Here is a 64,890-nt window from a genome sequence, read left to right on the forward strand (position 1 = left end):
GAGGGTGGGAATTGAATTATGTCAATATAGGGCTTTGAAGATCTCCAGTGTCATCCAGATAACCATGTGACACAATCTGCACCGTGGTAAAAGGAACTCGTCAAAAATACAGATCTGTGAATTGATCAGGAATTGCCAGAATCCAAAAGAACGAAAGAAAGACGGGAAGTAGGAAAGAAACAATTAAGGAAAGAAATAAAGAACGAAAGAAAGAATGAAATAAATTTGTGTCACTCTCTAGGGGAAAAATATATTATTTATTTAATGTAATGTTATGCATAGAGTAAAGAGCTTTGGATAAAAGGCACTATAGAAATACGGACCATTTAGCAGGAATGAATCAATCGACATGAAACCAATTTCTTTTCTGATGAAAGCAAATCGTTATTCAGTATATTTGCATAAGCAGCACAGGAGTGCTTCTTCCTTTTCTTTTCAAAGTATTTTTATTCCATTACAAAGATATAAAATAGACATTTGACGTTTGTTGCAGTTTGAGTTACAGTCAGAGAAAAAGTATGCCACACTTTATAGTTTGTGTGTTGTGGTAGAAAGTTATAAACGGAGGCACTCCGTGCCGCGCTGTGAGCTTCTATATCTGCTATTTTTCAATAGTTAAAGCATAAAATAATGTTTAAAGTTGTACCATGTAACTTTTTTTATAAAACAAATCTTAAAATTGTCCTAACTGTTAAATCGCTAAAGTTTTAGAACACCCACTCCGTGAATTTCAGCCTGTAAAGCCTTCTCTATATATGTAAACTGCGATCCTTGCCGGGGACCGGATCTCGCGCCAAAATTGCGTCATCACACTACCGGCCAATCACAGCGAGGGTTATACAACTGCCGGCCAATCACAGCGCATCTTGAAGTGGGGTCGCTATGGCAGCCATATTTGTTGTCGCCCGTTTGTACCATCCCTTCTCTAGGTAATTTCGCCTACCAGGCAGGGTGAAGGAGTCCGTATCTCTGGAATTACTGAACGCACAGGAACAAGGGACCCCTCAAAAGATAGATCTCAGCGAGGTGGAGGCAGACGCGGGGGTCTGAAGGTACGAAAAACGGCCGAAAGACGCGGACGCGACCGCGGTTTGCTATAGGGCTAATGACCACTAGTTGGGCATCTTACACAGTATAGCTTTAAAGTAATAATGCGTAATGCATTCCAAGTCTATGGGTTAAATGGATAGGCAGGTGGAACATAATGTTGAAGTGGGCTGCCATAATAACAAACATAGAGAATTACAGTTGAAGATTGATTGATGCTTGGATGTCATGATATTATTGGTTGAAAGTGGTTGGTTGAAGCCTATGTAATACTTTTATTTTTCCCCCAGAAAGAAAACATAATTGGATTTAGATATAAGATTTTCTTTCTTCCTTTTGTCATATATTTTTGATGATATAAGATGTTATGTGACTTATGTAATATGACTAGAGATGTGAAATAAAAGGTCTAAAAGATTATTTTTCATTTAATCTTGATTTAAAGAAGAAAGAAAGTCGTACTAGCAGGACATACATGACATGCAAGGAACGGGGTTTCCAAATAAAGGAAGACAATGCAACTAATGAAAATGAATACCTACTGTACTGTCTATTTTAGAAGACCCAGACTGTTGAGATGTAAGAGATGCAACATGGATAAACGAAAGATGTCAATGCCCATTTGGAGCTTAGTCAACAAATCCCCAAGGTTGTTGTTGCTGCTGTCACTTCACTATTACCGGTATATAGGTGTGACAGCTGCTCTGGATGTGACAGCTTTGTGGAGTACAATGGAACAGACCTACTGTAGGCCTACAGTACACTCACTCCAGTGGAAAGTTCCTTGCTCACTTGCTGTCAGGGGAAATGTCATGGATGCTTGGCATTTCCCCAGGTTGTGTGTGTGTGTGTGTGTGTGTGTGTGTGTGTGTGTGTGTGTGTGTGTGTGTGTGTGTGTGTGTGTGTGTGTGTGTGTGTGTGTGTGTGTGTGTGTGTGTGTGTGTGTGTGTGTGTGTTTGCCTCTACTTGTCTGTCCTCTATGTGCGTCAGTGCGTGCGTGTCCATGCATGTGTCACTGTACACAGGTGGCAATCCCAGCATGGAAACTGGATTTTGTCCTCATCTGTCTCTGAAATTGGTTCAAGCAAACAACCTCCACTCTATCTGTATGTTCCTAGGCATCCGAGTCAGCTAACCCAGTGGTGATGGGTTATCTTTTTGTGCAGCATAGGTTGTAAATCTTTTTTTTTTTTTTTTGCTGTGGCAGTTCCGAGGGGTATATAGCAGATATGAGGGATTAGCCCACCACCCGGCCCCATCAGTAAAATCTCCTAATCTGCAGTGGAATATCATTGCATAACCCTGAAAACCAGTCGTCCACAGATTAAGCAATGGATTTGAATATTGCACGCTGTTGTGAACGCTTAGTGAGAACGGTTGCAGAGAACGGTTGTGGAGTCTGCACTTTGGATGTCTATCCATCTATCCTTAACCTCTTTCTTTCTCGTGCCTTCACCTGCCCTGTCTACTCAGCTTGCTGGTTCAGCAGTGAGCAATCAGCAGCATCTTTGCTGCCCATGCGAAAATCTTTGCCTTGCCACCTGTCTTGTATTGCCTGACACTTGTGTATACTGTAATGCTACAGTGTTTGGTATCATGTTTCTCGCCTTCCCTTTTTCTCTCTCTCTCTCCAACGTGCCATTATGTTTGGCTTACTGCAGCAACAATGCACCCTCCCGTAGTCTCTGTATGGCATTCCTATTTGCCATATTTTGTTGGATGAGCTGTCCGTCACACATGTGGCCAGTGGCTGTGTAATGCTTGTCTCCTCTCCTCTCCTCTGTCTGTTCTCCAGATCCCACTTCCCTCTCTGTGAGCAGTCAATATACCAGCCATCTCAAACCCTTATATAAGTGTTTATTTATGCATGAAATATCCAAATTCCTATTTCACTGTATCTGTGCTCTATCTAACATTCTCTTTCTAACTTCATAACCTCTGTGTTTTGCTCTCTTCGTGTAATGTAAGTTGATGTGATGGGATTGTCTTGTAAGCCTGGATCAAACAGTTTTTGCAAATCATTTGAAGAGTTGTTTTTTTTAACAACTTATGTTGTGAGAAGTACAGTAGTACAGAGATGTAGAGTAGTGTAAAATTTGGACAGTAAGTTGTAAAACATACTTTCATGTTAAGTACTTTCTAAGAATAAATGTACTTTCTAGTGAATGTCTGAACCTTCTTTGGATGGTTTGCAAATCCTGTTTGCCTAAGAGCTGTTGGTGTTGTGTTTTTAAATTTCTCCTCTCTGCTCTTCCCTTCCTTTGTTTTCTCTTCTCCTCCAGTGCATCAGAAACCTCGTCCCTTCTGCCTCTCCCCATGCTTTGGTAGAAAGTAGCAGTTATAATAGAAAGTCTATATGCTGTCTTTCCTTCTTTCTCCCATAACTTCCCTAAGTCAGATTTACTCCATCGCACGGCGGTGTCACTCACCAAAAATAACCAACTTAACTTAATCAGTTGGTTTTGGCAAGCTTATTAGTAGCATAGCCTATGTTAGAATAAACAATCTCTCCTTGTCTGCCCCTCTCTTCTCTGGAGTGTAGCAGAGGTTCTCTTTTTATGTGCCATTTCACAAATGTAATACGCTGTAATACTTGCATCCCAGCGAGTTCTGTAAAGGAAAAAGCTACTCCAAAAGGAACCGTCTCATACATTAGCACACACAAGGTATCACCAGATGATGCCAAACTACGGATGGTTTTTCGGAGCCACCGTTCGTTCCTCTGACCAGTTTTGACATCTGTTTCCCGCCCCTCCCCTCCTCTCACCCCACCCCATTCTTATGAATCAAATCAAAAGCGTCCACAGAGGACAAAGTTGAAAGTAGCACAAGATCATTGGTTGAGATCGATGCTGAGGCCTCAGTGGGAACAGCAAGGTGCAGTGTGAGAGAGAAACTCTTGGAGTTACAGGTGTGTTTCTCTATGGCCGACGAGCAGTTATGTGTCATGATAATGATGATGATGCTGACGACATATATAGACTCAGGCTTCTATATATGAATGTAGCTCAGTTTCTGGAGGAAACGCTGCAAGGAAATGTAGAAGAGTATTGCTCACTGCAATCTGTTTATTTCCCCTCAGTTTCTCACGTGAAAAAAAAAGAAAAAAAGAATCGTCTAAATATAAAACACCCCAAAAACGAAAATGATGAACCAAAAGTCAGAAATAAACAATATCATGAAATGAGTGGAAATAAAATTAAAAGAGTAAACGCTATGCCCTGTTCCATAAAAAAAACAGCATGTTATGGCCCATGGGATTAAGCACGCAAATAATTACATCAATTAACATTGTTTTGTCAAATTGAGAGTTTGCCTGCAAGTAATACGTTATTGGAAAACTTTCCAAAAAAAGGTTGATGACCACTGACCAAAAAAAAGTCATAATATAGAAATAGAAGAAAACCAAAAGTCCCTTTTCTAACTCCATCTTGCCCATCCTCTTACTTTAGTTTCCCTGTGCCATGGTGCCTGCGTGGAAGTGGACTCGGCCACAGAGGCCGTGGCCAACCAAGGCTTCAAGCTGGGCTGCATCTCCTGTAAGATGAGGGGAGAGGTGCCTGCGACCGCCACCGTCGACTGGTTCTTCAAGCCTGTAGACGAAAAAGAGTTCAGTCATGTAAGTAGAGCTCATTTCTCAAGAACAAGACTGAAAGAGTACAGTCTTGTAAGTAGAGCTCATTTCTCAAGAACAAGACTGTCCAGAGACGTGTTAGTGAACTTAGTGAGTAATAGCCTCGGTTATTATTAGGTTGGATCTGATCGAGATTTATTCACGCTTCTGTTGTATTTCTTTTTATAATTATAATTTAAAAAACTGAATGGAATACACACACACACACACAATATATATATATATATATATATATATATATATATATATATATATATATATATATATATATATATATATATATATATATATACACACACACACACACACACACCATACACAGATAAATTAAGTGTATACATTAATAATGACACCAACAACAAAATACACATTTGAATAACCATATCGGTCCAACTCCACATCTGAATGGGCATTCAATGCGGAGATCACTGCCAACAGATCACTCTAATGACATTACATCATCTTTTCTAGCTTCGGGTGACTCGTAACATCATTAACCCAGTGATTGAATCTAGGAGGAGAGTTCTCTAGGTTAGCCTTCTTGCCAATGAGGTGGTAAAAGCAACTGTTTACTACTGACTGATATATCTAGGAGGAGGTAAACCAAACGCTTATGGGGGCCTTTTCCACCAAAAGAACCTTGGTTCCAGAACCAGTGCCGGTTCAACTTTCTTAGAACCTTGGTTCGTTCTTGCGAACCGGCTTGCGTTTCCACCAGATTGAACCAGAGCCATTGTCCCCCAGTTCGGATGGTGGTTCACTGGAAAACCCAAGGATTGTGTGGTTCCCGTTCCGAACCAACTTTTACAGTTCGGAACCAACTCCGGTTCTCGGTGGAAAAGCACACCTCTGGTTCATCCCATAGCCGGGAGAAAGAACTGGAACCGGTTCTTTGCCGGTGGAAAAGGCCCCCATGTTGTCTTCACTCTTGTCAAATGTAAATGAATCTGGATGCATCCAATACATAGATATTTCCTTGTGAGGTAGTAAACTCTGTATAGATGATGTCTCATGCCCATGTGTATTTTGACCAATTACGTGACACCTGAAACAGGGCTCATAACAGGAGCCACTTATACACAGCTAAGTGGAACAGAGTTTCGTCGTCTCCTCTTCCCCTGTGGAGAAACGACTGCCATGCATTTATCATGAAGAGAGTGCAGCGCCATGCATCTTTCATGGCAGGCCCTTTGCCGCTGTGTCTGCTGGAAAACCTTCTTGTTGCCTCGTCTAAGCTCTGGAGGAGTCTTCACCCCATGCAAAGGCAAGGGAGTCCATTATGTGAGAGTGCATGAGAGGTCTCATTAGTGTCAGTGAGATTCCGTTCATTTAGCGGGAAGTGCCGTGGTCAAGTCTGGAGCTTTGGTGGGAGTCATCAGGAAGGATGAGTGGCGGGTGGGGTGGATTGGGGGAGGTGGTTGTGTTTCTCTGTTCTTTTAACGTGGAAGCTGAAACGCAAACTGCCCTTTCAGAGAGGGGTTGGGGGTACAGATTGAGGCTGCGTTGACACCTGTACAATCGCTGTGGAATATGCTGAGAAAACACCCCGGCACCCAAGTGAGAAGCATGTGAAAACAAACACACCCTACGAACGCCTACACAAGCCTTTGTCACACCCAGAGACAAATAGAATAAATAGACAGAAATGGAGGAGCTATGTGCTCCTCCACACTCCGGGAAAAGCAACGCCAGCTGTGTGACTGTACTGACACAAAACCCAAGGACAGGTGGCAATTAGAGATCCTTGACCCAAGATATTGACACAGAGGGCACAGAGGTCACCTGGCAGGCAGGCAAGCAGTTAGCAATGTGACTCATGATTCAGGCCAGGCACCCATCAGTTGCAGCCCCACTCGCTTTGGAACTCACTCCCACAGTCCACTTCACAATCATCTAAGCCCCCACCCTTATCCTGTTCAAAGCCTCCCTCAAAACCCACCTTTTCAGGCTTGCTTTCCCCGCCTAATTCAAATCTCCCCTTCTGCCTTTTAGTCTTAGCTTAATGTATTTCTTTTTTCCTTGCTAAAGTTTTAGCCTTTTAACTATTTCTCTGTTGTTTATTTTGTTTTGTTTTGTTGTAAAGCGACTTTGGGTACTAAAGCTCTATATACATTTGATGTATTATTATGATTATTATTACTATTATAGTAAAGATTACGATGCAGTCCCAAGCGAACAACTGGTATGTTTTCAGCTAAACGTAACACAGTTTTTTCAGGTGTTTTAATCCCCCGGATTTAGTCTAGCTTGTTATCTTTTTTATGGGATCCTCCTTTAGTTGGAAATGTGTTTACAGGGAGATACTGTAAATGCATACAGCCGTATCACATCCGTATTTAATTAAATCTCTCTACTGCATAATTCAATCAGAGCTAACCCTACAGTGCCACGTTGAGTACTTTGCAGAGAGATATGCATTGTATAAACGTAATTGATGACAGATTATTAGCCTTTACTCTCGCATTAAGAAATTACGGAGCCCGCAGTGGCCACTGGAGGGAAAAAAATATATAATGCTAATTTCGTGGCCACGAAATAGTAATTGGTGGCCACAAAATACTAATTCGTGCCCACAAAATAGTAATTAGTGGCCACGAAATAGTAATTGGTGGCCACGAAATACTAATTCATGCCCACGAAATAGTAATTGGTGGCCACAAAATAGTAATTGGTGGCCACGAAATAGTAATTGGTGGCCACGAAATAGTATAGTAATTGGTGGCCATGAAGTATAGTAATTGGTGGCCACGAAATACTAATTGGTGGCCACGAAATAGTAATTGGTGGCCACGAAATACTAATTCATGCCCACGAAATAGTAATTGGTGGCCACGAAGTACTAATTCATGCCCACGAAATAGTAATTCGTGGCCACGAATTAGCGTTATATATTTTTTTCCCCTCCAGTGGCCACTAGGGGGCTCCGTAAGAAATTGTTTAGATAGTGAAATAATAAATGATCGTTTTATTGATCAATTATTTCTAATCTCTATAATTTACCAGGTAGGTAGGGTATGACATGAAACTCAAGACAGATAGATATAGGGCCGTAGGCTTTGCACAACATGGTGACTAACCATTATGCAATGTAACAGATACAACATTTCTGCTTGCTAGATATACAGCTATGAGGATGAGCCGGGTGAAATCATGGATGAGCGTTTCTTTGAGCGGCTGGCCTGGAACGGCAGCAAGCGGACCGACGACCTACAGGACGGTTCCATCTACATCCTCAACGTCACCTTCAATGACACAGGAACCTTCCGCTGCCATTTCAATCGCATCCTCAACTTCGGGAACTATGAGTACTACACCAATGCCACCAAGGTCTTCAAACTCATAGTGGTGCCGGAACGTAAGCATTTGGGTTCCTGTATTTTTTGTTTTACTGTTTTGGTATACAGTATTAAACCAAGGGCACATTAATGATGGACGCACAACCGTGTGTTCATTACCAAAGTCTTTGTGTACTTATAATTTATATTATATTATTATTATTATTATTACCCTCATCATTATTATTATATGAGTTTCCTTAAGTGAAAAGTTAATTCAGAAGCACTGATGTGGCATGGTTGATTTGACAAGTTATACAACGCTGAAGAAGGCTTGACACCGAAACGTGCACATTGTTTCTTTGCTCTGTGGCATGTCACGCCAACATAAACACACTTAAATAAAAGTTCCTTAAATCACAGTGCTGTGAGTGCTGGTATTCTCTCGTTTAGAGATTCTCTTGTTAAAAGTTACTGTCCCGACTGTTCACCCAGTAAAATTGCTCAGAGAAGAGAATGTGCTTGCTTCCTTGATTAACATTGAAATAGTGACATTTCAAGTAGGACACTGTCCCCTTGTGGCCACGCAGGAGGACTGATTTGATTGAAGCAACAGGCTGGAGAACTTTAATAAATTATGGGCCATTCTGTGTAAAAATGTACATCCAAGCCAGTCCTTGGTGTAGGAATTGCATTCTTTCACCTTAATTATTAATTTATGTTACTCACTAACCGTGTTTTGATTCATCTCTCTCTCTCTGTAGTCACGCGGACCATGGCATCCATCTTGTCTGAGGTCATGATGTACGTCTCCATCATTGGGCTACAGTTTTGGCTTCTTGTGGAGATGATCTACTGCTACAAAAAGATATCAGCAGCAGGAGAGGAAGCCTTGAGAGAGAGCGCGTGAGTGGCACATCACAGCAGTCATGAATGAATAGTACACAAAACATGCAAATCAAATCAAACATTCGCATTCACATTGCTAGTGAAAATAGCCGACCTACAAGGCTCGCAATGCGATCGTAGATCGGCTATTTTCACTAGTTTTGTGCGACAGTCTTGCATGATAAAGCAGGACTTTACTTTACGAAAAACATATTAATTTGAAACTTGCCCGACAGAGACAATATACTGCTTATGAATAAAAACATGGACACGCGACGCACAAACACACGCACACGTTCATTTCCAGATCACACTGGGCCGTCCTCCTTCCAGCTCCACCCTCCTTTCCGTCTGCATGCCACACTCTTTAAGTAGTGGAGTGTGGAGTCTCTGTCAATCTTTTAAAAGTAGTATTCTATTTTCTCTTCTCTGCTGAAATGACTTCACACTAATGCTACTTCTATTCACTGACCCACTGGTTCTCAAAGAAGTGGGGTCCATGGAGCACCTCATTGGGTCCTTTTAGGGGGGGGGGCAGCAAAATGAGGGACAGATCAAACAAATGTAACCCTAATTTCATACTTTGGTTATATTCGAAAATAGCGATCTACAAGCTCACAACGTGGTAGATCTGCTATTTTATAATCATTTTTGAAGAAAAAAAATGGGTCCCTGCCACATTTAGGCGTCTATGACATTAGAATGTTTGAGAACCACTGATTGTCAGTTTCCTACTTCATAAAAATTCCTCCACCTGCCTCTGTACCTTTCTCCCTCTGCCTTTCTCTCTCTCTCTCTCTCTCTCTCTCTCTCTCTCTCTCAGGGCGGAGTATTTAGCTATAGCATCGGAGAGTAAAGATAATTGCGCAGGTGTGCAGGTGGCAGAATAGCCCTGGTAGGTGCGGCTTCTCTGTATGTGTTTTCTGTTTTCAGATTCTTCTCACCGTCTTCGCACTTTCCTCTGTTCAATTATCTTGTTCATGTTGTGGATACTCAACTGTAATGTTTACTTACCTGGACATTTCCAAAGGCAGGCTGTTACATAATCTTTTTATTTAAACGATAAATTAAGTATGGTATTTGAATGTATTTAATGTTTTGTTTAATAATTTTGTTTGAAAGAGCATTCACAACCTTATCTTCATATAATTGGTCTAATGCTTGTTACAAGATCTTACAATTTCCATCTCATTGCTGGGCTGTGGGACAGTTCAGAAACCAAGCTAAAAGAAACTACAGACATTATTAAGTAAAAAAAGACACAGATTGAGTAGACCGAAATGGTACCATCTTAAAATGAGCTTTAGTGACGACCAACTATGTGAAGATTGGTTGAAAATTGGTGAAGTGGTCCTTTAATAATCTGTAAAATACTTGTTATTGTTTTGACAGTTTCTATTTTTAACTTTCTTGCAGATCAAAACGGGGTTCTAAAAGTTTGAGGGGTGTCATATCTCGATCATCACTGCCACTCACTTCCGACAACTCTCTTCTCAACGATGGGGAAAGATGAGGACCACACAGACAGGACACAAACTCCTCACAGATTTTCTTCATGGCTTTCTGCAAAAGAGATGTGAAAGATTTAATTTATTGTATTCCATTCTCGGTCACAGAATGGAACAGAATTGGCTGTTGTTCAACAGGAGAGAGGGAGAGCTGTATAGTTGTGTATTTATGCAAAGATGATCTTCTACATCAAAATGTATATTGATTATAATATACATTGTATATTCACCACATGCATGCTTGGAAAGCCTATCAAAACCACTGATGGCATGTTCTCTGGATATTGTTTTTAGGTAGATTCAGTTTATGTAATTTGTTATCGGTGTCATTATTTTTCATCACACTTGCGCAGTACATTGCAACCTTCTAGCTTGTCTTAATCAGACGTTTAAAAGAAATAAATCAACATTAGTATATTACAGCCACGGAAACTGCAAAAATATTGCACATTGAGACTAGTAGATCCATTTTTACCAATAAGCACTGCAGTGGTTGACACTTCTCAAATCATGATTGTAATATGCATCATCATCATGCGTCTGGTTTAACAGCATCTGTCTACAGCACAAGTGTCTACCAAAATGTGACCTATTGTAGTCCTTTCTGGGATCAACCTCTGACACACAAAGCACCTCAATGTTCACACATACATCACGTCATTTAATGGAAATAACACCGAAGTTGACATTTAGGTTGTCATGCCTCACAAGTACACTTTGAAATACCTATCATTATAACTATCAGATTCTGAGTTAGTAGCTGTTGAAAACCAGTTTTCACAATAGAGTGAAAAGAAAGGCAGTATACATTGTAGTACCTCTATTTTTTTCATTCATTCAAGATGTAATTATTCTCAAAATTACACTGAGTAATTAAACTAATTTGCAGTCTGACACATTGGTACAGAGAAGTGACTTGCATAATTAACTAGAAAGATGCAATTGGAAAGTGTGGTTGCCTTGAGGCGGTCAGTCTTTGTCCCTGTTCGAGTGGTTTAACCATTCCGTCCTTGTCCCTTTTATAGCCCATATATGGAGATCCATAATGTCATCAATATTTAATATTTATTTATATTTACCATATATCTTGGAATGCCCATAATATGGACATACTGTGTCAGTCTCATGGTCTATGATGTCAGACATATATGATGTCAGTCATCTCCATTTTTGGGAAAAGTTCAAATTTTTATTAAAGTCAATGGAGAAAATTCATTCACGAATACATTTATATAAATTTAACTATATAACGTATCTCTTAGCAAAACGCAAGGAATCGATTCCCGATGAAGCCGGTCGATTTGATATTTGCCCAAGTGCGTGCCGCAAAAACTGTGGGAGGAATAGCGCCGTAAAAAAAGATTATCTAGGAGGCCCTGGAAGATAGTCTGGTTGCCCTGCAGGGGCAACCACACTAATAACTCAACTATCTCAAACATTGCAATTTAATAATGCCAACAGATTCAATTTTCTTCCTAGCTAAAAAAGAAAAAATCTTTTGCTGTGTTAATATGAATAACAGCCTTCACATAGCATCCTGCCTCACAAGCAAAACATATGGGGCTACAGTCAATGTGTGACTTCCTGTGACATTTGAAGAGACAATACTCACCACTAACCACAACCCTGCTGTGTGCCGCTTGCTATTATGTTCACTCAAGACCAAAAATTAAGCTTTAATTATGTATTTGGACTAAGGCATGGTAATGAAGCAGTATAATGTGGCTTAACCTTATACAGATGTCTGCCTTAGATAATAAGGGCTATAGCTGCCGTGGGCAATTGTACCACAAACCTGTCCAGTGTACAAGCCTATGGAGTCATGTTAACACTTGACATGCTCTTCCATAGTTATTAGGTAACTATGCAGGGACTAAGCAGGGGATATTGATAGTGCTACATTAACACGGCAGTCTTTACTACTGCATTGCAATTAACTGCTTAAAATGCATTATTAAGAATACCTAGTAAGTACCGTAATAGTAAACTATGAATTGGGTTGTTCACTATTATATAATGAATAATTAGTATCATACCGTAGCTCCTGCAGGAGAGTGAGCCCTTTGTAATAACTAATGAAATACTGATTACATCATTTGTGCTCAGCTATCATTACTATTGGGTTTTTCACATTATAATACGATTCATTATTCGTATAATGAGTATAAATGGTAATGACAATTCAATTTGTAATTAGAAGAGATATTTCTAACATTGTAGGACATATTTAATTTGTCTGTGAGCCATCTGTTTCTGATTGACCATGGCCTCAAGTAGTTATTTGAGTTGCAGTAGTATTGACAGAGTTAATGTAGTATGATTAATTTGTCCCTAAACAGACCTGCTGAGCCGACTGACTATGGAACATGGGAAAGCTTTACAGTACATACATTTTACTACCTTTTCTAAGAAACAACACTTCTACACTTCCTTGGCAATTCTTTACACTTGGCTATCTCTAGATAGTGAAATATAACACTGCCATATTGCATGCATAGGCCTTTTGTCTTTTTGTATGTTTATTTGCTAAATCCCATCAACCGGAAAAATGGGTTTTGTAACTACAGCTACATAGCCAATTAGATCCCGACCCAACTATCGCTCCAAAGTCCAAACCATATGGGATCTAGAGCCTATTTGTGGGAGGGTGAAACACCCGAGTACTCTAATCATACTCGAGCTGCAACATCATTTTCCTGTGAAATGTCTGTCTTTATCACATTATCCTGCTGACCAAGGAAGCATGCTCTTGGATCAGTCAAGGATATCAATGTGGGGGGTCCCCAGCTACATTTTGATATAAATATCTATACCTAACTGGACATAAGGGAATTCTGAAACAAATGATCAGACCAAATCATGTCTACGTTTTTTACATTGCGGTATCAGATCCTATCAAATGGGGGTCTGTAGCCTAATCTGATCTGATGCATTCAATTGGTGGTCCTTTAAAAGAAATAGATTCGATAACTGCCTACTTTGTCCACATATTTTCTTCAAAGAATAACTTGTTTTCTCTAAATGTGCGGAGATTTTTGCCAAAATGTGATCTAAAAAATAAAAGGTCATGGGAAAGTTGCCTATCAGTCCTCATCTTTGTATCCGTTGTCAGAACCTAGTCAGATTAATTTGCAGAATAATCTTCTGCCATATGTGTGTGTGTGTGTGTGTGTGTGTTTCAATATCAGTGTGTTGTAATGATCCATCTGGGAACTTGAACTCAGAATGTTTCCTCCATCATCAAAGAGTGACCTTTAGCTGTGCAAGAGAGGGTCAAGCAGGGATTATACATATTTCTTAAAGCCTATATACAGTATAAGCAGGCAGGTGGCCGTACAGTATGTTCACTATTGACATAGTGACAGTTCAACTCTTCCTGAACAGCAGGAGAGCAGATGGCCTGGGATCAGAGGAGGCGGTGGGATCTGGTGGCCTCAGCAGCACTGAGGGGTCCAGACCCATTTGTGGGTCGGGGACACATTTGTATTTCATTCATTTATTTTTGCTACATTTCTTTTTTTTATTATTTCAAAACTTTTTCCAAAACATTCCCAATAAAGGAACATTTTTCATGAATTAAAAAGAAAATTCTGATCATTTTCTTAAGTAATTTCATGAATAAATAAAATAAATACCATAAATTAGAAAACAAAAGTTCAAGAAATAGTGAAAATAGCCGATAGGTCTGTGGATTTTTCAAATATTGAATCAAAGAAAATTAAGATCTGGTGACTCAATAATACACTGGATACACTGGTATCCATGGGAACACATGTTCCATTTGACCCCATTTGCTTAAAAGTAACGGTTTTGGAGATACAAGGTTTCTGCCCGACAGCAACGATATGCAAGAGGAAAGAAAAGTGCGCTCCTCAGAGCACAGATCCCCACCAGGCCAGGTTGCCTATCCAGGGCTGTACGTGTTGCGATCTGTTATAGCACCACCACAAGGTCAATTTAAAAAGATTAGTTTTGAAAATCTGAAAGTCTTAACAGTTACATCTTGATCACATGACATCATCGATGAGGTACCAAACATTTCCCTCATAACAGGCCAATTTGAAAAAGGTGGGGAAGAGGTTCTTCCATGGTGCCCAAAGTTTCATGCCGATCAGTCGAGCGGTGCCCGAAATGACCCGTTTACAGACTGACAGATGGAGTCACGGGAGTGAAAAAACAACCCCTCGCTATCGGCGTTCCGGCCTTGCAGGGAATAATGATTATTTAACACTCGGTTGACTCAATAAGATCAGAATATCGCTTTAAATACAATAGAGAAAATTCACAGATCAGTCTCCTTTGCGTGCCCTTCCTTTGCAGTCACATGCACACACACATAAAACAACTCATGGAATAACGAGGAATCGTTGATTAATTTAGGACTTTTCATTTCTCTCCAGTCTCCACAGCTTTGTGTACAATAAATTCTTTAGATGACATTCATTCTCGCTCCGTCTCCCATCCACCCCCCACAATAAATATTACATCCTGTCGTTATCCACGACTGGCCGTGCACAGCAGGGCCCACGTGCTTCCATAGCTGTTATTCAGTGCCCAGGAGACAAGAGAAAGAGGGGGAGAATGAGAGGGAGCACACAGAGTAACGGGAGGGGGTTGAAAGATGAGAAGAACACGCCGACGTACAAAAGAGATGTTTTAAGATGGTCTCAGAGCAGGATGGGAATGGGTAGAAAGTGAATAGCTTTTACAACAGAGGAGAGAGCAAAAGACAGCGAGAATACCGGTAGGTTAGAAAATAAAGACAATACAAAACAAAAAGAGAACCAATAAAAAATAATTAAAAAAACTAAATGGGCGAGGTCAGCTGAAATGTACACAATACTGTAAAAAGTAGTTTCCCTTTTGTTCCTTCAACCAAGCCTCAAGTTGGTCCTTTTGCTAACGTTCTCTGTATTTTCATCTCGAAAACACCAGCCTGGCTGGACCACAAAGTAGTTATTGCATCTATATCATTATTGCATCTACAGTTCTACCTGGTCAAGTCTACAGTAACCCTGAACAGTTCAAGTCTTGCTCCAGTCCATGGTAAGAGTGAGTGACCAATTATGAAACAGAAATCTCCATAATAAACACAGACAAACAAACAAAACAAAAAAACACACAACTCATAATAAAAATCATAATATGAAATGTAACATTTGAGGATGCAACGTCGAGGACATTTCCTCATGCACAGGCATGTCCGGCAAGTCCTAATCCACATCTTCTTTATTTTATCTTGCTGCCCCCTATATTTACACACACGCACACGCTCACAATTTATTATTATTATATTCTACATTATTCAAAACATTCAAAAAGTACAAGAATCACAATTGTCCTTATTGCTATGACCAATAATGATTCAGAGATTTCACGTGGCGCTCTTTTCTTTTCTTGGTCCAACAGCAAAACAGAGCACAAAGAGCCCATGAAATGCCTCCTTGTGAAAAGGACATGATTTTCTTTTTGAAAGTTCAAAGTCATTTGGTAATAAATACTGCAACGGTCCGAGGCAACTCCCACCAGCAGCTCACTGTCCCCATGAACAACTCAGTCAGACTGACATTGAAATGACGATTAAAAAAAGCTATCGCAGAACTTGAAGTAGCCATTGTAGAAGTCTCCTTTCATCCATTTCGTCCTGCATGATAAGCAAAATGTATACTTTGCAGATGGACAGTGTTGCCGACGGAAAATACAGAAAATGCTTTAATGTGTGGACAGACATAAATAGGTATACTGCAACACAAAATACATTTTGTGGCATCAGACCATTCCTCATCTGTATCGAAAGGCCAATATGAGATCAAGTCAGATTTGTACGGCCCCAACTATTCCTCTATAGCACTGAGCAAAAGTGTAGCACCAGCACAGGCCAGCTTGCCATAAAAAAAAAAAAAAGAACTTCTATAATGGCTACTACATCTGGAACACAGAGCGAGTGAGACATGGATATGGAGTGTGATTGTTTTTTTAATCCACGTCTTTAAAAAGAAGTGTCAAATCTAAACCCCCTCATACACACAGAGGATGCATCATCTTTGATGGGGATCAAGTCAAGGAACAACTCCCCCGTGGAAAAAATGAGGGATGGACGAGGAGAGAGAGAGGATCACTGGGAGACTCCTGTTCCCCATCAGGCACTCTCTCTCTCTCTCTCTCCTTGCATGTGTGGGTTCCACCACTGTGACTGATATGTGGTGGCAGGGGCGTCACACCAAATTCTGGGCCCTGGGTACAAGGATTCACTGCGGGCCCCCCATGAATGTTAACTATTGAAAAATAGCAGATATACAAGCTCACAGCGCGGCACCGAGTGCCGCGCTGCGAGCTTGTATATCTGCTATTTTTGAAAAATCGTGAAAATGTGTGCAAGAAACCTATGTCAAGGACCCCCAAGATGATATGTATTTGGCCACGGACCCCGATCTCAAAATATTTAGTTCCAGGGGACCCCCAGAAGCAAAATTTGAGTTAGAAAATGTTCGCTTAAAAAAATACATATATTCAAAGATTTTCACACATTTTCACAACTTTTCAAAAATAGCAGATCTACAAGCTCGCAGCGCGGCACTCGGTGCCGCGCTGTGAGCTTGTATATCTGCTATTTTTCAATAGATAAAGTTATTAGGGCCCCTCCACCTTGGGCCCCAGTAACTCAGTCCCACTTTCCTACCCCTTGTGACGCCCCTGTGTGGTGGTCTCTTCAGACCCTTTGCAGAGTCACACTTCCTCAGCAGGCTTGAAATCAGGGGCCACGAGTTATCTTCTGTTCCCAGGACTAGGAGGGCCGACCTCGACCTCCCACTTCCAAGAATCACTGTGCCCTCCCTTGCCCTACCCTGCTGAGCATTTCTGAAACTCTCTCAGAGGCTGATAGGAAGGAGCGTCCATTTTGAACTCGGATGGTCTGCGAGAAATGCAATTTTCACCGCTCTGATGGGAGTCCTGAAATGACGTTGGCAAGTTGGTGAGTTCAATTCACCCTGAAATGCAGCTGGCCTTTTAAAAATGTCCCTTGGAAGTCTGTGTGTGGAGGGTGGGGTGACTAGACTTTACGTAGCAGTTCAGTGGTTTGTAGGGAGTGAATGGCCCTGTATAGCCTTTTTTATACAGTACTCACTGACTGAGTTCCCCAGCTGCAGCTATATGTTATTGCTGAAGTCCTGAGAGCTTCCAGTCTGAATGTTTGCGATAGTTTTTATTTATTTTTTCTTTATTGGCAGATGGCTAACGTCACCGCTTCAAGTCTCTCAGGCCAGGAGAGTTATGGGTAACTTAGTTCCAGCACGACACTTCCTGTTTTCGATGTGGACAGACCACGTTCCACTCCCTCGTGCCATCACAGCCATCCTCCCCTGTCACTCCGCAGGGTCTATTTTTAGGCAGGGTCTCTTCTAAGGACAGGCTGTGAGGGGAGGGGCTGGAAGGAGGGGAAAGGCTCAGGACTCAGTCAGGGGTTCTGCTGGGGGTTCTGTGGGGAGGTCCTGCTGCACCTCGGGAATGACAATGCCATGGTGAAGCTTCTCTAAAGACTGTTTCATCTGCGAGAGAGAGACAGGAAGGAGAGAGAGAGAGAGAGAGAGAGAGAGAGAGAGAGAGAGAGAGAGAGAGAGAGAGAGAGAGAGAGAGAGAGACAAAGAAATGCTGATTTACATAAACAGTACAGTATGGTTTACAATACAGTGAAGTCTTTCAACCCACTCCCAAGTCAAAAATTGTTTGGATTCACCATGAGATTGTTCTCTCTGACTGGCATGTCGTCATACATTGTAAGTGTTTTGCTTTGCTTCGCACATCTGCAGCAGGGCTATGGTGAATTCTATTGATTTAAATCGTGTTTAAAAAGAAAAAGAACAAATCTAAAGCTGGGGTTAGTTTTTTGCCAGGTGCTTATTGTTTCATCGAGAACATCCTGCTTCACAGCCCGGTGGGGAACTGCCCCGCCCCTCGACCACAAAGTGCTACAGGTGGCGGTACGAATGGTGCTACAGAAGGCGGTACGGGTGGATGGCCCACACAGCACATCATCGAAGGTGAGCTTCCCTCTGAGCAGGATGTATGCGAGAAGCGCTGCGTAGCCAAGGCTGAGCGGAACAAAGTCACTCACCACCGCAGCCACAATCTGTTCATACGTCTCCATGTCAGTCTAGGGGACGTACTGTGTAGACTGTCCCACAGGCATCATCACTTTATGTATGACTATGAATGCACACCATTGCTGCTGCACTGGCACCATCATGTATGCGGAGGATTATGAAAGTCCGGCGTCTCATTTACTCTGACTACGTGGCTAGGCGTGCGGTTAGGGTTAGTAATGGGGAGAGTCGGATAAACGCATTGTTGGAGTAACGAGATGTTGGAACAATGCTACGCACCCTCATTTATGTAGTGCTTACATGTTTCATATCTGCTGCTAGTTTTGTCTCTTACTTGCACAACATGCAGTGACAGTATCCTGTCTCCTCTTTATTTCTTTTTGAGCATGCATGTGTTTATTGTATATGTTTTTTTGTTATCTAACCTTTTCCTTTGACTATATTTTGTAACAGAACATCGTTGGCAGCTTGTATGGAAAATCATTTCACACACTCCTTTACAACTATAAACGTGTGACAATAAACTTGGAAGTTGAAGTTCTACAGATCATTTTGAGAATGAAATTGATTCAGTTTTTTATTGTGCATTGAATCATAAGGCCAGTGTAATTATTGTTTTATTTTTGGTCATAGACTACAATGATCTTGGATAACATTTTGCGACATAATTTCACCTACCTGTACTTACAAAACAAACATAGCTCATATCCAAAAGTCATAGATCAACAGACTTTTTGTCGGCTACGGTATATTGACGATACGGAAGATTCAGTTTGGAAAATAAGTGGTTGGCGCTGGGATTTTACTGTGTGCTCACATGTATAACAGCTGCCACCACACTCACCTGGTCAAGCAGCGAGACAGAGGACTGGAGGATTTGCTGCCACTTGTTGAGTTGAGCCTGATGGAACTGCCTTTGGAGCTGTAAGACCTGGGCCCACTCCCCTGCTGTCTGGGGCAGAGGACTGACAGCACATCTCACATGAGTCATTCAGTGTGTCACACAATATCTCGTCACTGTCTGGCAGAAACCTTGAACCTGGTATCTCGTTATTTAAGTAACTGAGATTTTTATAAATATTTAACCAATGAAAAGTACTAAGAGCCTGGAGACAATAACTAGATTGGAATCACTGAAACGCTGGGTTCTTTTTCTGATTTCCTGAAATGTTTTGGACAGTGGCAATATAAATTATAAAAAGATAATGAATGGTACAGTACAGAAGTGTCTGTACTCATAGATAAGATTTTCTTACTATAGATTTTGGGTTTTCCAGGTATAAAAGGTACATTAAATTATATCTCAATAAGAATTATACTTCTGTGCTTTTTCTCTACAGGACCGCAATGAAAATAAGTAATGGGTTTGTCAATAAATTGTAATAATCTGATAGATATGCATATAGTACCTAATCTGTGTATTGTATTTTAAAAATCTATCAATTCCTGATAACAGCCATGGAAAATCTTAAGGTTTTCCCATTTGACTTGACATTATTCCATTTCACATCTTTTATGTAAAATAAAATAACTAGGGATGGACATCGGTATCGGCCAATATAAAAAATCGGCAGGTATCATCTAAAACCGGCCGAATCGGTGACCGGCAGGTCACTGACATAAATATCGGTTTTATGCCAATTGTGTCTATGGCACTGCACAGCATGATGCTCTGGTCCTGTGACTAAAGTAAACATTAGCAAGTAGCAGCCAGTCTACTTGGTGGCAGCCTACAGAATACAGATGGTGCTGGTTACCTTTACAATGTAAGGATATATTCCATAATCCTGTGTCAATGTCATCTCCAAAAAGGAGAAAATTCTTATTAGACTGGATATTGTCTGTGATTTTTCTAGTTCTTAGCTAAAGAAATCGGTATCGGAAAAATCGGTTTTGGCAGGTCAGACCTTCATAAAACCGGCGGATCAGTATCGGCCAAGAATTTCGGTCCATCTCTAAAAATAACTATTCTAAGAAAAAACAAGGAGGCCAACCGGGTGCTCACATGAGATATAACAAACATGTTTCGACTGCTTAACCCATTTAGGCCTACAATTATTGAATGCTTTAACTATTGCAGCTTGTATAGCAGATATACAAGCTCACAGCGCGGCACTGAGTGCCGCGCTGCGAGCTTGTAGATCTGCTATTTTTGATAAATCGTGAAAATGTGTGCAAATTTTTCAATATATATTTTTCAAAGCAGACTTTTGTAACTCAAATCTCTGCTTCTGGGGGGGTCCCTGGAACAACATATTTTGAGATAAGGGTCTGCGGCCGAAAAAATGTGATTATGGGGGTCCTTGACATGAAAAGGTTTGAGAACAGCTGATTTAGAGGAAGGATTTAGAAGTCTGGTCAAAGATCGGGTCAAAGATATTCAAAGACTTGCACACATTTTCACGATTTTTCAAAAATAGCAGATCTACAAGCTCGCAGCGCGGCACTCGGTGCCGCGCTGTGAGCTTGTATATCTGCTATTTTTCAATAGTTAAAGCATAAAGTAATGGTTAAAGTGGTTCAAATCTAACGCGACTCGGGCGCGTTCCAGGTATTTGAGAGTTAAAGTCTTCTATTCTAAGCTTGAGGACTAACAGGCACATACACACACGACGCATATATGCCTGACTGACCATAACCATGAACCTTGAACACATTTTTCCATTACTTCATATATACCAGTGGTTCTCAGCCTTTTCAGGCTGTGACCCCCAAAATAATCATATTTTAACTGGGGACCCCCCCACCCTGAAGAGCACTAAGAGTTGAGGCATTACATTTTGTATAACACGTTCTATTGTGAAAATAGCAGATCTATGCGAGGCGTTGTGAGCATGTAGATCGGCTATTTTCACAATTTCTGCCTCTAATATTTAATTTAACACATCTAAAATTGTACCTCTAAAATTTGGCCAATGTTTCATTTGTCATTTTAGAGGTATCAAAAAGTCCTTAAATTGTCATTTTAGAAATTTGGAAATACCCTCTATACACTTAAACTTTGTTGGTTTGTTTACTGTTGAGAGAGAAAACAATGTTTCACATTAATCTAATAATCTGGGGACCCCCCCAAAGTTGTGAGTCGGAGTATGAAGGAAAGGTCAAATGTCTGCCGTGTGAATATGATCAATGGTCTTTTGCGTTTACCTGTCGGCGACAGAATAGGAGTGCCACGTCTCCAGTGTATGGGCCGCTCTCTCCAGAGAGTACAGCTTGTAGAACAGCAGCATGTTGAGGGCGACCAGCACCACCAGACTGAGACACGGAAAGGAGAGAGAGAGAGAAGAGCATGTTAAATGATATGTGACAAGTCAAAAAGCTGTCCAAACTTGAAATGTTAAAATATAATAAAAATAAAAACAAATAGGGGGTAAGGAGTGAGCAGTGTAGAATGTCAAAAATACTAATAAGAAACACTAAAATGGAGATAAGAAATTAAAATGCAGGTGTTGTACACGGGATGGAAACATTAGGATTGACTCTGAGTTCAATGACTCTCGGGGAGGAGAGATTCTATCCTGGGATCCAGACTGATTGCTTTTTTTTTTCACTCCGCACTTCGCTTTTTTTTTTCACTCCGCACTTCGCTTCACAGTGTGGAAAGCCTTAGCCTGGTATAACCAGCCTAGATACTAATGCATCTAGCTAACTACATGGGTGGATGATGGTATAGCTGCAGCTAGGCTAGGAAAGCCTCCTTTCTCTGTGCACAAACAGTATGAAACAGCTTTGGATTGGTCTGTGCTGTGCGTGTGTGTGTGTGTGGGGTGGGGTGTTGTCAAATGTGAAACTCAAGTCACTTCCTGACGTGCCTACGTAATAGAAATACGAGTCAAATAGGTCCCTGGTCTGACTGAGTAGCGGGTGTGAGAAATAGACGAATGTAGAGAATCAGTCTGGATTCAAGGCTAAAAATATTCATTCATTCATCGATTCACTCAGCACTTCCGTCACTCTGTCATGAAACGTTTGATGTGAATGAAGTTAATATCAAAGCCTCGTATACGGTACCTGACACAGATCCTACGCACATGAAGAAGAGAAGAGAGAAGAGAAAAGAGAGAAATAGCGAGGAAAGGCATTGAGCAGCTGTTAGTACGCAGAGGAGATATCCAACCATGTCTGAACAAACACATTCAGACGTGGATAAAAGCAAGACAGCGGAAAAGATAAAACAGACTCCTATCATGGCAATTAGGAAGACTAAACGTAGTGGTAAATAGTGGTCAGGGCGAGGAAGAATATACACAGAAGCAAAGAAGGCACACACAAAATCACAGCGTGTCGCGGGTTCGAGTCCCGATCCCGACGACCTTTGCTGTGTGCCCCCCCCCCCCCATCTCTCTCCCAATTTCCTGTCAGTCTACTGTATACCTATCAATAAAGGCAGAAAAAGCCCCCCCCCCCCAAAAAAAAGAAATATACGTATAGCGGTATATATATATATATATATATATATATATATATATATATATATATATATATATATATATATATAAATATATATATATAAATAAATAAATCTCCAACACCCCAAATCTATCTTCCTCAGTTCGTCATGTGTTCGAGAACCAAGTGTTATGTGTTATCCTTTTAGCCTTAGTGTCTGACTGTACCTCATGCTGTTTACATTTATCACTAATAAGGTATTCAATAAATATTCAAAAAATACTGCTTGAAAAGTAGTCAAGAAAAGAAAAGAAAGAAAGAAAAGGGGGAAAAAAAGTTAAGAAAAGAAAAGAAGGGGTGGGAGATTATCTTTGGCCAGCATCTTCTAGACACACATAAACACCCTAAAACTTACATGAAGCTGACTATGAGAAGGATGGTGGATATATTGTTCTGTCCTCTGCTACTGGAGCGTTCTCCTAGCTTCATGTACTGAGCGCCTGGAAAACACACAGAAAGTACAGGATGTTCAGTGATGTTTGGCAGTTCCACATACTACCACTAGATGTCAGTATATCACTGAACATAAAGAGAAAAGTAACTTCCTTGTGCTGTGTAAGATGAGGGCCCACGTGCAATGTTAAGTTACAAACTTGCTGATAGGGCAAACGTGGACACATTTTACAGTGCAGAACATAACAAATGGTTCCATTTTTAGGACACTCTCAGAGTTATAGACCCATAAGGGTACGATTTGGACCCCTGGTGCACCCCAGGCCAGACGCTGAGAAACAGTCGGCCCTTTCTGAGGAAAGAATTTCCCAGGGATAATCAGATTGTGAACTCGGCCGGGGCTAACCTGCTGACTTACTGGTCTCGCGCCTGTCCCTCTCCTCTCCAATCACCCTGTCTCCTCGGTCTCCAGCGCCAACACCCGCCCCTTCCCTCTCGCCCTGCCGCCGGGAGCTGGTACGCCTGCGTCGACGCAGCGAGGGCGGCGTCTTGGTCGTTTCCACGCCCTCCACCTCCCCCGTGGTTACCACGGAAACCTCTGTCTGAAGCAGCGTCTCCAGCTTGGACACCTCGCTCTCTGGAGAAACAGAGGGGGGGAAAGAACACGCATCGTCACAGTCTGGCAGAAACTTTTTAATTAAACCATTTAGGCATGGGATTATTTTATACTATAGCTGATATACATTTCAGACTTGCACACATTTTCACGATCTTTCTAAAATAGCAGATCTACAAGCTCGCATAAAGTAATGCTTAATAATGTGTACCCGGTCTAAATGGGTTAATGCTCTACTTTGTCATTTATATAAGAGCACAAATGCAACTATAATAGACAATCTACAATCTCACAACGTGTTGTGAGCTGGTAGATTGAGCCATTTTCGATTATTATTAATTTAAAGTCAAAGCAATCTGGCTAGCCATCGTCAAAGAAAGGGAACGCCCACTCGGTTTGTCCCTCTTCCTTTGAAGTAGCTAGATACAGACTCCGTCTCAAGAGAATGAAGTCAAAGTGGTTAAGTGTGTCTATTTAACCAATCAAAAGTACTTGCAAGAGCCTGTGACTAAACAATTACATTGGAATTCCGCTCCACAGTCTTTCTAATTGTGTGAGATGGGACAAGAAGACTCCCCAATAAACATAAATATAGGGCTTGGGGGTGCTCACTCTCAAAATAGATGATAAGATCAGGCCTGAATAAGTAACCATTTCTTGGATCAAAAAGTGGGCTTCAACAATATGTCTTCCAGAGAAAGAAAGAAAGTTGTCAAATTAAACATTACATTTTGAGAGAGAGAGTGTGTGTGTGTGTGTGTGTGTGTGTGTGTGTGTGTGTGTGTGTGTGTGTGTGTGTGTGTGTGTGTGTGTGTGTGTGTGTGTGTGTGTGTGTGTGTGTGTGTGTGCGCTTTACACCAGAAGATATTGGCAAACCATAATGACTGAAAATACTTGCTCCAAGTCTATGAATGGATGATTACAGTTAAGTTGAGAAGCTCTCAGATTCAAACAATTAAGCACTTTAGGAGCCACACGATGGCGCCAGAGCCAGCAGTAGAATGCCACATGTTTCTGCCATTGGCCGACACTCTTATTTTGAAAAGCCAGAATTAAAATGTGAACGTTTTATGTCACTTCACACTTTTCAACTCTAACCCGGATGTTGTTATGTAAGACACAGTAGAAGTAGTCTCGCGTGGCCAGACTGTTGCCTCCGCGATTTGGTCAAATGCTCCCGGCATACAGTCTGGCAGACGGAAATAGAAACGATGAGTGCGAGATGAAGCGGAAGTGAAGCCCCCACGTCACTTCCGTTTCAGTCTCACATCACACATATTTATCATTATATAAATAAAAATCATATAAGCATGTTTAGCTTGCTGCTTAGCAGAAATGACATTTTAAAATGTATTTTTTTGAACGTTAATGCCCGTTTTCGATACTCGCCGTTCGGGAGCTGCTGTTCCAGACTCTATATAGCATTCAGAGATTGTGGAATAGTTGTCTGGCTACGCGAGACTACAGTAGAAGCCATTGCCAGCAGTAATCTTGTCCCCAGAGAGTATAATATAATATATAATATAACATGTTTGTATATTTCCCGAATTCCTTCGGGATCGGCACTCAACCGCCCTTCTTTTATCTTCCGAAGTACTTCGGGATAAGGACTAAAAGTGGGACATAAAAAATCTAGGCAGTTGAAAAGGGCTGAAAAAACATGGATTTCCATGTCCCCGCACACATCTCCATCGACCGCACAGGCTTGTGACGCACTGATAATAACTTGAGGCTATCAGCTTCCAATACACACGTGGACAAACACACCCAGCAAGCTGTAGGCTTATAGAATATCAGTATATATCTAGGTAATGCATGTGACCCAAGCATCTGTTCAGCTCACTTATTGTTTGTTTTTGTACCAAGCAATCAGAAAGGACAATGTTCAAATGCTACCAGATATAAGAAGAACGCTAGCAGTGCCAGCAGTTAGAACTCACCCATATGTCTATAGTACTCCTCAATGCCACTCCAGGTGTTCTTCTCTATCAGAGCTTTGACCAGACTCCACGGCTGCTTCCTGTAGCAGATGTCTGACGACACTCTGCAAAGAGGGAAAAACAAACAGCGTCAACCCATGCGGCTACAATGTTTTTGTGGTCAGAAACGGCCGTCAGTGGGGGTGGAAGTGGTGATGTGATGTGAGATAAAGCGGCCATTATACTGAAACACGAAAACAGAAAACTGGCTATATTTTCCCCACCATGAACTGTAGGAGCAAAACATTTCACTGACAGGCTTTGCAAGCCTTCACACGCTTTCACAGCTAATAGGGAAGAGTTCCAAATATTGGTCGCGCAACATGTCACTTGACAAAAATGAATTTCCAACAGAAAAAAAGAAAAAAAGCTAAACAAAACAAGTGTAGACACGCTGAAGCACACATTATGCATTAGCCTACACTAGAGGTTCCCCACCTTTTCCATGCCAAGGACCACCAAATAGCTATAGCCTCTGGCTGTGGCCCCCATAACGACCCCCTGATGTGAAATCTCCTAGCTCGATCTACAAGCTTGTGACACGCTGTGGGCTTGTAGATTGGCCAGTTGAAATTAGGCCTCAGGGTGGCCCCCACCCCCATTATGTGACAAAACAAAGGTACCTGAGCCTGCTCTTGTGTTTGTTTACGGAGGTGAGGCAGTATCTGTGGACGGTGTAGAAGTAGTCCTGGTAGGGGATGCCCGAGGTGATGACCTCAGAGTCCACCACGTAGCATTCACCACGCACACTGCTCTTGTACAGCGTCTGGGAGCATGGAGGGTACAGGGGAGGAGGTGAGACTCACAGCACAACATGGGGAAAACAGACAACTCAGGAAAGAACTGCCAGTGCCAGTATCACCACATTAGCCTATTGCAAGAAAAAATAAATTGCCAGGTTCCACACAGAGATTCCAATATCTAATTCTAATATCTATGAGATGATATATAACATAGGTATAATAACTATGAGCAGCATAGACAGACAATGATGTTCAACCATTTGATGCTACTTCTGTATAGGGGTCCAACAATTAATCCAAGATTGAATTGATATAAAATTTGGTGATTGTGGGGGAGAATTGAAATGATCAAACGTGTCGCAATGTGAGCTCGTAAATCAGCATTTTCTTGCATAACAATGTTGTACGAGAAAGAATAAATAGGACTTACGGTGGGTAATCACACTAATTGATTTAGTCCATTATAAAAACTATAAAATATAGTTAAACTAGCAATTTACACATCTCTGAGAAAATAGAAGATAGTTGCAGCCATAACCATTAACCATGAGCTGTGTGGCCTCCCGGTAGCACAAAGACAGACAATGATGCTTCTGTATGTTACTGAAGCGACTGAACAGTCTCCATGCTCTCCATGTTCCGTCTACTATTGAAACCCTTGTGGTACATCGCTGTGTGGGATCAGTTAACAATGTAATATAAGTAATAATGCTACCTAATCGGTTTTCAGCTACCAAACAACAAATAGAACACCACCAATGCTCATCTACATTAACATCCGCAGTATTTACTTCCGATTAGGCTAGAATAATGCAGTAACCCTAAAAACAAATCAAGGAAAGAAAAGAAAATGAACACCTCTAAACCACCGTATAGTAGTGTTTACAACAGCATGCAGTATAAGCTTTTAACTCCACCATGCACATATGTAGGCCACGATGTGACTTCAGTGGCTGAAGGCCTGGTGTTTGCGTCAGTGACTGACCTGTGTTTCCACCACAGGGGCGGTCTTGGGGCCCAGCGGGTTGTTGATGGCGATGGTATAGCTCAGCACTCGGCTGGTGTTCCCACTGCTGCTGTCCTGCTGCCACTCGCCCACAGACAGATCTGAGAAAGTGTGACACACGCAGCGAGTGAGCAGAGCAAAGATGTGTAAGGAAGAGATAATAAGACGACAGAGGCGATGGAGTAGCAAGACAGAACGGGGAAGGAGAGGAGAGAGTCAGGGCAAAAGATGGTGTTACAGAGCGAGATAGTGAGAACGAGACAGAGCAGAGGTAGATGGAGGAGATTGAGAATTTATCAATGAAGTGTAGTGGGATACGGTGAGGAGTGTAAGCGAGTGCAGACGTGGCGAGGGAACAGAAAGCGGAAAAGGAGTGGGTCAGTCCACACTTTCATGGAAAACAAAAGATCGAAATGCCCCAATTACATTCACACACACAACACCCCCTCACCCCAAGCTGGCAGGGGCACCAACCGGGGAGAACACCAACCGAGTGAACTCCAAACTCCCCTTCCCTTATGCATCAATTGCAAACTACAGCTAAATGAGCAACTCACTATTGCCATGGTTTCTGGGCAAGACACTCACAGCATTTATGAAAGCAAGTTAAGAATTATAATATTATTATGGCTCGCCGCCCTAGTGACCTGAATATGTGTTGTCGAGCCAAAGAATGGAGCGCATGAAAATACAGAGGAGAAACAAACGAAAGGCTGACAAGTGACGTAGGGTTGTTTAACATGGCGTAAACAAAAACGGTGAAAGCTCATTAGCGGTGCGGTGCAATGGCGCCTACACTATGCCCCAGAGGAGAGGACAGACGCATGAATAACCAAATGGTCTCCTCAACTACACTCTGCAGAAGAGCAATATAGTTATGAAATCTGCATGGGGGGAGAATACAAAAAAGCAGAAAGGCTAAATTGAAAATAAGTACCAAGTACACTCCATCCATTGCATACCCCATGCAAAATGCCAGTACACTGATAATGCTAATGTGTGATGTCCACTTCACAAGGGGACATGTAATTCTGCACATGCATGTGTCCATGTGCTAGAACCTCCAACAATACCAACAACAATGCCCTGCCTCTGATAAACAACAATTGAATGTTAAGTCAGGGTTTCCTGCAGCACATTACAGGCCAGGCGCCCCGCCCGGCCTGAAAACCCCCCCGCCCCCCCAAGGGTATTAAAAAATAAATAAATAAATAAAAATAAAAAATTTCAAAAAATTTTTTTTTTCTCAAAAAAACTTTTTGGACCTCCAACAATGTACTAGGCATGATCGCGATCGCGAAATTGCATGTTTAACCCCCATACCAACCCTATCTTTCAAACATGGCAGCCATGTTTGTTTACATTTGAAGAAAACATAAGGGCTGGTATCTCCTGAATGCAGGAAATACTCAAGTAAAGTGCAAATACCTGAAAATCTCCTTTGTACAGTATAAGTATAGTACTTAAGTAAATCTACTTAGTTACTTTACACCAATGTTTCTTTTTTTTTACTGTGCTGTAGACTTCTATTTATATGGCACGAGTGCTGGTTGATTAACATGGGGGAAAAAAACAAGTTACACTGTCCTGTGAAAAACGTAGTTATTCAATGTTGAATAAATGTGAATGATAGCATGTAGTTGTGTTTTCCGTCATCATGGGCACATTCATGTGTTTTTTATAGGGCAAAAATAAGAATTAATATAAAAAATTAAGTGAATTAATTACTCGAATTAATTAATTAATTATCAAAAAATTTCGGCGCACGCGCTTTGCGCGTGCGCCATGAAATCCCCCCCCCTGGTCAAGACTTTTTCCTGCAGGAAACCCTGTAAGTACAGGGCAGTTCTTTCTTAGGAGTCACTGCTGGGTATTTTTCTACCACAATGCAGAATTGAGAATACAGCATTATGACAACCCTAGTGTATTATACAGTATGTCAGTGGTTCTCCAAGCGGGGTCCCCAGCAAAATGTGTTAATTTAGCATCAAAGTCAGTTTAACCACTTGAAATAGTGTCGCAATGTGACATGTTAAGAGCTTGCAGATCTGCTATTTTTGAATAAAAATTGTGTGTGTGTGTGTGTGTGTGTGTGTGTTTTATTTATTTACCGGTGAAGTGCCGCTGGGAGAAGAGATGGCGGATGAAGTTTGTGTCGCTGGAGAAAAGCAGGTCGTGCAGCTTGTCCACGCTCATGTGCACCACCATGTTGATGTGCAGCCGTCCACTCAGGTCGGGGCAGAAGGACTCTACCTCACCTGCACGGGGCAGCATGGAATATGTGAGACAAATAATATTCACAACCCAATATATTACATTGCTGTCTGGTGGAACTATCATATCTCCATGTTTCAATTTGTTTTTCGGTAAATGAATGCCCTAATTTGTCCTATCACAATGTCGCACAAAAGTTGCAAAACATTGGAAGAAAAAAAAACATCTCCATTCGCTTCCCGTTTAATTTCTTCACAGAACCGTCTTTTTCTATGCTTCCTGATTTTTGCTCTGTTTTTGTCAAAAAAGAGAATTTTCAATCGGCCATATAACTATGGATTGCAATGCCCAAACAAGTCTTTTTTTCCCCCAACGGAAGAACAGAAAGCGTGTCCGTGTACGAACAGGGGATCGATGGAAAAATAGAAAGATATTCTGTGACTACTTGAAAAGGAAAAACAAGTCGTTAGTGGTTTGGTTAAAAATTCTTGGCAGTGAATGAGTTAACAAGAAGTAAATAATAACTACACTGAATCCATTGGCACACAGGTTCTTTCATCCATTTCCTGAAAAGTAACAGTTTTGAACATTCAAGGTTTCGACAACAATATGACGCATCCTGTATTTGAGGTCCTTTTTTTATTGCAGGTTTCAGTGCTGCAATAAGTTGCCTTCTGGATTCTTTCAAACTTGCCAAAGACTATCAAAAGGCTAGTCTGCACATTTGAGTATCCCGAAATACCCTTCAGACCGCAATGTTAGGCGGTGAGGCATTTCAATTTGGGAGATAGTTCCAGGTTATGGTTGTACTGTACTTATAGCTTATAGAATGTTATGCACATCATATCAATGGAGGATCTTTGCCAGGTAAATGTAGACAATCAATTGACCTCATCCACCATGGATCTTATATAATGTTTTTTACCAGTTTTGTAATAATAAAACGAACCAGAATTTGGTTTGTTGTGCAGGAGCCAACTATGCTAAACTATGGTTGTACTTTTGAACACTGAGAGGACATACAATTCCTGTAAGGATTATCAGAACACTGATAAGCCAGCTAAGGGCTAGTCATCCCACAGCTGTACCTATTCCACTGTCCACTCTACACAATATATAGGCATATTTGATCGCATCAGCTACATGCTTGAAGGGAAACCAAATGCCCTCTCCCCCACCTTCAACAGCTTGTTTTTGATAATAACTTATTATTCATAACCACTTAAACCCTACTTTGACTGGGGTCACGTGTCAGATATAGATCTGCTACTTTTGTTGAATGTTCACCTACTTTCACTGAATGTTTGAATATTATGAAATGCATTCATTCATTTCCCGTGCAGGGATGGCCAGATTACACAGCCAAACAACACTCACTCTCCTCCTGTGTGTCTGAGGAGTTGCTGGGGTCCGTGGGTAGTTCCTCGTCATTTGTGATGTCCAGTGATGAGAGGTTGCCCAGGCTGGTGGCTGGAGGGGGCATCATGTGATTGGCTGAGTCTGATAGGCTGTCCGCACCCTCTTCTAGATACTAAGGCAGCAGGGATGGATAGAAAAAACGTTACCACTATTAATACTGCATATAGCTGCATATACTTTATCGTATAACGAACAGTGAAAATAGTCTGCTAACTCCCATCACGGCACGTTGTGAGCCTGTAGATCAGCTTTTTTAGCTATGTTTTCAAGTGCTTCAAGTACTTTGAAAATGTTTCAAAAATGTTCACCTATGACAGCATGCCCAAAATAGGGATGCCAGGGTTAAAGTGGCGAAAGGATGGTCACCGGGACGTTATTAAATCACACCACCCTCACATGACAGAGAGGCTAGACCCAGCTTGACCGTCTGTTGCCTCTGCCCGAGTAGCACATACCACTGTGCAGCATGAAGTTCAGATTAAAAGCATATACAGTACAGTCAACAAACCACTCCATTTATCCACTTTGTTGTGACTTGTGGAAGGTTTTCCACCTCAACATTAAGACTAGGTGAGCAGAATTAATTCAACATGGTAGAACATGCTTGGATAGCTAAATATACGAAGGCCTTGGTTGAAAAGCATTCCTTTCTTTCTGGATTAAAGGGATATTCCACCACGCCAGATTACATTTTCGTCAGGTTGTAATTTTTTTCTGTGCTTTGCACCCTGTGACCAAAATAAAAAAGGCTCAAATTGTCCCGTGTTGCTACTGTGCCTTGTTGTACTGTTGTTTGTATTTTCTCACCTAGTAGGACTACACCGATACCACTTTAATTTAAACAAGAACAAACTACTTCATATTTGGGTCCTTGATGATTCACAGGGTGAACATTTAACTCTGTCCTTCCAGTTATAGGATCAGAGAAGCCAATTATCCATCTGGGTTATGGCCAATAATGTTGAAGCTGACATTTTGACACAAAGAACAAATGCCGTAAATGTGTTTTAAATAGGTTTAAGTGTACATGTGGACGTGGTATTGGTAGGCTATATGCCAAGAGTTGATTTTAGTCTAGAATCAAACCAATACCCAATATCAGCATTGAATCGGTGCACGCCTATCATTTGCATATGTGCATGTTGTTGTGAAGTGGATTCCAGGGACTCTGTGGGTTCCTTTATGGGCGATCTAAATTGACGCATACAAGTCTGCAACTCTGACAGTGTACAATTGGAACCAGATGGACCCTAACGGGTCACTGTCATAGTTAAGGGGAGACCTTGAAATTTGAAAGTTTGAGAAACACTGAGAGTTAGAAGAAACCTACAAACGAGGCAGTGGCAGAGACGGGGGCAGAGGCCCCTGCCTCTGCGGAGGCGGGGGAGTTGGTGTGTGAGGAGGAGGGCAACGACGAGCTCTGGGAGCTGGGCGGGCTCGGCTCCGGAGGATCGGTGCTGAGTCTGCGGGCGGACGAGGAAGAAGGCACCTCGATGGGAAGACAGGAGGCGAACGAGGGGGGCGGGGAGCCCCCGAGGAAGGCAGGACTGGACGCTGACGAGTGAGGATTGGACGCCAGCAGCACAGAGGGAATCACAACAGGAGAGGGGCTGCCTGTGGAGGGGACCGATACCGAGCTCAGGTCCAACAGATCTGTGACTGAGACCGACTCATCTCCTGGCCTGGAGGACAGGAGTAAATAATATAAGCATATATATTATGTACTGTATACAATCATATGTATATGTATTATCATCCAGGCAATTGTCACCTGCTAAGGTTATCCAATCGAGGGCAATGATTAATTATTGGCAATAATCTGTTTATTACATACCTGTGGCCTTATTTATTCACAAAGACAATGATAAAATGTTTTACTGTCAATGTCCTGAGTTTATTTGTTCTGCCTTGAACTATATACACTGTACAACACTACACAATAAGGTCCCTGATGCTTCAAAGCCGTTGGCCTTCACACGATTCAGTGCCATGCAACGGGATGCTTCTCCTCTTTACTTCCATATAATGGAAGTGAAGCTGGCGCGTTTGACTAGTCTGAAGAGCATGTGCAGCGAGTCTAGCCTCTCTCTGCTACTTCTGCTCCCTTTTTAAACAGGCAGGCCAGCCAGTAGGAGTCGCTAGCAACGACAAGAACTCAATGCCTATTCCCGTCTATGAATACACTCAACCGTGTTAGTTCTAGCCAATGTCTGGCAAACCTGGAGGTATCGCAGAGGATGCAGTGGCATTTTAGCTTGATCTAGATAATTGGTCAGCTTTTAGAAGATATTGTATCACCCCCATCAACACAGCTAGGACAATTAAGGCTGGGTATCTGAAGACATCTAAATTCAATGTATGGGCTAGAAGAACCGGGTGGAAACAATTCAGAAATTGAAAAACAAACTGCACTACAGGAGCTTCAGAACCAATGCAAAAACGCTATGCAAGACAAGGTATAGGGCATAGGCTGATATGTGATAAAGATTTTAGTGTAGACTAGATGTAAGTGCATGGACAATTAAAATGTCTGTCTCTCACACGTGTGCACTCTAATACTAAAATGTTATGCAGGCAGACAAACGCAGCGAGTGATTTCTCCACACTCACAGTAGGCCGTTCATGTGCTCGGCGGTAGGGGAGACATAGTCGTCGTCTTCACTAGTCAGTCCCAGTTCAGTGCCGTAACACTGGTGGACAATGTGCCAGAGCTCCTTGGGGGACAGAGGCTGGTGGATGAACACAATATACAAGATCATCAAACAGATTCAAGCACTGGTCGGTGTCTTGCTATGCAGTATTTCACTACATTGTCAATTTAGCCATTTTATATACAGTCAAATGTTACGTACAAAATGTATCATGCTGGCTACGATGTGTCTTATGCTACCCCATTTGTTTTAAATGCTTTATAAGGAATAACCCCCTTGAGATGTACCATCTTGTTTTCGAGGGTATCCAAGCTCATCTTAGCTTGTACATGTGCTATTTTTGGAGCTGTGTGAAACACAGGCTCCCTATACGTAGCTTTGTGGGTCTGTCTGTCTGTGTGTCTGTCTGTCTGTGTGTCTGTCTGTATGTAGCCTGACTTCGGCACGCTACTAGTCCCACAGTTTTGCCACCACACACTCGCGCCATATGTCAAATCGACCGGCTTACTCGGGAATAGTGGGCTAGTAACTTGCTAAGAGAAAGGTTCAATAGTTTAATTGATATTAATTTATTAGTGAATTAATTTTCCCCATTGACTTATAATGGCAATCGCAAAAACTCACATTCAATTATTTGTCTCTCGCAAACCATAGGGGCTAGAGTTTCAAGACTTGGAGAGGAGGTTCATAATGGTTTCAAGGATTAAATAAAAAATAATTGTGTCATTTGGCCGCATGGTGGCGCCATAACACCCCACTTTACGTTTTGGCCTGTAAAATTATTTTTTCCCTGGATTCCTTGGGTCATGACGCATCTCCCCATATAGGCCACGCCCATTTGCGCCATGATAGATTTTCCGCCATCTTGAATTTTCTCCATAACACACTTTTTGTTCCTTTTCCTACATATTTTCTTCAAATGTCACAAAAATCGGTACACATGATCCACACACACACACACACACACACACACACACACACACACACACACACACACACACACACACACACACACACACACACACACACACACACACACACACACACACACACACACACACACACACACACACACACACACAGCTCCACTTCACACGGGTGTGATTTTTTACTATTCTTGCAACATTGTGGAAAAGAAAAGTAATTAATGAATACATTTAAACCTTTTCTGCCTAATTCATGCTCAAAATCAAAACAGGGACTATATTTTTAGGGTATAGAATTTGCTTCTGCATTGGGATATGAGAGTGCACATGAGAGTGTTGTATACTGTAGTTGTATATATTGCAATAATGTGTGCTGTGCTTGTCCCAAAATCCCTGTGTGCTATTCTTTTTTTCTTTATTTTTTAAAGGTATTTTGGGGGGCTTTCATGCCTTTTATTGATAGGACAGTAGACCGACAGGAAATGGGAAGAGAGATGGCAGCAAAGGTTGTTGGGATCAGGATTCGAACCCGTGATACGCCGTCGGGCATCAGAGCCTATGCGGTATGCGCCTGGATCAGTAGGCCAGCGGGCGCTCCACTGTGTGCTATTCTGACATATGTAAAAACAGCTCTGTAAGTAAGCCAGCAGCAACACCAGCCAGTAGGAGGGAGGAAAGGCGGTACCTTGTCCATCAGCGCGTTCTGCCAGAGACGGAAAATCATCATGTAGCTGCGATCCCTCGCTCCGAAAGACGTGAAGAAGTGCTGAGATGAGGGGAAAACAGCGTGAAAGAAAGGAAGGAAGGAAGGAAGAAAGGAGGGTGGGAGGGAGAGAGGGAGATAGTGTGAGACGGCAAAAAAAAAGTGTGACAAAGAAATTGTGACAGTGGGATGACCTCCATCCCTGAGGATCTTTTCTCTTTCAAAGTCAAAGTACGATAGAAGGGCACCAACAGCTGAATCCCCAACGCTTCAATGACCCCAAATAAACAAAAACAAACAGAAATTAACTGTCATACATGTTGAAGGGTAGTTGTAAAAAGTTCATGATTGAAATTAGATGCTGTGCATAGCAGATTCCCAGAGGCAACAAAAGCCTCTAATGGCCTTGTTGTGCATCCAGACTAGGGCGCCGGAGCATGATTTACATGCTCTGACATGGCTATGCTAGCAGGAAGAAAGAGAAGAATGGGGCTGCTGTCACAGTCGTATAACGAAGTAAAAAACATTGGGCTTAATTTGTGCCGGTGTCTGACCTTCTCATGGTCAGTGCTGATCTGGATGGCGTTCGGGATGAGTTTGGCAGTCTTCTCCTTAGTCAGAGTCGTCACATCTTTCAGCAGGATGGTGATCTACAAACAGGACCAGGTCAGATTGTGTATGCATATGAAGTGCTCCTTATCTTACTAAAGTGCCGGGGTATATCTATATTGCTCAATGACTAAGTGTTCTTCAATGGAACGTTATCTGATTGGAGTGTGATAACTCTCTGCCATGCACACGTTCAATTTACATGCAGGCTTTTGTGTGCGTGTGTGCATGTGCGTGTGCGTGTGTCTCTCTCTCTTACAGTGGTTTCCCAGCGGAAAATGTTGCTGTAGAAACAGAGCCAGTTCTCTGATAGGTAGAGTCGACCCTGAAGGAGGATGTCTTTCTGCAGAGCACAGGAGTAGTCTGGAGAACAGAGCAGAGAGGGATAAAGATAACAAGGAAACTGAGAACAACCGCAGACCTCAGCTTAAGATAGATTAATTCCATTTCCATTGCCAGTTCGACTTATCCAGGAAGTGAATTTTATTTACAAATCTAATCATGAGAATGGTGTGGCTGCAATGCGGATCTCAGACTTCATTTGGCCAGCATGTGACATCAGTCATCTATGAAATCAGTCGTCTACTCGTCTATGACATATGTATGATGGGGGTTTTTTTATAATCAAATTTGTATTGAGTTTTCACATAAATGTGTGACAGAAAAGTATTAAAATATTTGTACAAACTGCAATAAAACAAATTAAAGACATACCAAACGGAGACAAGAACAAAGAAAACAGACACACACAAAAACTAAAATACAGGCGAACAGCACAATACAATATTCATACAATTATCCATACTTATCCATACACAGTCAATTATTCAGAGTGGTAACATCTCCACACAAGGGGCAAATTAAAAGGTAAATTGAAGGAGTACAGCTGGGGCTTTCCAAACCAGGTCATCACTTCCATTATAAATCAGTGTAGCTAGATCCTTGGGCAAATAGATGATGTTGACGTATGACTACAAATTTGGGTATGTTTTCAGGCCAATATAAAAGTATATATAAATAAAAGTCTCAAATATATGTGAAAAACATTACCTATTAGCCTACTAGTGTGCACAAGAAACTTGCGGTTTGCAAGAAAGCTCCTGACACAGACAAACCCACTCTCTTCCAAACAGCTATACCCCTGCAGAGTCACGCCGTAAAAGTCATTTTGTTTAGGTTTTTCTTTTACATCTGCCTTTGCCCGTTTGTCCCGAGAAAAGAGTCGCCCAGGGTCACATTGGCCAACTCATAAATAGCACAGTTCACTTCACACTGGGTGTGTTTTCTTTTATTGAACAATTTACTCTGAATGCTCTCATTCTTCTCAATTACTGAACAGTATTCTCACTTTACATTTTAAGGTGAAACTCGAATTTGAACCGAACTGACCCCAACCTTGGCTGGTATGCAGACATCTTCACAATGAAAGGTTTGTAGTAGTAGAAACGGATGACAAAGAGTCAGCAGTGCACACCTACCAACTTCTTTCGTGTCCGTTTGTGTAATGTGTGTGACTGTTTGTTTGTACGTGCATGATGCCACTCACCCACTATTAGACGTTCGGTATCAGGCAGCTTCTTGAAAAGTTTACGGAAATCCTCGTTGCGCTGTTTGTATGTGGGACTGAGAACCTGAGATGGCAAAAGGGCAGAAAAGGGAGAACTTGTTACTCTAGCTTTTGACTTGCCTCCAGCTACGACCAATGCCCTGTGGCTAGGCTGTGAAACTTAGACCAAACAACAGAGGCTGAAAGACTTACCTGAAAATGATTAAATAGGCATAAAGTCAAAAAAGGAAGGGGGGATGCAGCAAGAAGCTTAGAATTATGTCATAGCGAAAAGAATATTAAAAAATGGCAGGTGGCATACAACAACCTTGTTTTCAGCACCAATTGTTCCCATTTTACAAAGTCAACTACTGTAGTTTGACCTTCTCTAGAACAGCCTGCCATCAGCAAAATAATGTGCCCAGAAGTGGAAACACCTAATGACAGGTTCCTAATGTATACTTACATTGTACCAGCTCTGCATTTTCTGCAAGGAAAAGAACAGCACATAGTCAGACGGTGGTCAACACTGTCCAAAGCCCTCTCTAGTGTAACATGACAGTGGCTAACAAGAGTCCAGTTTACAAATATTGGCAACAGTAGATTGCCTCAATGCTGCTGTCTAGGACCACAGCACAGCAGAACCCTTTACCTTCGGGTATGAAAGCCAAACAATGTAGGCCTACATTAATATGCAGGCCGAACAATAACTATTTACCTCACCCTTAGGACCACAATGGAAATAAGCCAATTGACTTCATTGTGTTTTTATCCTCGTTGATCTTATGTATTGCTAGAAGGCGGCTTTTATGTACTTATAAAATATCAAATTAAAGTGAACAATCAATGCTGTGGGACCCATATGACCTCAAGCTACAGCAGTTTTCATGTACCGGTACTTTCAGCATTAGCAGCACTTCTGTTTTTGAAGGTGGCTGCACATGTGTTGCTGACGTGGAAAAACAACAGTCATTAGAACCGTCAGCTGCTACACTAAGCATTAATTAAAGGGCTATGTTAGCTTATACACTCCAGTGAGTTCCCACAGAATGTCCAATCCCCACGTAAAATGAGTTCTTTTCCCACCTGGGGTCTATTTTTCTAGTCGCTTACATCGTGATGATCCATTATAAAGATGCATGTATTCAGTGTCACGCACCTGAATCACCGCACCATGTAGCTGGTAAACATAAACTGATGGACAAATGGTAAAAGTGAGTAAACACACCCCTTTGAAAAGGGGTGTGTTGACGTTTAAAGTGTGAACCATTTAAACTCTTATACCTCGTTGTATGATTGTGTTGCATGACAAAATAGCATTGTAAATCGCCTATTTTTTGGCACGACCCCAGTCAGTTCACAAAGGGGTATAAATTGAATGTAACATCAGATAGACCTACAGATATATATTTTTCCAATTTGACGTCATATATACAGTATAAAAGGACCATACCGCCATCAATACACATTATGTCTATTCACAGCTATATATAAAGTATCTAGCTTTAAAATGCATTAAAACACAATGACCAAAAAATAAACTAAAATAAAATCAAAATGGAATGTGTTGGATTACCTATCTCAAGCAAATTCCTTGAAAATCAAACAAACTATGGTATGCTTTGGAAAATAATCAGTGTAAATGTCAAGTATACTGTGAGATGTAGTCAGTGAGACATTCTAGGCTGCTGGTATGGCCCTATGGGCTTTGGTTGGCGTTTGCTATTCATTCATTACCTTAATCAGCGGAAGCATGCAAACTGTAAACAGGGAAGTATTGTAGCGGTATGAAAAGTTATCAGCTGGACTGTTGTTACTGGAATTCTATGATAACTGTTCATGGTCAGCTAAAAGGAACACTTCAATGCTACGTGAGCGTTATTGTGTTGAAAGGACAAGTTCTAAATGCTTTTTCTTCTAGTTTTGTGATTCAGATTTGTGAAATGTAATAGTATGTGTGTCGAAAGTAAATTATCAAATTGTTATCTTATCCAGTAAAAGAGTACTAGGTGAGTGACAAGGGATGTCAATGGTTATACGGTTTGTTGGTTAGCTGGCTACTAGCCAGTACCATGTATGTCTGTGACATGTCATAGGAGTCTGTGTTAGCAGCAGTTGACCTTACGCTCAACAGATAGCAGTGCCTTAAAGAAAATATTTAGACTATCCTACAAGCAGCCAAGCTTGTAGGTTAGGTCAAGGTGTGTAGGTTGCCAAACACTAAGCAGATGATGACAGCAGGTTATAATATATATATATTCTGTGTATGCGCATTTAGCATTTCAGCATTAGGCCACAATTATTATTACTTTTTTTTTTATAACCATTAATTAACAAATAAAGATGTTAGCTAACCAATTGCAAAACTATCCATTAGTAAAATGTTCCCTATTAATGACAATAGAATACATAGAGCTAACCTTTCAAAGTTTAAATATGTTTCAATAAGGAGTATGTAATTGGAACTCCTTGTGTCAAACCTCACTCTTGTACAAGCTGTCCCACAGATCCCTACAGTCATTGTATGCTTTGTGTGACTGACAAGTGTCAAAAATGTTGTGCACCCTTGAAATGAACAGTCACAGACTCTTCATTGCAAACTGTGATGCACTTGACCATTATCCACTTCCTTGTTTACCTGTCGGCTTGAGGCTATTTTCGTTTGTTTTTGTGTAATATGTATCTGCCCTGTGCATTTTTTGTTGTTTACAAAGCCTAAAAGGCAAACATAAAGGTAATTTTTATTACCTTGTTCCAATGCTCAATGCAAGTCAAATTCTGTGCTCTTACCTTGGCATTGCGGCTGAAGTGGCGGGAGGCGATGGGGTAGGCTGAGGTGAGGGAGGCGGCAGAGGGTATGTGTGGCAGGGGACTGTCGGAACCCCCTCCGCCTCCACCGCCGCTCTTCTCCCCCGCCGCTCCCTCACTCTCGCTGGCTCTGCTTCCCCCCAAGACCCTGCGGCGCAGGGAGGGAGAGCTGCCAGGGGTGCTGCGCGGGGAGTTACTGGCCGTACTGAGGAGAGAGAGAGGAAGAGACACAGGTTAGCTCAGGGAAAGGAGAGTGGAGAGAGAGAGTGGCCGCTTTCATATTTTATAAAGCAGCTTCGCTCTGTAGGCCCAGTAATGGCCTGGCTGGCCAGAAAGGCAACGTTATACCTCATCTCACAATCCCTGTACACAGAAAAGTCCTCAGTGTTCATTTAACTCCCAAATGGAACCAAGTAGAACCAGAACTTTAATTTCCAAGAGTGTACAAATTAACTCCTAATAGTTAATTTGCAAAATTGTACACTTGTATAATACCCTTGTAAATTTTTTTAATGGAACCAAATGGGCACTACGGGTCCACTTGGTTCCATTTGTACACATTTAGGTATGAAATTAATGAACACTAAGGATTTTACTGTGTACCAAACCCACACGAAGGGACCAAAATAAACAGATCACTCAGCTGCTTTGCCAGTAGAATCGATTTTTACTAATTACTAGCTAGAAAGCTGCAGTAAAGACATTTACAGCAAATAGACTTTGAACCTCAGTCTCAGTGAGAAAATGCAAGCTACACAACACATGGCTAGCAGTTTTCTTCAGAATAATGAACAGCTGACTGTTGCAAGAGAGATTGTGGGGTCAAGTTACAACAGGCCCATTGAGCCTTTCCTCCAGTGCAAAAAAAGTAAAGATGCAATGGCAACAAGTTCAATAAATTATCGTAATGAGTGGTTATTTCTGCTTAATGAAGCTGAACACTGTTGTTTTAGCCCTGGGGACATCACAAACAGAGAACTACGAGAGAACCATGACATGAGACAAAGTTAAGCTTGTATAATATTGCTCGTATAAATAGTGGATTTCCGTCTCACATTATACACTTCAGTTACAAATACTTCTGCTAAAACCAAAGTATTGTTTCAGCTTGAACAGTCTCTATTGGGGCTCTATTGCTGCCAAAACATGTGCATCTCATGTTCACAACATGGACCCATGAAAATGTCTATTTATGCCACAACATAGTTGCCATGGTTGCACGTCACAAGTGAAATGAGCCACAGGCTTAACTCTTTAGGCTAACAACAAGCCTGTGAATCTCACACACACACACCTGTATATCCATGTGTGAATTAAATTTGCCTAAGATGACGTCATGAAACAGGTGTCACTACAGGAGCTTTCCCCCAAAATCGACATATCATTGAATAAGCTTGTCCGTACACGTCTGACCGGACATGTAACGCCTGACACTGTGGTTCCCCTGACACACTGTGACATTACAGGTGACACCACAGTGATGTCAGATACTCAGAGCAGGGATCTCCATATATGGGCTTAAACAGGTGAAATCACAGTGATGTCAGATACTCAGAGCAGGGATCTCCATATATGGGCATAAAAGGGATTCTGTTAGGGATCTCCATATATGGTCATAAAAGGGATTGTAGAAGAACCACACTAACAGAATCCATGTATGGCCAAGACGGCAAAGACAGATGGTGCGACCTAGGTCGCTTTTCGCCCTTAGGCGTCTTACTGGTATACCCACTACCAGAAGTAGTACTACTTCTGTTTGGTACCAATTAGCCAATTAACCAATTAACAGTATATATATGTCAACTTATTTGATCATTTCGTTAATTCATCAAGAAATAATAATAACCTAAGGACAGACTCAGAAAGGACTGAACACATGCGCACAACCGCCACCAAATAAAACCCGTCTCATATTCACCGACTCACTTTCCCTTTTCTTGCACACTCAGTTCCCTTTTTATTGCTGCACTCACCCCCTCTTTGCATTATCCTCCCTTCCTGTGCTCTTTCCAAATCAGCTCTCCAATCCCTTAAACCTGCCAGAATGCAACTGGACTGCCGTTGTCTTGGTGACCAGAGGTAGGGGGTGGGAGTACCGGGTGTAAATATCAGCATCTCCAAGGAAACGTCCCTGACTGATGGAATAACTGGTGACTGTGCGGTGTCAATCTCAGCATGGGAATTAAAGAGAGTGGCCAGTACAGCAGTCACAGAGAGGCACATTACACCTGCCAAATTTAAATCGTTTGGGATAACAAACTAATATCGTCTTATGCTTGGTTTATTATCCAAAGATAATCGGATTTTTGGGGGTTAAATAACAATCAAGCATATGAACTAATTCCTCCCATAGCATTTCGAGAGTGATGTAAAGCGACAATAAGCCATCTTCAGCCAGGCACACAGCGGCCTGTTAATAAGCTTGTTATGTTGTGTCATCATCCATATGACCGGGACAGTCGCCAAATCTGTGTCAGTGTGTGTGTTTACAAACATACGGCTAAAGCCTCCAGCATGGTAAGGCTACATCATGTATGCAACATCTCCAGAATGTTCCTCGCACTTCTATGTGTATATGCTTGCTATCATGCTATATAGGCCTAAAGAGCGATGTTTTGTTTAAACAAAACATCGCACCGACGCCGTGGCGGAGCAGAGTGTTAACGGCAAAAGAAAGGATTTCAGATCATAATAGTAAAACGACGAGACTGGGATCAGTGGGATGTCAGACTCAGTCGGTTCGGTCGAATTGAATAGCATAATGTACAGTACGCCTCGAGGCACAGACTGTGTGTGACCGAATAATGAACCACACAGACACGATCACGTCATTCAATTCAATTGCCGACTATACTATGGGTCGCAGATCGGTCCCATACAATAGGCAGCAGCACCATGGTTGTCCCAGTCCCACCCATATTCCCGATGGGATATGCAGGCTGCTGCGACTCCTTTGATCACACAACGGAACGGAATGCTCCTGTGAATTCGCTATGTATAAACACAAAAAGGCACACAGCAGCGGACATCCTTCTTCGCCGATGAGAATATCGCGCTGATTCGCCACAATCAGCCAAGACAAGAGGCTAAAAAGTCGTGTGGTATCAACTTACTCGAACATGTCATTAAGTGGTTTGCGATGAAAGTGATGTCCAAACACACACACACGCGCCGCTTCGAGCCGTATCAATATGGCACCGGTCCTCCTGTGTGCACAGACACTGTCCAACGGCAGCCGCTACAGTGTGTCCAGTCTCCTCTACGCGGGTCGGCGAATGGAAACGTTCCCATTTTTTATCCTATTTTTATGTCGGACAGTTCCCCATCATGACCGATATAGCCTCGCACCGCTCGCAGCCATCCAGGTACGAGACCTCTCTGCTCCTCGTCCGTTCCCAGGACCCGGTAACGTTGCTGCGCTCATCAGTAAAATCCTCGTTGCACTGAACACAGAGGGAGAGAGAAGGACGAGGAGGAGGAGGGAGGGGGAGGAGGCACTGTGCGAGTGAGAGGAATGGCCCTACAGCTACAGTACTTGTTCAACTGAGGGAACCGCGATAAGGATGATAAAGCCAGAGACAAGACGAGCTATGGGTTCTATCAGAACTCAGCACGGGGCTGCAAGTTCAGGGCGCAGGAGGAAAGCAGCGCGACAGAGAAGGTAGGTGCATTGGGCTAAATGTCTGACTAGAACAGACTCAGTTAATTATAGACGTCAAAAGGCAACCCACATAGTGTTTCATCTAATAAGGAAAATATAACGGCACAGATGATGGATTTATGCCACTGTAACTATGAAGCCCATGGCTGCCTTTAGAGAATCCACCTTGACCACATGGCTCCGAGTCGGACCATCCCTCTGGATTAGAGACCACATTATAATCCACAGTGGGCTTGGCCAGAGCCACAGCTCCTCCGTTCTATCTCCCTCTCTGTAATCTGCTTTTCTGAGGTTCACCAGTGGGCCTGTTGTAAGCACCGAGTTCATGGGCCAAGTGGGTACGATGAAGGAACGAAGGCAGCGAAGAATCTACTGTAGGCTTCAAGAACAACCAGTCATGTTTTACTGGCTCCTTGCACAAAAGGACCATAATATCAGCAGGGGTTTGCAAGTGTTCTTGATCGATGCCAGTTCCCTCAATGGCTGCTTTACAGAGCTTGAAAAACACGGTCTGTACTCCGTCTTGGTGGACATGCTCCACAGCCCCAGGCATACAAACACACACACACTGCCCTTGCTCTGTCCTTCACTGAAGTCAATATCTCACCCTGTGTATAAACATACAGTGCATGTCAAGAATTATGCTCACAAACAACCTAAGTGGATAACGAGTATTGGGTTAAAAGCTACATTCTGTAGGGCTGCATTCCCCAAGGCTATAAGACTGCTAAATAAGAAAAAAGTGGTAGATTATCTGTAAAGTATAAACTATAACTTGTCAACGTTGACTAAATTGTTCATGCAAGTTTGTTTAATGAGGTTGGAGAAAATGTAAACAATGAAATCTAACAAGACAGGGTCTAATAATGGTGTGGCTTTCCTGTGGATGTCATATTCCTCTGAATATTGATCATATGGATGACAAGTCTTGCCAGAATATGGAGGGACAGCAGGGCAGTGGAGCTGAGATTATGAATTCACAGAATGTGAAAAACATTCAGGGATTATTAAGAAATGTGTAAATGATTAAGAAATGTGGATCTTATCGGTCCATAACATGTACAGTTGTTTAAGAATAGCCGCAGACAGATTCTAGACAGCTTGCCAATGGCTGTAAAAAATAAAGCCAATAATGGGAGAATGCACTGTTAGGATACTGTATGGTTGAAGCTGTGAATATTAGACAATGACAATAATATATTATATTGATGCTGGTCTGGTCTTTTAAAATAATGCCTAAAGTCACACCACACTTTTATTGCTTTAATAGGCAACACACTATTGTTCTAGGTCTGAAAACTTGTATGCCAGCTAAGTCTAAGACTAAGTTTTGTTAACCTTATAACAGAACCTATTTGGGTTGTATAAGGCCAGAGATCTTGGACAATACAATGTCCAATCAGACAGGATTGGTCACTTCACTTGACATCATAATATAAATGGTAAGACGGAATTCATTTACCAGCGGATTCCTCGCGACTGGCTTTAGTGCAGCCACATGCAATTTCAATGGGAATGGTGTATTTTTTTCCTTTTTTTTTTGCAGAAATCCACAAATGGCAGCAACCGTTCCATTCCCATTGAAATACAATGGCAGGTAGAATAAGGTAGAATAAAAGTAGAATAAAAGTGCTGTGTGACCATGCCCTAACATGTTTATTTTGGGTGGCTGTAGTTTTTAGAGAGTCCAAGAAGCTGTCTGGGAATCAGAAGGTCAATGGTTTGACCAGTGTACCATTGAAGTGTCCCTGAGCAAGACACTTAAACCCCAACAGCTCCCCCTGTGTGATCATCAAAGACAATCAGAGCAGCCTTCAGCTGGGTGAAGCTGTCTCCCTGGACACCAGAAAATACTGCAGTACTCCCTTCACTCTATTTGAGAACCTTCTCTAGAAAAACAAGATGGGGACTAAATGTGGCCAGTCTGTTGTCTCCATATTTGGACAAGGTTTGAGCAATTTGACCAGCCTTTAACTTCTAGTATAAAATTAAAGCAAGTTAAAAGAAATATTTAGAAAAAAATGTAAAACATATGTGAAAAGGAATTTGGGGGAGTTACTTTCTTGTAGGCCAGCAGGCACAAGAAATGTGGCGCTGGTGGTTTGCGAGTTTAGATAAGCGAGATAAGTGCACATCCACTCAAGTGTCCAGGTGCAGGATGTAGAGATCAAGATAAAAATGATAAAAGTATGCACAGTCCTAATATGCTCCATGCACTTTTGTTCAATGGCGAAACGTTTTGATCACATAGATCTTCAGTAATTTATTTATTCTTGAAGAAAATATATGTAATCAAATCATTGAAACGTACATGGCCATAAACAAAAGTGTGTGGAGCATAATATGCTCCACATACTTTTGTCTACTCTGCACATTAGTAATAGTAATAGTGCAGACTTATTATTTAATTCCTGGTTTGGGAGATTAGCCCTGGTCTGGACAGACAGACTCGAGAGACACAGACTCACAGAGCCCTTTCTGGAAGACTCAGGCCCCACACTGTCACGCCATAAGAATCACTCATTTGAAGAGTGCATTAAAAGTGGGAGCAGTGAGGCAAGTTGATTGTGGCAGATTGCCTGTAAGCCAATTAGATGGGGCTCTTTATGCATACACTATTGCGCTCAGCACATTTTCAGCATTGCCAAATCAAAATCTCTAGGGTATTTAGTTTCCTGCTTGAATGAGTGGGGTGATTGTGCACGTCTATACTTTTAATCAACCAGATTTGTTGACAAAAATAAGCTTCCAATGAACACAGTAGTGCTGGTATGGAGGCAATTGATTAGCAATGTTTCATTGTTTGTGCAAGGATCATCTCTCTAGATCGCAGAGCTGAACACCAGAGGAATGTCAGGAATGAAGAGTACCTTTATCTTTATAAACAAGACGAGGTTGAATAACGTGTGGCTTCTTGTGGAGCTCAGAATTCATGTGGCCAGTCTGTGACGTCAAACACCCACTCCTATGATGTATGACGTATAGCATAATGCAGTGGTTTCCAAACTTTTTAGCTCAAGACCCAAAAGAGAAATTAGACGTTTGCCCGGGCCCCAAACTCGTTGCGAGCTAGATCTACAAGCTCGCAACGAGTCCCCACACTGTGAGCTTAGATCGCCTATGCTATTTTCACTACTTCTTAAACATTTGTTTTCTAATTCATGTAATTTCTTAATTTATTTTATTTCTTCATTATTACCCGGCTTGGTTGAATGCTTGATTCTGATTGGTCGAGCGCTGAAATCTGCGGTGAATTATGAGCGTATAATGACCGCTCCGCTCTATAATTCACCGCTGCCTAATCAAAGTCTCAGCGCAGCTGCTGTATTCAGGCTGCACTGCGTGGATTTCGTGCCGTATCCAACATGTCAGCCATGTAAACAAACACACAGCGACATTTACAACCAAACGTTGCTCTGAAGAATGTCTTTAAAAACATTTGAGGCGAGAAATAGACGACGCAGTAACAGAAATGGATTCTATTTGATCAGCACTTCCTTGTTTTCCAAGGCGACCGTGTTGCGCTCGGGGGGACGCACTTTCAGCCGTCTGTAAACAAGGAAACACTTTGTTTTGATTTTAGTTTTGAGTCAAATTATAAATTTTATGTATTAGCCGGGTAATAAGTGCTATAAGGTCTTGCTGCTTGGTCATTATGGCTTATATGGACACTTCGGGCTGATAATTCCCCTCGGCTCCGCCTCGGGGAATTATTACCCCGTCGTGTCCATATAAGCCATAATGACCGCGCAGCAAGACCTTATCGCATCCTTAAATTACTAAAAAAAGAGTCATGAAAAATTATCCTTTTTAGGGAATATTTTTTGTAAATGTTTTGAAATAACAATAATAATTAAAAACAAAATGTAGGAAATAAAAAATTAAGGAACCCATAAAAATTTGATTTGGGAAACATTGGCAGGGAAGGAACCCAAACCTTTCAGGCCATGACCCCCCAAAAGAATCATATTTGAACTGGGGATCCCCCCTCCTGACAAGCATTTGGAAGTGTAGACATTACATTTAGTTTGACTCTGTTCCACAGATAAATATTGTGGAAAAAATGAGCTTGTATAGATTGTCTATTTCCCAGTTTGGGAACCACTGGCCTAATGTTGCCTACTCTATACTATGTGAGACAAATCTTGGCTGCAGAGGTTGACACAAATGGTTGCTTTCTGGTTGCCCAAACTTCAGTGTTCTGAAAGGATATTAGATAAAGAACAAACATTTTGTTTCTTTAATTAAAGAAGGGTACCACGGCCTAGGCTTGCTGCCTTGCTTAAGTGAAAAGTGTTTTTTTATATTGCCATACATCATGTAACTGTCTGGACACTTCAATGCAGGTGCCCAGGATCTTGTAACTACTACAACATATCTCACAGATGAGATTGAAGAGTTGAGACTGAGCTAATATCTTACGATTTGTTTGGGATCTACGACTACTAGGCACCATAAAAATAAAATAAAAAACATATTTTTGCTTTTACTATGAATACCATAAACCTTTTATGCCTCTGCTGTCGTTATTTATTCAGCATAACCAAAATAGTCCAAAATAAATATTCCCTGCCTGTGTACAACCTAAATAAGCCTTACAAGCAAGGCTTGGTTATGAGCCAAGACAAAGACAGCCTAGACGGCTGTATAGTCTATAGATGACTGATGGAGGACCATGTAAGACTAAACATCTATTAGGACAGAGATCACGAACTCTCGCAAAAAGTAGTGTGCCCTTAAGGTTTACCCTAATTTCTTCAAAAACTGTGAACTGGTTTTTCCAGTAGACACTTTTTAAATAGACTTAAAACGTCAATCCGACAAACACAAGATTAATATAATTCCACCCAAGGTTAAGGCAATATGTGTGATGATCAAGCACATAACTAGGTCAATAAATTGTTGGGTAAATGAAGTGGACAAGGGCACAGCTGTTCACACGGCGAAGCGAGAGAAACACCCTCCGCGTGCCCTACAAGCCCTTTGACAGGCCCACAGAGCACACTGCAGCAGCACCGCCAGGGACCTCCCCCGATTGGACTCACATGACATCATCAGACACAGAGCCCACTCCTATTGGTGGGAAGTGATGTCATGAATCAGAGGCAGGATGAGTGCGGCATTAAGACCACCTCTCTAGCTACTTGTGACTGACTGTACTCTTATATAGTTCCACTTAAGTTCCTCACATCCCCTGATAACTTACGGTTTACACTTGACATTGTATTGTAAAGATTGTATCTTTCACTCTCGTACCTCGCAACCTTCAATCACTTAAGCCCTGTTTTCAAAGGTTTTGAACATTTGCACAACAAAATGTTGTCATTACAGGTGAATAAATGACTATAACGACAAGCACAAAATAGAGATGCCAAGTTTAAAGTGGATCAAATAATATTCACTACCGTCTAATATGAAATATCATATAACTAATTGCCATATAACTAGTTGCCCAACTATCAGTGCATAACAGGATTTGGAATTCAATATTGTGAATAATCTGATGGCTGAAATTCCATCATCTGGGTGGGTATGCAATTTTTTCTGTCTTGCAACATCATGCCATGAATCAACCCAAGTTAATCAGGACTGTCCTCTGTGGTTTCAGCTATTAGCTAATTAACTCCAACATGTTCCGAAATAGTTGGCCTGCCCGGCCCCCTCTTTGGCATCTGTCAGATGCCTTTTAACCACTTACTGTAGTGTAAAGCCTACTGTATATACCCTGGGTTCACTATAGGTCTGTACTTGGTCTTCCCTCTACACCGAATCTCTTCTCTGAAAATAGCCAATCTACCAGCTCACAAAGCAATGCGTTATGGTGACATGTTATGAGCTTGCAAATGTGCTATTTTTGCAGAATGTTTGGCTCTTATGACATGCCCACTGCCCAGAATAGGGACTCTAGAGCTCATGTGGCTAAAGCCTCTATAAACTTGAAGTGTTAATAATAAGTATACACTAAAATGAGTGAAAATAAATATTTATAAGTAACTATTAGAAAAACATAATCAGCTGCTTTTGTGACTGTGCATGCATAATGGCTAATTTATTAATTAATTCATTTAAAGAACAAACAGTATATTTTCATTGTAAAACTAGGATAGTTTAAACCAAATTTAGATTTTGTTTAGTTTTGGAAGAAAGGTATTAATACTGTATCCATCAATCCTGTCCTGTAGTTTTCTTTTTTGTTTGAAATAATAGTAATATATATATTTAAATCATAAAGTTACTAAATTACCATGCAGACTTTAGGTGATCAGCTTACGTGATTAGAGACAGAGAAGAGAGAGAGAGAGAGAGAGAGAGAGAGAGAGAGAGAGAGAGAGAGAGAGAGAGAGAGAGAGAGAGAGAGAGATGGGAGCAGAGAGTTAATTGTGCAACAATTATCTCTCTGCTCCCAAGATGTGGATTTATTACTGTAATGAATGTCCCAGCATAACCATAACACCCCAATTCAAACACAATAGCAGAAAGGTTTACCAAAGAAATTACATTATAATTTATTGTTTTGATTTAAATTAATTTCTAATACTTTTTAGAAGCTTACCATTATGTACATAAGACACTAAATCACATAGTTAGAAGGCTATTTTTTTGGGCTTCCAGTGGCTTTAACACCAACATGCACGCATACGCTATAGTTCAGGCGGCTAGGTTTAGTCTCCGTCTCTTCACAAGCAAATCTGGGTTCTGTACTGTAGTTATTCATGCAAATTCTCCTTTGAGTGAATAGAACAAGCATAACCCACATTCATAACACTGATGCTGTGAGGACGTTCTGTTCTGAACCACTGTGACATCGGGCTGCTGCAGCCACAAGATAAGTGAGCCCAACCTTGAAGGGAGGACCCCCGAAAGTTCACTGCATGACTACCGATGAAGCTTGACTTGCTGCCGAAGAGGAACAACACAATTAACTACGGTAGTCTTGTACACCTGAATTCCCATCACTTGCATTCCATCAGAGTGGCCATTTAGTCATTATGCTATTTAGGGCAAGGGTCTTCACCAGGGGGTCCGGGAACCCTAGGGGGTCCTCAGAGTTACCACAGGGGGTCCTCCAAATCTTTCAGTGATAGAAACATTTCTCCTTTTTAATATTAACCACTTGAACCCTAGTGTCCATAATATATTCTTAGAACTTTAGCCAAAAGAGCTTGTAGATCGGCTATTTTCGGCAAAGAGGTTTGGTGTAGAGGGGAAAAAGAGCAGACTAAGTATAGAGTGAAAGGTTAAGTTTAAAGGACAACTTTGTTTTTTTACAACAAGGGTTTCTATTTTAGATTGTAATTAGAGAAAATAAAAAGTGAGTGTTAAAATGTTTTCATTAGCTTCGTTCTATAGTATCGATGGTTCAAGTAGTTAAATATCTGAAAATACAAACGGACATGAATCCAAAACACAATAATGATTGTGCTGTCAAATAATGAAACTATATGGAATCTATGAAGAGGTTTGTGGGGGTCCCTGCTTCATTTCTCTCTCTCCACTAAGGGGTCCTTAGTCTGAAAACATTGAAGACCCCTGATTTAGGGCTAAGCCAGAGCACTAACCTGCAGCCGACGCTGACGCTGTCCCAGTCGGAGTCCCTGCTGAGCAGGCTCCTGAGGGACCAGCGGGAACGCCGGATGGGGGACAAGCTACGAGATGAGGAGCGAGAGGGAGGACGCAGGAGGAGGTCTTGGACATGCTCTTCCCCCTCTGTTTGGGAAGCCAGAGAGGGGCAAGGCGAAGGGCTCCTCCAGGAAGCGCTGCGCCTCTTCTCAACAGTCTCCACAACAATCCGTGGCGGTACCTCCCATTGCCGTTTAGGAGAGCAGTCCTGCGGTGCCCGTTGCTCTTCCTCGCTCCTCTTCTTCGCGCGGGTCCTGCTGCGGTGCGGTCTATGGTGTCTGTGGGAGCGCGAGGCTCTGGGGCTTGGCGAGCAAGACCAGGACTCTGTGTCAGAGGACGGCGGTAGGATAGTCAGCGTGGGAATGGAGATGGGCTGAGCCAGAGTGTTACCTTCTGGTCTGCCTGGTGAGGAGTCTGACATTGTCATCATTCTCTTACCACAGCTGATTGTCAAAGTCAGTCAAGGGCCCATAGCAGTGCTTTGGAGAGATGAGTTTGACTGTGACTGGCTGGGAGGTTCCAGTCATGCCAAGTTTCTCTTAGGAACTTTGTGTAAAATCCCTTCCAAACGTCTGTGTGATGCACAGTACGCCTTGGATTAAGACTAGTTAAGCATTTCTCAAATTGTATTTTCAAAGAAATGCATACTATAGTAGTCTAACAGCAGAACAATATAGATGACATCATTGTGGCGTTTCCCTCTCACCCCCAAAGTCAATGATGCATCAAGGGTTGATGGGAGAAGTCCTTCTTCAGAAATTAAAAGCTCTCTGCACCCATCTTTTTAAGATCGTCCATTTATAGCTCAGCTGTCCAGCCAGTCAACACTTAGGCCTGTGGCCAAACCAGCAGTTGATTGCTGCACCTCACCAGGTCTACACCTCTTTTTCTCCCTCCTCCCCTTTCAGCAGATTTCCCAAGGTTCCACTTGCATAATGAGTCTCATAGCATGGGTTGAACACAGACCTGTGTCCGGTGGTGGCTGGGGTCTGAAGAGAAGAGATACTTTGCATTCAAAATGGTAGCCAAACACTTAAACAACCTAATCCTTTAACCCATTTAGGCCTAGGGTTATTGGATGTTTTAACTATTGAAAAATAGCAGATCTACAAGCTCACAGCGCGGAACCGAGTGCCGCGCTGCAAGCTTGTAGATCTGCTATTTTTGAAAAATCGTGAAAATGTGTGCACATTTTTCAATATATATTTTTCAAAACAGACTTTTGTAACTCAAATCTCTGCTTCTGGGGGGTCCCTGGAACAACATATTTTGAGATGAGAGTCTGCGCCCAAATAAATGTAATTTTGGGGGTCCTTGACATGAAAAAGTTTTAATACCAGTATACCACTGATTTAGAGGAAGGATTTAGAAGTCGGGTCAAAGATCGGGTCAAAGATATTCAAAGACTTGGACACGTTTTCACGATTTTTCAAAAATAGCAGATCTACAAGCTCGCAGTGCGGCACTCGGTGCCACGCTGTGAGCTTGTATATCTGCTATTTTTCAACAGTTAAAGCATAAAATAATGGTTAAAGTGGTTCAAATCTGAATGAATGATTGTGAGGCAAAGACAATTTCTGTTGGTTCCCCGATAGACTGTCTGAATAACCAATTCCAATAATGTCAAGTATCACATTCCAAGATTGTTGGATGCAGATAAATAGGCTTAGTTGGTATTCATGGTGGGGTTGTTTTGAATGTTGTTTGGATACTATATCAGTAAGACATTTCCGCACTCCCTTCAAGTATAGTAACACTGAAACAGCCGAACCAATTTGAACAGAAGAGACCACGAGACAGAAATATGCTATTTTCAGGTAATACCATCACAAGTCTGACCAACGTCTCACCACCAAATTCTCAAAACCGTTTTGAGAAACAGTTTCCAAGTCCAACAATGACTAAATTCCAAAACCCCACACTAAAAGCACAGACAAACAATGATCTCGCCTAGATACAACATCACCAGCTTTGACAATCAATAGTCCATGTCACCATTAAATAATGATAACTGCCTCAACAACACAATCAAAGCAAACCAAAGGTATAACACAGTGTAACAACAAAAAATTAAAAAAATAAAAATGTAACAGTCACAAACTGTAACAATGTGGGATTGGTCCGATATCAAAGCAGGCACTACCAAAGCAATAACCCAAGAAAGCGAGACAGTATTTGCTATGATCTGTTTGAACAAGAACAATCTTGGCATGGTGGTGTTTGCCCAGTGTAATCTATCATAATTATCCTCCTGCCCTCTGCTCCGAACAACAGGCCTGTATTTTATACAAGCCATAGCCTTGGACCAAGACTATCATTTCTGCATTTGATTTTGATATTTGCATGTCATGCAAATGTCAAAACACCTATGATAGTCTTGATCCAAGGCTACACTAGCCATATAAAAAACAAGACAGCTAAGGGCAGAGGTGAAGTTGTGCTCAGCTAAACTGTGTGTTGGTGGTGGTGGTGGTGGTGGTGGTGATGATGATGATGATGATGATGATGATGATGATGATGATGATGATGATGATGATGATGATGATGATGATGATCACCACCAATGATTGTTTTACAAATGGAACCAAATGGACCCATAAATTGGGATCTCAGAGATAGAAACGCCATTAATGCCTAATGCATGTAGCCTAATGCATACCTGTCAAACTGGGGGTCCTTGAAATTAAAATGTTTGGGAATCACTGCTAGAGATGTAAAAATCTTCTCTTATGGGGGTCCCTGCTGGCATATCTTTTCAAATGGGGGTCGGCGCCTCGGCGGTGCCAATTTATTTTGAGGAGATGCACTGGTCTGTGTGATATCACACTGTCATCAACTTATCAGTTTGTTGTGTTTAGTTGAGTGACTCAATCGTCTCAAGTAAGTGTGTGTGTGTGTGTGTGTGTGTGTGTGTGTGTGTGTGTGTGTGTGTGTGTGCGCGCGCGCGCTCTGTGACGTTGTGGTGGTACGAGTATGATCTGCAATTATTATACTATCACTACACAAAAGGCAAACAGCCCTTGGCTTTGACACTGTGCATCTTTATCATCAGAAGTGAAACACCCAGGCCCAAAGCTAAACTGTAAATCAGGCAGGGGGGGCCAACTGAACTGAACTGAACTGGGAAGACAACACTTGATAGTGAGTATTTCCTACCTCCCGTTTGATGAATTTCCTCCATTTCTGGTATCTTGCTCGGCCTCGAAAACGAGCCTCGCGACGGTGCGAGGAGTGATGTTAAAATCCACTTTTTCACAGGAACACATCAACATTCTCAGAAAAGCATCTAACGGGCTACAGCTAACAGTTAGCCTCAGCCAGCTACTAATACCTCCTCTACTCCAGACAGAGCAACAGCAGCTCCCGAAATGATGTCTTGTTATCTGGCTAGTAAATTAACATTCTCAATAACTGCAAACCTAGACCACACTTCTCCCATTTTTTATTTAAAAACATTATATATAAAAGTCAGTAAGTATGTAGCCTGGTGGCTTTTAAACCCGCACACACACAAGCTTTTTGTCTGAAGTAAAAAAAAAAAAAACGAAATGAAGTCAATGCCGGGGCCGATCAACTTATTACGCGGTGGGAGGGGGGACCTGATGAACAACACCAAACATATTCTTGTGTTTACCTAGTTGTGGATAAAAAACACACAATCCATCACACATCCCGTGCTTTCGTAACACCGCAGTTCCGTAAACACGACTTGCCGTGTTTCTAATTATACAAATACAGATACACTATGCCTTCTTTTAGCAGACGAGCTACCCCCCCCGTGACAAACTTTGTGGTACGGTCCGGGAAATAACTGTTCACACAGAGGATGTGGGCTGCAACTGCAAGCAACAGCTGAGAAGAGCATCTACACTGCAGTGTTTCATACTTTGACATTTCAAGGTCTCCCCTTAACTCTGACACTGACAGTATACAAAAATGGAAACAAATGGACCAGTTACAGACTTGTATGGATCAATTTAGACCCCCATAAAGGAACCCACAAAGTCCCTGGATTCCACTTTGAGAATCACTGATCTACTGGAGCCTATAAAAGCCTATAATATCTTCTTCAGTCAGGTACCAACCCAAGTTACAACTGTTCTGTAAGATTGAGCCGAGCGCAAACTCAAAATAGAACTGTTTATTAACTGTTGTCCACTTAAGTTATATTTGCCAACCGGTCAATATTAAGTCGATGTCATGTCACAAATGTAACACTGTAGACTGCTATGTTATTATATTTGAAGCTTCAAGTTAGATAAAAAATTATCTTACCTGGCTATCCCACCTACCCATTATTCATTAACTGACGTTGACATAATGGTTTATGTGCTATCATGGGCTAGCCCCAAATATCCTGAAATGTTGCTAAATTGAAGGGAGAGTGAAAATATAATTCAGTTACCAGTAAAGGTGAAAGCATCTGGGAGGAATATTGCGACCCCTTGTGTCGAATACGATTTTGTGCAGTTATTTTGAACTCGAGTCTTTGCCCCACAATACCGTTATAACATAATAATTAAATACATTTTGTATTTAGTGACGTGAAGTGATGATCTTAATATAATGCAAATGTATTAATTGTCTGTATGGCATTAAAATAATAATTTTCAGGAACTTACCTCTTGCGTCCCTTCGCAGCATTGCCTCATATGATCAGTCTTTCTCTATTCTGAACTAGTGGCTTGCAGATGCAAACTGTGTAAGCGATATGATATCCTGTCCTCCAAACCACACAGTTAGGTCACCTTGTCAGAAGTCTGAATAGAAGAAAGGAGAATTTAGCATTTCATTTCCCATGAGTAGGCTACATTCTGAATGAAACATTGGAATTAAATGCACACAGTTAAATGTCATGAGATGGATTGACATCCTTAATTCAACCTAGTGTAATTGTTTAGTCTGTATGCCAATAGCATTTATATTTCCTTCCAGCTCAAATCCCTGCAACCCCTATGCTGCAACCTCATGTAGAACATACACATGCTCTGTTTCCTCTTTCTTAACCAACAGATTTTTTTTTCTTTTCTTTTCTTTTTCTTTTTTGTTGTTGTGACATTTATGAATATAAACAGTGAATATAACACTGACTGAATTGTAAACACATAGTCTACTTGGTCATCTCAAATAGCTCTCCTAAAATGCTAAACGGTATACAAGGGCAACAAGGGCAGATAGGCTACTCACCACAAACTGCCTATCAGCTTTGAGATTGAGCCTGTTGTCTCTTCTGTGTGCATTCGATAGACAATGGGTGTTGCAATGACTTGGCATTTTTGAATTCTCCATAAATCTACAGGGCATATCTCCTATCTTCTGTCTCCTCAGCCTGCGTCTTGCCTGGACAGCTCCACTTCCATCGGTGCCAGTGCAGGATGCAAGAGGCTGTGCTGTAAGTAACCAGTGCACACCTCTCCAAGTCACTATCGGTTGTGCTGCTGAGCGCTCCTGAGCGCTGGGTTGGGGACTGGAAACTCGATCTGAGCTAAAAATAAAAAGCACCGGCATACAGTGAAAGGAGGTGTGTCACTCACTTGGTGTGTGTGTGTGTGTGTGTGTGTGTGTGTGTGTGTGTGTGTGTGTGTGTGTGTGTGTGTGTGTGTGTGTGTGTGTGTGTGTGTGTGTGTACGGGCACGTGTGCATGTGTGAGAAAGAGAGAGAGTGTTGCACCTCTGTCATCACACACACACACATTTATCATAATGTCAACATTTCCTTGAAGTTTGTTTTCCCTACATGCAGCTGACCAAGGTCTTTCTGCCTCCCTCCCTCCCTCTCTCTCTCTCTCTGTCTGTCTGTGTCTCTCTGTCTCTCTCTCTCTGTCTGCCCAGTTACATGAATGTTGCTGTGCTGTCGGTACTCTGTTGATTCGGATAGCATCATTATCATTCATTGGCCACCACCTCAAGGTTAAAAGAGACAAGGAGAGCCCAGTGGTTCCTATGTCATACAGTCACGTGACAGGAAAACATCCTTGACATCCAACTCAAGTCAAATGGCACTCATACCTTGACAAACAGATGCATGCATCACAGCCCAACTTATTCCAGTGCATTAATTACATTTCTGACACATAACTACCTAGAAAATATCCAATATGTGATGTAGCTTATTCAGTCAAGAGTTGTGAAGACATAAAGCACAGAAAAACGAAACATAGCTCATCTCATTCATCATGTCAACACTGTGTGTTAACGAGTACCATGTTAATCTCCTGTTTCCTTGTCCTTGTACTGTTTACAAGACAAGGACTTCAATCAATGTCTGTTTTCTCAGCCTTGACTACAGTGCCCTTGTTTTCCCAAGTGGTTGTTGGCATAGACTGACTGTCCGAGCCTCTGATAGCGGGTATCAATGCTGATGATAACACCAAAAGGTTTATACAATATTGTATGAAGCTATAAATACAGTTGTGCTTTGCAGTGTTTGACTCATGGAATGATATCGTAAGTGAGAGAGAAGATAATTGCTATTGTACAGCACAAACTGTTACAATGTGCTGCATCAACACGATTTACAGACAATGAGCTAATGGGAAGATTATCACTGCTGGCCCCAGCAAGGCACACTCAATAGATAGATGCTTTATTTGTCCTTGGGGAAATTCTTTTTGTACCACCAAGCAGTGCACTCAATAAAGAAGATATGGCATGAAAATATATAGGCTTACAGTGTTAAATCAAAGGAACATAAAAAGGTTTGGCTTTAAGCTGTTTTTAATGTCAAATATAGTTGAAAAGACAACCGATACTGGTTCAAGCCTTTGTGGACTTATGTAAATAACAATTTATCACTTATTATAAGGCCTGATTGTTTGTGTGATGCAAATATACATGGCAGTTGCATGTTTTTTCTTCTCTTTTGTGTTTGTTTTGAATACAATTTAGATCATAATTCTTAGAAGTGCAGCGATGTATATAGAATGGCTGTATTAATATAGAATGTTAATATTTCTAAGGAGCCGATTATGTGCCGACTATGCTAATGCAAGGCTACAAGGCTGATCACCATTAGTTCATAAATATATGTAGGGTTCTTAAAAAAACAACTTGTTTGTCTAACTCAGGGGTTTTCAACCTGATTATTGTGAAAGGACCACAACCCTGATTAAGAATCAACCTGAGGAATACTGTTGTGTTGGGTGGACACATGTTCTTGGACACATGTTTTTAAATATCTTTATTCATGTCACATAGGATTCAGTAATATACATTTTACATCAACACTGTAAAGACAATATTTTATTTTCTGTTTTTCTCCCTTTCCCCAACCCTCCTCCCATACTGCTATCAATAATCACTCTACAAAAAGAAAAGAAACATAAGCACAGAAATAAAATAGATAATAATGCAATAAATGTACATAATAAATATACACAATAAAAGAGAACAATTAAGACAAATAACAACAAAAATAAACTAAAGGAAAAAGAACATAAAATAAAATAAAACAATGAAAAAACAGAAACACTGGAATTAAATCTTCTAGACACCACAGTCGTAAATTGTATATAACAAGTCATTGGAGTGTTAACAGACATCACCCTCCTTGGTTGTACATAACATTATAGATATTTGTGCTTCGGGCAGCCACTGGGTTACAAGATATCGATCAGTCCACTGGAAGTGTCCTCAGACCCTCAAAGTATGTGATAAATGTTTGCCAGCTTGAGAAAAACCTTTCTGTTGATACTCTCAGTGAGCAGAGCGTTTTTGAGTGATTGAGTGTTTTTGACAATTTGTCTTACTTTATCCAGCCTTCTATATTAAACTAATGCACTGATGTGTTACTTATGTATAAGTGAGCAGACACACCCTACATGGGAACATTTCCTAATAATGATAACTAAGGCAATCCGGTACACTTCCCCTTCTCCTCCCTTTTCTGTGGAAAACTACTACTTCCATTTACCGTAACTGCTGTAAACTACATTGATACGTCATCTTAGGTCACCAGGTCATTGAGTGAATTGTATCTCATGGCATGATGGCATAATTACGGGTGGTCGATGTCTGACTCTTCTTGGCGTGGAGTCTTATGTCTCATATCATTTTCTGTCTCGAACCTTGCCCTGTACATATTCTTCAGGTATATGCCAGCGTGAAAATAGTACTATCACAGAGATACATAGTTACAAAAGATAAAATACATTAAGTTTTTACTGTAAGCTCTGGGAATTCTTCCTGACATCTCATCCAGAACTTCACAAGGGACTAGGAATGTCCCGATCAGGTTTTTTTGCTCCTGATCCGATCCCGATCATTCAATTTTGAGTATCTGCCAATACCGATTTTTCCCAATCCGATCTATCGGCAATGCATTAAGGAAAAAGAAAAGAAAAAAAACATTCAAGTTGTCCTTTAAGGTTGTTTTTTTATTTAATTGACAGCTTCCATTCTACATAACATATAGCTTTTTTTTTCACTTAGTGCAGCATTGGATCAAAACAAAATAAAAATAAAACTCATTAGCTTATCCTTTTTTATATATTTATTTAGATCCCCGATCTCCTGATCTGATCGAGACATCCCTACAAGGGACTGTGAAGTTCTTCACTTTCCTACAATACTGAATGCATGATCAGGGACCACATGTGATACTTCCACGGACTCCCCTGGTCTAACATGATTTGCTTAACAAAACATTGTCAGCAGCATCATTTTGCATATCAGACCTTGCAAACATTCTTCTAAGCATGAATTGAAAATTATACTACATCAAAATGAAATAATACATTTAACACTGAACAATACAACCATACACAAGACATAATGTATTTTATGCATCTACCGGTATGCTACTGAATTTATCACAGTCCCAAAACAAAAATGTAATTCACTAAACAACATATTGGACACATTTTGTGAAGGTAGGCCTAGTGTGTAATTTACAATTATGCAAAACATAAATCAGAAGAGTCAAACACGCTGTAGCTAGGCTATGGGTAGCCTATCACAATAGTAGAATGCTGTTTCAAAGTCTCAGATTCCAACTTGGCTTAGGCTTGAAACATTTTAAACATGCATCACACGTGGATTCACACGCTCTAAATATAGCTGTCTTAAACTCAGACTTGGCTGCTGTGAAGACTTTAGACCTACTGCTACAGGACTTTTTAAATGCTATATTGACGCAGTGTTCAGTGTTTCTAATTGAGTCTTGTCTTTACTAATTCGATCTCTAAACATATGAGGACAAGGCTGACAATCTGCTGATTAACATAGTCATTCAAGGGGCGAAGAGGCTCATCGCAATGGACATGGACTCTTTTGGAAACTGTTTGGAATAATATCAACACTTTGAGCTGACAAAAGAACTGAATAAGAACGAGGCAAAGTTCCGTTACACTGCCAAGTGGGAGTGAAAATGATACGCCATTTAGGCCTGTTTATCTCCGTTGTCTTCTGCCTATGCGGTAAGTTAAATGATAAAGGGAGGGATCTTGGTTCTGCAGGTGCAATATAGGTTTATGAGTAGGGCTAGTCTACCGTGCTCTTGTCCACTACCACCAGTAACAAATATTTTCAGAAACCTTTGAAATTGTTTTATTAGCTTTTGACTCATATGTTATTCTGCATCACACTGGTGTATATCATAAATCCACACATACAATATTAATGGCAGCATTAATGAGTATACTGAGTATTAACTATGATGCTATTATTACTATTACTATGTTATTAGTGTCTCAGTGCCATGGTGGCTGTGCAGAGGTGGACTCTATGACAGAAGCTGTGGCTGGGAAAGGATTCCTTCTGGGCTGTATTTCCTGCAAGATGAGAGAGGAAGTGACTGCCCAAGCCACTGTGGACTGGTACTTCCAACCAGATGGCGAGGAGGAATTCATGCATGTGAGTATGCATTTGTGCTCTGGGGTCAATTAATTCACCTACAGCTAAATAAGGAATACTGTTGTCTGGGTGATTTAGGGGACCTTGCATCAGACAAAGACAAATTGGACAAAAGAAAATGTTTAAAATGTGTTGATCTGTTGATGATAGATCTGGGATCCCATTCAGTTAAAAAGAGATTAATGATAGACTAGTTAACACTATATTTTCATATCAATTGTAATCAATTATATCACCATTGGAGTAGTGACTTCACTGTTGGAATATTCTATATTTCCAGATAGCAGCACACATTCAGTAAACATTTCCAGATAATTAGACGTTATCTCTGTTGTCTACCTAATCAGATCTTCCACTATGACCACCCCAGCGCCACCATCCTCCATGAAGATTTTAGCGATCGTCTGACATGGAAAGGGACATTACAAGAGGATATTCAAATAGGAGCTATCTTCATGCACAACGTCACCTTTAACGACACGGGTACATACCGCTGCACCATCCGGCGTACCCTCTTCTACCACCCGCTGTTTGAGAAGGATGTCATCATAGAGAAGGACGTTGAGCTTAGCGTGGTGGCCAAAGGTGAGGAGTCCACCTAGTGATTTCTTTATGCTGTGTTCCATAAGACCGGAATCTTACTATTATTAATGTCTGGTGACCATTATATTATGCTTTAACTATTAAAAATAGCAGATATACAATTTAGGCATTTAGCAGACGCTCTTAATCCAGAACGATTTACAATAAGCAAGGTAATACATCAATACAATAAGCAAGGTAATACATCAATACATCAACATCAATACATCAAATGCATAGAAATATCAATGTAGACAAAAAAAAACGTAGGTCGACCAAGCACCTAATCAGTAAAAAGCTTTATATAAAACCTAAAAAATGCTATCTAGTTTTCATGTATTTATAATTGTCAATGGGGGTAGGCGAGTGCTACGGGTGCTATTGGCAGGTGAGTCTGAAGAGGTGAGTCTTCAGGCCACGGTGGAAGCTAGGGAGTGAGTCTGTTGTTCTAAGTGCGACAGGGAGTTTATTCCACAGTTTGGGGGCCAAGAGGGCAAATTGTCTAGGACAGATATTTGTCCTGGGGTTTTTAGCGAGGGTGCTGTCAGCATCCTTGTGTTAGCTGATCTGAGTGAACGGGTGGGGTTGTAGGGGTTGATCAGGCTTTGGAGTTATGGAGGTGCCATACCTCCATACCTCATACCTTTGAAGGCCAGCATCAGTGTTTTGTATAGTTTTGTAGTGCAGGCCGCGACCGGGAGCCAGTGGAGGGAGCGGAGAAGGGTGGAGACGTGAGAATTTTGGCTGGTTGAAGACCAGTCGCGCCACAGCATTTTGGATCAATTGGAGAGGCTTAAGTGCACATGCCGTGTGCAATGAAAACTAATTTTAAAACTAAGCATTTTTATCTTGTCAATATAGTCTTAGTGTTTTGCCAATTATTTGGGGGCCCAATTATTTAGGGTATTGTCCTCACGGCCCACCAGGGGCCCCGGCCCACAGGTTGTGGCTAGGGTTGCTGCTTTTGGGGAAACTTTACTGGCTTCTTTCAACATAATATGTCCAGACAAATTACCATAGTCTACATTGGCATATTAGCTTGTTTTAATAATAATGTTCTCTTATTTTATGCTAAGAAATTACTTGTTTCAAGAAATAACTAAATATTAAATAATCATGAAACAGCAAGGATAATTTAAGATTTCATTTTGATTCATGAAACAAGTTAAAAATGATCTGCCAACACGTTGAGATAATTTGAGGAGAATATACTAGACTGTGTGTGTGTGTGTGTGTGTGTGTGTGTGTGTGTGTGTGTGTGTGTGTGTGTGTGTGTGTGTGTGTGTGTGTGTGTGTGTGTGTGTGTGTGTGTGTGTGTGTACAGTACATACTGTACATAGGACGCCTACATACATAAAGTGTCCTTTAATACCAATTTCACCCTTAATTTAATGTAAAGACTTACAGTCTTGTCACCTTGCTCTCTCACTAGTCAAGCAAACATAATGAAGACCTCCAGCAGGTCAAAGTGTTTTTTGTCTTCAATAAAATCTTGGCAGCAAGAAGACAGTGTTAGAGTTTTTCTCTTTAGTTTGTGCTTTTTTTCATCCAGCACACTTCATAATTATTTGGACCACCTTTACTGCATCCGTTCCATAATGCCATCCTCCTCCTTCTCCCCAGCCAATCGAGAACTGACGTCTGTGATCTCAGAGATCATGATGTATGTGCTCGTCGTGTTTCTGCAGCTGTGGTTGATCTTGGTGCTGGTGTATTGCTACAAGAAGATCTCAGACGATAACGAGGCCCGGGCAGCCCGCAAAGCAGAGAGAGCCCAAGCCAAGTGAGTCCCGGCTCTTTATGTTACGCTGGTGTCACACACTGAAAATAGCCAGTCTACAAGCCCACAACGTGTTGTAGAGTGAGCGTTGTGAGCTTGTATATTTTGGTGAAGGTACAAGTCAGATAAAAGAAGACATACTTAAAGCACCATTTCAACTTCTTCATTCACACTATAAAGTAAAGTAGTACATGCTCTAATTGTACTTACACCTTTAATGAAAAGGTAATACTACTGACTACATTATATCTTATGTACTGACCGTTTCAGCTCAAATCCTTAAAGGACAACTTTGTTTTTTTACAACAAGGGTTCATATTTTAGATAGTCATTAGAGAAAAGAAATGATGAGTGTTAAAATGTTTTTATTTACTTCTTTCTATAGTTTTAGTGATTTTTAATGATTTTGATTTGCATGCGGCATGCATGCAATATGGATTTTTATATGGATTTTAAGCCCATGCACAAGATGCACCACAATCTTTCATGGGCAGATGTGACTTATGGGGGCTGGTGTAAATAGTAACAAAGACATTGCCGGCTTATTGTGTCTAAAAAGACATATTTAGTAGGGAAGTCTGATATTATCGGCCGATCTTAGCATAAGAATTAATATTGGAAAATATTGGTAATTTTTTTAATCAAAATACTAAAATTGCTAAAACAATAAAAAGTAGTAAATGAAAACATTTTAACACACATCTTTTATTTGTTTGTTACCTTTTTGTAAAAAAAAACAAAGTTGTCCTTTAATGTATTTTTTAAAATCTCCTAAATATGCTATCTACAAGCGTCCCTGCTCAGTGCACCACAGCACCCTGACCTTTCATTTTATTCATGTGTGAGAAAATATGTCAATTTCTTCAAGTACATTTTGTCT

At 41.3% G+C, this 64,890-nt stretch overlaps 3 protein-coding genes across 3 annotated transcripts in view; 2 read left to right on the forward strand and 1 right to left on the reverse strand.

Moving 5' to 3' along the window:
- scn1ba (sodium channel, voltage-gated, type I, beta a) overlaps positions 1-9,734 on the forward strand; it is a gene marked incomplete at both ends in the record, with an annotated part of 12,101 nt that extends 2,367 nt beyond the window's left edge. Inside the window, 4 exons of the mRNA XM_080744672.1 lie at positions 4,500-4,666; positions 7,799-8,036; positions 8,721-8,862; positions 9,668-9,734. Of these exons, the coding sequence (XP_080600798.1) occupies positions 4,500-4,666; positions 7,799-8,036; positions 8,721-8,862; positions 9,668-9,734 (614 nt within the window). The remainder of the gene's footprint in view (positions 1-4,499; positions 4,667-7,798; positions 8,037-8,720; positions 8,863-9,667) is intronic.
- A 7,991-nt stretch (positions 9,735-17,725) lies between these two features.
- gramd1a (GRAM domain containing 1A) lies at positions 17,726-52,218 on the reverse strand (the record flags this gene model as incomplete). The annotated part of the gene is made up of 20 exons (XM_080744660.1): positions 17,726-17,899; positions 19,299-19,419; positions 21,602-21,709; positions 22,466-22,477; positions 23,259-23,343; positions 23,715-23,933; positions 25,853-25,956; positions 26,515-26,657; positions 27,620-27,741; positions 29,752-29,898; positions 31,232-31,385; positions 32,604-32,955; positions 33,884-34,002; positions 35,536-35,616; positions 36,108-36,203; positions 36,422-36,525; positions 37,709-37,793; positions 38,175-38,195; positions 40,499-40,721; positions 51,737-52,218. The coding sequence occupies 20 exons, from the start codon at positions 52,216-52,218 to the stop codon at positions 17,798-17,800; spliced, it is 2,880 nt and encodes a 959-aa protein (XP_080600786.1). The 3' UTR covers positions 17,726-17,797.
- A 9,253-nt stretch (positions 52,219-61,471) lies between these two features.
- Positions 61,472-64,017, forward strand: LOC308297945 (sodium channel regulatory subunit beta-1; the record flags this gene model as incomplete). The annotated part of the gene is made up of 3 exons (XM_080741509.1): positions 61,472-61,648; positions 61,996-62,233; positions 63,854-64,017. The coding sequence occupies 3 exons, from the start codon at positions 61,472-61,474 to the stop codon at positions 64,015-64,017; spliced, it is 579 nt and encodes a 192-aa protein (XP_080597635.1).
- Between the last annotated feature and the right edge of the window lie 873 nt (positions 64,018-64,890).

This window comes from Nannobrachium achirus (genome assembly GCF_963921795.1).
Source record: "Nannobrachium achirus genome assembly, chromosome: 2".
In the NCBI taxonomy this organism is placed as follows: domain Eukaryota; kingdom Metazoa; phylum Chordata; class Actinopteri; order Myctophiformes; family Myctophidae; genus Nannobrachium; species Nannobrachium achirus.